Genomic DNA, 72,089 nt, shown 5'->3' on the forward strand with positions numbered 1-72,089 from the left:
GTTAACAATATGTATCAACCAATCACCCACCCTGTCACCGTAGTACTGTAACCCGGTGTGAAAGGGTTACTGTGTTGTGAGGTTGATCACAGCTGACTGTTGGTACGAATCCACGGCAAGCAGATACTGCAGTGAGTGACTGAACAGCTTCCTGCAGAGACAGCCCGGGATTTGTAACAAAGGGATTAGACACAGTATGCAATTGTAGCAAATGAGTGTCTATGTATCAAGTGTTCTATTCCAGCGCAGGCAAAGTTAACAAGGTAATTAACCATGACACTAGCTCTTGCATGCACTGTCCCCTACATCAGCATTGATCATTTTATATCGATGCTGATGTGCTCGAGGATATGCCTAAATCTAACACAGCAATGAAAAACAAAAGTCCCTTAATTACGAAAGAGAGCCTGCAATGCTCTATAGCTGCACACAGGATTGTAGTGATAGTAAATACTATATGAACGCTGGGACTCCGCAAATTGAGATCAGTATCAATGTATGTTGCTGTAACAATGATTGCGTCCCGCGTGTATGGGGGAGTATGGCCAACGCGCGCGTTTCACGTAAGAACGCTTCTTCAGGGCCCGCAACTCACGTTTAATGCTGTTTCATGTTAAACCCCTATATTTTATATTTGTTGATGACATTAAAAAATTACTTTAACACAGTTACATTACTCCTTCTGTGATAGAGTGCTCCTTCACTAGGTTTCCTTTGTCTCTTAGTTTATGATTCTCGATTGAACACAACAAGGAGGGCAAAATAAATTGTAATTTATTTCCTTAATAGACAAACACACGACAACCTCAGAATACACTTAATTCAACACTTACTGGGATGGGGAACAAAATAAATTGTCCTTTGCAAGAAAGCTGCAGAAATAAAGTCTCTGGCATAAAGTTCTTTAGGCTAAGTCGCAAGTTGCCAACCTAATAACTCGGCCAAATGAAGAAAGTTCGTAGTAGTTGGTTAGAATTTGTTAGAGAGACACCAGGGCTAACGAATTCCGGAGCTTGGGGTAAATCTTTGGTTGCGATGTTATTAACCCCTTGCGTCCTGGAGCCGCTACCGCTGTAGGCGAACAGAATCTTGTGCAAAGATTTGTTACAGTTTAGTTATAGGTGGAGCGGTTCAGGAGACATGTGGGTGTGATAGGTGATTAGAGAATGTTGATATGCAGCAAGGTGTGATGACTCAGGAGATTCCTTCCTCTCCTTGTCCCTCTCTCCCATCTCCTGTCACCCTTTCTACGCCTTCCCACTCCTCTCCTTCACCTTCTACCTCTCTCCCCTTGCCGCAGCACGTTCCCCGCAGGTCCCGCATACCCACGCGCTCCCTTAACCCCTGCCTTGATCCTCCCCGCTCCCTCTCCCCCGCGGTAGCTCCTTTACCTTCCCCTGTGGTGCCATCCGTCCCATTGCCTCCTCCTCACGTGGTGCCCGCAGCGCGGCGTTCCGCGCGCCTGGTGATGCGTCCGGTGCGTGCACCTCCTCAGCACATGGAGGACGCGCGTGCATGCTCCTCCCTGCCTTTGCTGGCCATCGCGCGGGCACAGGCCTCGTGTGCGTTCCCCTCCTCTTGGCTCCATCCCCCTCCTGCGATCTTCCCCTGCTCAGTGCAGGCCGTGCCTGTGTGGCAACCTGTGCGCGCGCATCCCCAGCTTACAGGGGGCGCACGCACAGACTCTTCTTATCAGGTTTCCCCTGTCTTCGCCTCCCAAGCTGTACAGGCCATTCCCCTGACTGCCCCTTCTGTCTCCTCCTCTTCTCCCCCTGACCTATCTCCTTCTTCTCCCACTGCTCTCTCTACTCCTCCCCTCTCTGTCATTGGTGCACCTTCCTTTATAAGCCCTGCCTGTCCACCTCTTCCTCGCTTTGCATAGTTCCTGTTTCCCTGTGTGTACCTGACCTATGCTGTGCTCCCTCTGTGCTCCTGTGATTACCTCCTCCTGTGTTACTTTGGATTTCCCTGGCTTTGACTCCTGCTTACCCTGGACTACTCTGCTCTCTGGTATCCCTTTGAACCTTGCTACACATACGACTCCGCTGACCTCTGGCTTCCTAGGACCTTGCTTGCTCTCTGATGACTCAACCCTCTGGATCCCTGAAAATTGGCAAACGGATACGACTATTCTCACGGATATTCCCCAAGCATTGCAAGTATACTCTAACAACTCTTCCAACAGGCCCAGCAACGCTATACTAAACTCTGGGCTTGCTCCCACTGCTGTGGGTGTGTGGTATCATACCGTTCCCACCTCAGTACTGGGGTCTAGCTTGGTCTGCGGGCATACAGGCGTGACACTAGGGAGCGGTGCAGGAAAAAGGTGGGAGTGATAAGGAGATCAGTGGATGTTGACACGCAGCTAGGGGGCGGTGCACACTTGTCATGTGTCAGTGATGCACAGTACCATCACGTGACGTGAATGTGAGGTGGGGCCAGATCCAGTGTGGTCATGAATACCTCTCCATGCATGCTCATGTGGTGATGTCCACGGAGGTTCCTAAAGCTGTAGGTAAGGAGGGAGTGTGCTGCAGGGGACGCGTTCCCCGATTCCTTACACTAGGCTTGGGGGGCTGCCTCTCGGTGGAGCAGAGCCATTGTCACCCCAGACACTGCCTCACCTACTCCACAACGTGTATGGGACTGGCAAAGCCCCATGGCGTGATTCCCATTGGCCAGCTCAAATCTACCGCTTGCCGACATCTCACTCACCTGTGGGGTCTAAGATGCCTAGACAAACCTCCCTCCTCTGATTGGTGCAGCCGGATGAGCCCTCATCTTCTCATTGACTGCACCGCCACAATCCACGCTGTGGCTGGTCGGCGGCCTCTGCTCCATGTTAAGAATAGCCGTCGAGGGCTATGTAAGGAGTGGGGCCAATCAGGGAACCAGAACATCTCTGGAGTCGATTGGAGACACGACTGGTGGGTTTTTCAAAAGTGCTCCGTGGGAAACAGAACTGCGCTTGATGGGGAAGCGCCGGGGAAGCCAGCGCAAATTTGGAGTTGATGGGAGACATGGCTGGTAGGGGATTCAAAAGTGCTTTGTGTAAAAGAGCACTGAGAAGTGGGAAGATGATGTTTGGGGAAAGCCTACAGAAGCAGGCCCCCGCACCAGGTTGAGGCTAGTTTCTTACTCCAGGCCCCCAGTTGGTTAGTGTTTCACCGTGTTCATGTATTTTGTGTGTTTTCTAGCTTGCCAGAATTAACTTTTGTTTATTCAATTATTGTATCATGTCTGGTGATAATGATCCCGGTGCTTTAGGTGTTAAAAGTTCCTGTCCCCTGTTACAAGAATAACCCTCAACATTAACTGTCCAGTCATGAGTTTCATCCCATCATGTTTCAGTAATGCCTATAATATCATACTGCTTCCTGGAAGCTATTAATTATGAATTCAAGCTCACCCATTTTATCTGTCAGGTTTCTTGCATTAGCAACATGTATGTAAAATAAAAAAAAATACATATATAGTGAGGCTAGTTCTCCTGGCTACTAAGTCTGCCCTCTCTGGCAGTAAGTCCTGGTAAAAGCAAGCTTGCCAGGAGTTATCATGGGTTTTTCCCACTCACAGTAGCTTCTTGATTGACATGGGAGACGGTGGGACAAGGCCTGTGTGTGTCCAATCATAGGATTCAGACATGATACCTACTTCCCTTGTACTTAAGGAGCTGCACTGCAAAATTTAGTCAGTGCCTCTACCTCAATGAGAGAGGCTGGTCTACCCTAGCAACTGTGCAGGGCTCTGCCAAATTTATACTCCCTCCCCTAGGGGAGTGGAGAGGGAGACTATACACTTTACTCACCAGGCAGTAACGGAAGAGCATGGACTGCTTCAGGTGCCCTTGGCCTGGAGTGGAGGTCCAGAGTACATCCTGAGGTTGAAGCCCCAAGAAGTGAGCTGTGTATGCTGTAACATCTGCCAGTGCACTGAATAAACTGATTCTGTTTGCAGTCTCAAGCAGTAGGATATATTTCAATCTATCAGGGGGAGTGAAAGTGAGTTCTCCTGCAGGAATTGTCTCCACATCCATGGAGCTTGCAAGAGATGGAGGCGCTGACACAGAGAGAGAGAATCAGATCCAACCCCAGAAGCCTGTTCTTTGTTCCTCCACAACATCGCAGGAGACTGAGATCTACTGTAGGCCAGCAGGTATGCACCACACCATGTAGTAGTGAAATCTCCAGAGGGTGGGGAAAACACTGCTACACATACATAGTGCAAACGTGTAAAAAATGGCAAATAATGTTCTAACGAGTGATTGCCCACTCGTGGTGTTGGTGATTTTCAAACATTTGTGTAGTATAAGAATCTGGTTCTGAAGGAAGTAACAGGAACCCTCACAGATCATAAAACAAAGAAGAAAAAATGCAGTGCAACACAATTTAATATACACAAACAAGAGCAAGACGCTGAATCCTGACAGGAGTGGAAGCTGCACTAGGCAAGCTATTTCAGAGATGCCGGGCACATAGTCTATCTAGGATTCCCACTGTAGTGGGCAGGGATTGTGAGTATATGTCACGCGAGACCAGGAACTTACACATTTATACCGGGATCATATCACTGAGCAAAGCCAATGTAGAGGAAGAAAGGGGGTGGCCCGGTATTAAAGGGGTTGCACCCCATTTGGCCATCCCCTGACCCCACCAGGGAGACAAGGGGTTAACGGGGCTGCAGTCCAGAAATGTGGTTTAACCCTTGTTATAGCATGAAAATGTATATTCCCCTGTCCCCATGCTTTATTGTTATATCTTGTTATTTCAGTGTCTGCATCACACACACACTGGGATCCATCCGGGAGGGCAAGGGTTAATAGTTATTTAGTGATTATAGCCCTTTGTGTAATTTTCCCGCCTTTTCAGGCACCATTTTGCAGATTCCCATAGGCCGCCATTAGAGCTCAATGCATTTCAATGGTGGATCTTGCTGTTTTGGACCTGTTTCCCTCGAAGACCAGCAGGTGGCGTTCGAGAGGAGGAGCGGCGGTTTCCCATTGTAAGTCAATGGGCTCATTGTCTTCAATGATGATTCCTCGACGGCGCTTTCCAGGAACGAGTTGGCTGCCGTCCAAACCGCAAAGCGGATACTTTTTCTGAAAAAGAGCTTTGATCACTGATTAGTCAAGTTCAACGTTAAGTGGCATGGGAATCTACAGTTCTAGGGCACCCAGAAATACAATTCTTTTTGCCCCTAGTTCCTAGACCTCCCCCCACTCGACCACCACCGGGTCCCCGAATCCTGGACCCCCGAGAAGGGTCGCGCCGAGAGAGCAGGTCGCGCCATAGGTTCCAATGGCGGCGGCAGAAACAGCTCAGGAATTTGACTAAGTCCGAAAAGCTACAAACCATGAATCCATAGCTCCGGTTCCGGAGGGTCCTGAGGGCCAGGGTTTGGTGTACCTGTAGGAACTGCTCCAGCATGGCTGCAGAACCAGCCTTGACTCTCTTGGACCAACCTGACGGAGTATGGACCCCCTTGAAAGTTCGGGAATTCTCCCATTGACTTCAACGGCGGCCAATTTCCATTGACCGGCTATGGCAGAGAAACCCCATAGACTTCAACGGCGGCGATGCCCCATTGAAAGTCTATGGCAGTGGATTCCCATAGCCGCCAACGGCGGCGGTTTGCCATTGAAAGGCTATGGCGGCAGAGCCCGTTGTTTTCAAAGGGGATTTAGTGAAAAACCGTGATTTCATTTACAGCGGAGTTTTTTGTATTAAAATAGGAAACGGTTTAAGTGGTACAGTGGTGACCAACTTTATTCTAACTCGGCTAGCTCCGCGAATTTCAGAATATCCCGGTGATGTGCGGTTTTGTGTCATTTTCGCCCGGAGTGTATTGCGTTATTTTCGCGCCGTGATTTAAGCATTTTATTCCCGCTGTCTGCAAATCTGCAATGCCGTGTAAAAATGCATGGGGGCGTTTGCGAGCTGTTGTCTTTGAAGTCTAATACCTTCGCGGTTCAACCTACACAGTCTGTGCGTGCGCGCGCAGTAATAGTAAAATTGCATATTTAATTTATTTTAAAGTACAGCACTGTACATGCTCGAACCCTGTTGGGGTGAAGTGAGGGGGTTCCTAACATCTGGGGGCAAAATGAATTTTATTTCTAGGTGCCCTAGAACAGAAGTTCCCACGCCAATTGACCTAGTTCCCACGCCAATTGCGCGCTCATTGCTCTTTTTTTACAATGTTGCCGATCTTGCGGCTTTGCGGTCAGGCAGTAAAAAAACAGTGCAGCAAGCCTCTACATTTGTTACACTGTCAAAGGAGCAAATGGAAACAATGTGAGGCAATTCAACATGTTCTTTTATTGGTGGAGTCAGTGCAAAAACATTTATTTCCAAATACTGTACAATGTTGAAACATTTAAAGTGCACAGCAATTCTAACCATCAACACACAATAATACATACTGCAGCCTTTATTAAATTCTTCTGCCACATTGAAATCGGAGAAACATTTACAAAACATTTGTACAACATGGAGATACCGGAAAAATGGATGTTTATACTGTATGAATATTAATTTATAATACAGTATACAGTATATGCAGTATATATATATATATACACTGTATATAAAATCTACTGTTTGTTTTTGGTGCATGGGGCACAGGGAGTTAAAGTGACTTGCTTTTTATGTACTATATTTGGGGATTGTCTTTGGGGGTTTATTCATCAAAGTATTATGATGAACTGCCTTTTGAAATTACAGTGCTATTAACTATTTCAGCCACACACCTCCAGAGTTTTTAATCCCTCCCTAGCCAAGCGTCAATCGGCTGAGTCACCCTATCCTACCAACCCCCTCTCTCCACTGGGTCGTTAATCTTCTGCATATTGCTATTGTGTTCTTAATCCACCCATAGCCGAGCTACAGTACAAAGTCTCAGTACGCCTGCGTCTAATCACACCATCCCCCTCCCCCAACCCTTAGAGACCTGTTGTGTTAACGGTAACGCTTTGGAAAATCCCCTTTCGAATTTGAAATGTAAATCTGATGTGCACAGCACTGTGAGAATTGAGAGTAAACTGATACTGTATTTCATCAGGGTGTGAAAACATTTGTCAGTCATTATGGTTTACAGTCACATGTTTTAAATACAATACAGTACATTCTTTAATATCTTTAAAATAAAAATATATAAATATATAAGTATAATTTAAAATAATCCGTTCTGTGGGTCTGAGCGGGTTGAATTGAAGAAACATTTACAAAACATTCTTATTCACAGGTGCACTGTAGGGGTGGCTGTCAATGATTGATTCGCAGGAAAGTGAATAAATATTTATTTTATTTTATCAGGAACCAAAAAATACAAATATAAAAATAATCAGGAATAATACATAATGCAGTCTTTATTAAGTTCTTTTGGCAGCTTGAAATTGGATAACCATTTGGAAAACATTTGTAAAACATGGGGAAACATGAGTAATGCACATTTATAAGAATATTATTTAATAATATATACAGTACTGTAATGTACTGTATAATATATATATACTATATACTGTATACTAATATTAATTTTCCCGTCTTTATCTTTTCCTCATTCTGTCTGCAGTACAGTAGTTCATTGAGAGAGGAGAGGTTTTGTGTACATCATTACTGCTGTTTATATACTGTACATTTGACTGTACAAGCAGATTTGACTGGACACAACGCCCCCATCTCCCCCTAGGCCACCCTTTTTCCGGGAACGACAAGAAAACAAAAAAATAGTGCATTTACTGTACTGTACTGTACTATATGTGCGTACTGTACTGTATTATGGCAGAACTACTGTAGGTGGCTGGTGCAGCTTTCTCTGGAAAGAAAAAAATGGAGCAGTTAGTAGGCAGTTACTGTAGTACTGTCAAACTAGTCTACTGTACACTGGAACTACTGTATACTCTGACTACTGTTAAATTATATGTACTGTAACCTGATGGCTGGTGCTGCTCTCTCTGTAAAGAAAAAACTAACTACTGTATACTCTTACTATCTGGAAAGAAAAAATATGTGCCATACTTACCTGTATCATACAGTACTTACAATACTTACAAAAGCCAGCCTTGACAAAGCAGTACTAGCGAAACGTACATCGGCGATTGATGACGTCATCACGTCAGAGGGGCAGGACATGTGCTTACGGTCGGAGCGCTTCCTATCCCCAGCAGGCTCCGAAATGGGGCTTCGCTACTACAGCATTCTGTAAATAGTTATCTAAACCACGAGCGCACCCCTGGCTGATACATTTGAGCACCCGGTTTCCAGCTGATGGTGCCCGGCCATGTCATTAGAGGTATGCTCGTGTACACAGGACAAATGAATCCCGTGATTCCTCCATGGTTCATGTTAACAGGCACTACTTGTGTACTGTAGTAGCACTTACCAATCTTGCTCTCTACACTGTATGGATGCACACATGACTATATGATTCATGTTTACAGGCACGACTAGTGTACTGTAGTAGCAGTAACTGACTTTATACCCTATGGAAACACACATGACTATACGATTCATGTTAACAGACACGACTTGTGCACTGTTCAGCAGCTACTGACTCTGCACTCCATACTGTCTCCATACAGGCGGGGCAATTTACGGTCCCTATGCATGTGAACTGGCACTGTGTGTGCAATCATAGAGTCATTATTGATACATCTACGACCTACTGATCACTGGGCCGTACAGATACTCACCTTGATACTTACCTGTGTGGATATCTGCACATGTCCCTGCTGTATATCACCATCACACCATTCTTTACATACTGTGGTGGTAGTAACTAGGACCTAGGAGTCTGGACCCTATATTACCATCTACATACGGTACCCCATATTGGGAATCTAACATGTTAACAGACACTACTTGTGTACTGTTTAGATAACCACTAATACGCACTGCTTATTTGCTAGTAGGCTTATAGTTATTCACTGTGACTATCTACCTCAGCACGTATCTGGCCATATCCTTATCATAGGACATCAGTGTTATCCCCTACCACATACTACGGTGGGGACTATACTGATATAGGCAGTTGTCTACATCAGCAGTGGTCAATATAGGCGTTTAGATAGCACATGGACTGTTACCCTGGTCCATTCGTCCAATTTTAATTAACTGTATACTGGCTCATAATAGTATCTCACTTGACCCACAGCGTTTCCCCTATAATTTATTGTTCTGAGTCACGACTCAAATAAAGGATTATACAATTTTACAGTTCACTCACTCCTCCCCATCACCACATGGTATCTGGTATACCTGTTGATATATACTAGTGTGTGAGTGCTCTCCTTGGGGCTCTTGCTCTTTTGTTGTTACCCTATCTGTTTATCCCCTGATAGTAGCACCTCCACTTCACATACATCCAGCTAGCAGTAGCGAGGGTTCCCTTCCCCCCTCTCCCTCTAGTACTTACAATACTACAGCACAGTACTACTTTCCTGATGCTTGCCCATTACGCGCGATGACAATGGGCAACACAGTGGCAATATGGTCTATATATTTATTGCAGCGTTCCATGGTGAGTACATCGTTCCAAAAACTCATTATGCCTTTCAACAACTCGTCCTTTTTGGATGGTTTCGCCACTTTCCGGATATCGTCCTTCAGCTGATGCCAGACCATTTCGATCGGATTGAAGTCTGGCGATCTGTCATTGGAAAGAAAGGACAATTGGTTTAAGAGCTAAAAACAGTGGGGAACAAAAATGGGACACAGTCTACTGCACTTACTCCGCTGGCGTCTTCACCCAGTTGATGCCGCGCTCAAGGATATGCGCCATTGAGGCGGTGTGCTTGGGATCGTTCTCCTGGTAGAAGCGGTGACCATTGGGGAAGTCACGTGTGATGTATTGCACTATCTCGGGCACAATGTTGTCTTGGAAGAAAGCTTTATTCATGATTCCTATAGCAAGAAAAGAAAAGTGCTCAATAGTACAGTACAGTGCATACGGTAAGGCAACACTAGTCAAGTACAGTGCATTAGGCGGCATTATATTTCAGAAATTGTACCTTCAAAGACGACAATGAATCCCGGTCCACGCCTAGAGATGGCACCCCACATATGCAGCTTCACAGGGTGTTTTGGCCGCGGCTTCAAAGATATGCGGCCTTTTTTGTGGAACATAAATCCTGCAAATCTCTCCAGCGAAACAGTAGACTCATCAGTGAAGATGCAATCCTGGAAAGTCTCCCCGCTGTCGATCCATGCCTGGGCCTGGAGCACTCTTTTGATTTTGTTTGCGTCCCGTATCATAGGGTACGCTCTGTAATGACAAGGAATAAAAAAAATTAGCGGCACAGTGCAGTACAATTTGCGAAACAACACTTTTACCTCCTGTACTGTCCAGTACTAACCTCACACGTCCATATTTCCATCCAATTCTGCGTCTCATCTTCTTTATGCTGCTCTCGGATACAGTCAGATTGTGCTTTTCCTGCAGAGTGTTTTTAACCCTTAATGCACTCCTCTCATCATTCTCCTCACTTATTTTGTCCACCAGAATAGTTGTCTCCCTACAATGTAAAGAAATTATATTGTTTTATTAATATGCAGCAATATAAAATGTATATACTGTAAATGTAATGTTGTAATATACAGTCAATATAAATATACAAAAAATGTATACCTTTGAACTATAACTATAAATATAATGGTGTAATATAAATATAAATATACATCCTATATACTGTACTATATACCGTTGTAAGATTAATTGAAATATACAAAATTGTATACTGCTGTATTATAAATATAAATAGACAAAATATATATATGTTTGTACTATAAATATAAATATACAAAATAAATATACTGTTGTATTATAAATATAAATATACATCCTATACAGTATATACCGTTGTAAGATTAATTGAAATATACAAAAAATGTATACTGCTGTACTCTAAATATAAATAGACAATATATATATACTGTTGTACTATAAATATAAATATACAAAATAAATATACTGTTGTAATATAAATATAAATATACATCCTATATATACCGTTGTAAGATTAATTGAAATATACAAAAAATGTATACTGCTGTACTATAAATATAAATAGACAAAATATATATACTGTTGTACTATAAATATAAATATACAAAATAAATATACTGTTGTAATATAAATATAAATATACATCCTATGTATACCTTTGTAAGATTAATTGAAATATACAAAAAATGTATACTGCTGTACTATAAATATAAATAGACAAACTACTGTATGTTGTGATATAAATCAACAGAAATAACAACAGTATTACAGTAGATACAGAACTGTACTGTAGATGTACAGTACAGTTTTCTATATTTATTTTTGTTAAGTTTTATAAATTTACTTACGCGTTAGTTACCCTTGGTGCCCTTTTCCGGTCTCTGTTTTTTCCGTATGCATGATAGCTCACGGTGTTTGATGGCACAACGAGGCCAGAAGTAGCTAACCAGCATTGGATAGCAGCAATTCGGTGTCCGCTCGTGTACATCTCCTTAATTCGCATGCTGAGATCCTTTGAAATCTTTTTTAACAGGTATTGCTGCGAGTAGAAAGAAATACAAACACAAGAATGTATATTCGATGTTTAGTCGATGTGTATTATATGTGCAGTCAATCCACAAAATGGATGATGTATTTATACGGTAATGATTCACATTAGAGTACGCCCATTTTCAACACCTTTACCTGGTCGCCATGCATAAAAGGTCACACACTTTGCATTGTCCACCACTCCATGATCTTTATCTGAACTTGCCCTTGTCCAGATACTGTACTGCATTGTGCCACCTGCTTCCATGGAGCAACCCCGGTTCTATGGAAGCAAGAACCCACTCACCTCTGCCGTGCCTGTCATGCTGAAAAAGCGAAAGGCGGTTGCCGTTTCCACGCCAAGGGCAAAGCGACAGGCTAAGGCCAATAAAGAAAACCTTCTGCTGACCCCAAAGGTTAAGGGTTTAATTAGACGTAAGCCTCATTATGTGAAGAAGATATACGGTGATGTACTCTTGACACAAAACGATTGGCAGCCAACCCATCGAATCCGCAGACCACTTCCTCCCATATGCTTCGACGACTCTGCTGTAGCTGTCCCTGAAATCTTCATCCCATCTTCTCCACCCCAATCTTCTCCGGTTCCATCTGACGACGCTGCCGCCTCTGAAATCCACGGGTCACTGTCTCCTTTGCGCTTAGACGACTCTGCTTCTCGCCCGGAAATCCATAGATCACTTTCTCCATCCCTCTTCGACGACGCTGCCGCTTCTCCTCTACCGGGTATCCACAGGTAAACCTCCTCCACTCTCCATCGATGCCGCTTCTGTCCATGGAACCCCCATCTCATCCTCCGTTGCACCCATCCCCCCAGATGTCCAGACGCCATGCACAAGAAGCAGCTCGTTAGACCGGATGCTGAATGGGATAAGTGTGGATCTCCCCGGGAATTCTATTGTGCTGGCAAAGATAGATCTGCTTCTGGAGACCATGTTAAATGTGGAGCAATGGATGCTACAAATGGAACAACGGATGGATCAATGGATGGAGAAGATAGAGGCTGACATTGCGGGCATACATTATTTGCTTGGTGCTAATGCCCCTGTTTCCCCGACGCCGGAGCAGGGATAAAATTTGCCCCTAGATGTTAGGAACCCCCTCACTTGACCCCAACAGGGGTCCGAGCAGTAATGGCGGCGAGAAAGGGTCACGCCGGCGAGGAGGTTCCTACCATTGAGTGTAATGGCGGAGAAAGCTTTGAACCGGCTAAGTCAGAATGAGCAGAAACCTGGAACCCACAACTCCAGTTCTGTTCAACCTAAAGGGCTCAGATTCGGTCACCATGTAGTCCTAGTTGCGGCAGGATTGCATGGCAAATTGCGACCCTCTCGTGGCAACAGAACGGAGTCAGGGTAATGTTAAAGTTAAGGTTTCTGCCATTGACTTGCATGGCAGAAAAAAAGCCACTTTGGTAATGTGCTTTTAAACTGTCTTTTGGTATCTCCGGTTCCGGGGGTCGTGCAAGGCTGATATTTTGCCACTATGGCAAGGGTCCTTCCGCATGAGGACCAGGCCAATTTCAACCCACTCAGACCCACAGAACGGATTATTTTAAATTATATTTATATATTTTTATTTTAAAGATATTAAAGAATGTACTGTATTGTATTTAAAACATGTGACTATAAACAATACTGACAGACAAATGTTTTCACACCCTGATGAAATACAGTATCAGTTTACTCTCAATTCTCACAGTGCTGTGCACATCAGATTTACATTTCAAATTCGAGAGGGGATTTTCCAAAGCGTTACCGTTAAAACAACAGGCCTCTAAGGGTTGGGGGAGGGGGATGATGTGATTAGACGCAGGCGTACTGAGTCTTTGTAGCTCGGCTATGGGTGGATTAAGAACACAATGGCGATATGCAGAAGATTAACGACCCAGTGGAGAGAGAGGGTTGGTAGGATAGGGTGACTCAGCCGATTGACGCTTGGCTAGGGAGGGATTAAAAACTCTGGAGGTGTGAGGCTGAAATAGTTAACAGCACTGTAATTTCAAAAGGCAGTTCATCATAATAATTTGATGAATAAACCTCCAAAGACAATCCCCAAATATAGTACATAAAAAGCAAGTCACTTTAACTCCCTGTGCCCCATGCACCAAAAACAAACAGTAGATTTTATATACAGTATATATATTGTGACAAACTTCCCGACACAGTCTTCTAGGGTTATTTATACAAAAAACGGGATCATGCAAAGTATTACATTGCTTAACTCAGGCTTCTGCCTGCTTTATTTTCATCCCAATAAGGGACTGCAGCTTTAACATGTGTAGGTTAGAGGCACTCAGATATTTTCATTCAGCGGTTTACTCATATCAGTGTTATAACATTTCACACAATGTCACTTTTAAGAAATAAAAACCAAATCATATAAAGAAATCCTATCCCTTTCAGGGATCTAACTACACATCAGAATCAGCCTCTAACTGCGGCTGGGTCAACTAACCTGGTTCCCCAGCTTAAAACAATGCCCTCTCATTTAGGGTCACTAGATACAGCACAGTCTTTTAGCAACAGCAATAAACATTTGTTTTGTCTTATCTGTTCGTGGTGGGAACACGGTCCCAAGTGTCCAGGCAAATCCTCTGGTACTGTGATACTTGGAGGGGCCGTCCATACCAAAACTGGATACAGTGTAGCAGCGATACCCCCAGCCTCCAGGCTCTAAGGAGAGAGTGAAATGCAAACATCACTGTTCTAAATACCTGTGCAAGTGATTAGAAGAGCAGGTGATGGAGAACTAGAGCCATTGTAATCTGTGGTCTGGATTTTCCATCCAGCAGTCTGAGTTAATGTGAAGCTGTGGAATGGATCATTTTTAACTATTCCTGCACTTTCGGACCTAAAACGGGGCAGAAAGCTGCCTAACATCTTTGGACTATGTCACAATATATACTGCATATATACTGTATTATAAATTAATATTCATACAGTATAAACGTACATTTTCCAGGTATCTCCATGTTTTACAAATGTTTTGTAAATGTTTCTCCGATTTCAATGTGGCAGAAGAATTTAATAAAGTCTGCAGTATGTTTTATTGTGTGTTGATGGTTAGAATTGCTGTGCACTTTAAATGTTTAAACATTGTACAGTATTTGTAAATAAATGTTTTTGTACTGACTCCACCAATAAAAGAACATGTTGAATTGCCTCACATTGTTTCCATTTGCTCCTTTTGACAGTGTAACAAATATAGAGGCTTGCTGCACTGTTTTTTTACTGCCTGACTGCAAAGCCGCAAGATCGGCAACATTGTAAAAAAAGAGCAATGAGCGCGCAATTGGCGTGGGAACTTCTGTTCTAGGGCACCTAGAAATAAAATTAATTTTATTTGGCAACAGAACGGAGTCAGGGTAATGTTAAAGTTCAGGTTTCTGCCATTGACTTGCATGGCAGGAAAAAAGCCACTTTGGTAATGTGCTTTTAAACTGTCTTTTTGTATCTCCGGTTCCAGGGGTCGTGGAAGGCTGAACGGGTTATTTTACATTATATTTGCGCAATTGGCGTGGGAACTACTTAAGGCCCCGGTCAAGTTCACGGGCAATTGGCGTGGGAACTTGTGTTCTAGGGCACCTAGAAATAAAATTATTTTTGCCCATAGATGTTAGGCACTGTATACCACTGTACAGTATACTGTAGAAGACACATAATGAAACGATACTGAACATGTAGAATAAATGCATAGTTTTATTTTTTCGGGTTTATTACACAGTATACTGTACAGCTGGAAAACATCAGCATACAGTACAATATTATCCATCGAAATCCCCCCATTAGCCATTTTCTTTTCTGAGAAAAAACAAAAAGAAAAGTTTTAATGTACAGTAATGGTCAGATCCCTAAAGAAGTACCCAGCCAGCCCCACCAAAATAATACGGCAACAATAAAGTACACACCATAGAATTTCCCATTCAGCTGGCGCCGGCGCCGGTCCACTGCCAGTCTAGCTTTCTTCATCATCCACGTCGATAATTTGCAGTGGGACTAGTCAACCTGTAGTCAGCAGGTGAGGCTGAAAATCGCTTAGGTACATGCAAGCTTCATCAAAACTGCACGCAAAATCCGACTCAGGCTCAGGGTTGTCACTGACAGTGGGACCGTCATTGGAAGCCGGTGCTGGTGCTGGTGCATTGCTTGGCAGCGACTGTCGCTTCTTAGTTGGTTTTAACATGACCCTTCGCCTTTTGCCGCCTCCATGATCATAGATACGGGAAAAATCCGGTGACACACACCAATACCCTCCAACAAATTGGGGCTCAATACGGTGAAAACAGGGATCGCTACATAACCTTTTCCTTACTGCACGCTTCCACGTATGAGGAGTTGGCGAAAATTTGTAAAAGTCATAGTTTTCGATAAAATACTGATAAATTTGAGCAACTGTTGCCATCTTATCATCTGTTGCATTAATCGCGGCCCATATCAAATACGCGTAACTTCTGTCGGGTTTTTGGAAAGCGGGCTGCACTTGAACACTCATGGCGGGTGGGTCTCTGGAGAATAGTGTAACAGAAACTGAAACTGGTCTTTGTCTTTCTTTAATATGAAAAGCCTAAATTGATACATTTTTGCAACTCTTCCTTCAGTCTCAAGGCCAAGGCCAAGTTACAATAGCACACTGTGGTACAGTATATTTTTTTAAATGAAACACCTGCAAGCCAACACATTACTGATTCGGCGCATTACAGTTCATGAATTTCTGCCATCTGGCGGACACTCGAAGCATTGCAGCCTATTAAAATCCGAACCATTATCAATAAACGCATCAGCCGGGCATGACCCGTGGCTGGGAATGCAAGGTGAACACGGCATGCACCAGATGAACAGTGTCGCATTCCAGGAACCAGCCAGTGACAAACCGGTGATTTGTTAGAATTAATGCTGCCGCAGCAGTATATGTGTAACTCCGGTTCCGAAGGTCGTAGCAGGCTGAAACTCAGACCATATGGTGTCCCAGTTCCGGCATTGAGATCTGGGTAGTTTGGACCCGCTGGACCTAACGGAACCGGATATTTTAATATGTTTGTATTTTTCCTATAATACTGTATCCCAAGGCAGGGATAAAACCCAGAGGAAATTCCTTTGCATACAATGAAGCATATGGTCAGAGAGGCGACCCAATGTCTAGGACCTAAGTACTGTTCAAAGGGTTTTGCCACCTTCACTGTTTACCTGAGGGCGGAGACGACTCAAACCAGAGCAGTCTGTGAGTGTCATATTGTACACCTTCCAACAAAGGGTATCCTGCCAGAAATTCCATTTGGTAGACTGGCTGGCATTCCCGATGTAAATGTGGGGCTACAGAAATGAGACCCCAGGGTCCTAGTGCGCATGAGCTAACTAGCAGAAGGGCATGGATTAAAATGTGTTCCCACGTTAAAGATTGGATACATAAAATTGTAATCCAATAGCCTGTACTTAAGGTTAAGGATAGGGTTACAAAAGATATATAAACTGTGGTCAACCCTATATCCTTGGTCTTCTGATACCATCTTGATTGTTACCTAATTGCTGGAGAATTGCTATCTGATACTTCTAATTCCCCACCCCCAAGTAAGTGTTACTTCTTGCCTGTTACTGTACTATATTGCTGTGTTCACCTATTTAAGGAATAAATATACTTTGTTATACCTAAACCTCGTTCAGTTCAACCCAGTTATTTGGTGTATTATTATAGCCTGTCACAAAGCTCCCGTCACAGCCAATAAATAAAAATAAATGTTTATATATTCCGTAGAGATAGGCAAACACACCATGGATTGCCATAGACAGAAGAAAATACACTTATTGGGGGTTTGGGGTTGAAAACTAACTTTCCTGATTGAAACAAAGTCTTTAAATAGTACGTTGGTTGACCAGGACTTAGCCCGAAAAGTCCTGGAAAGTCCTGGAGCTCACATCGGCATGAGCCTCCAGCAGCTCCCACACTTTCCACTCCAAATGGTGCTGAAAGTCTCACTTAGAAAATATCTGGTTCCAGACTTCAGACGCTGTCCGCTGGAAATGTTACTAAAAGTGGGACTTAGAAACATTTCTGCTTAAAGTCCTGTAGCTGTTTCCTTGCTGTCTCCTTCGAAATATTCAAACTTTTGATGGAGAAGAGAAAGACCCCCACATAAGTGTCCCTACCACTTGCACTCAAAGTAACTATTTGGATATAAAGATCTCAAATGATCCTACAGATTCTAATATCCAGATTAAGAGAACAAAGTTATGATATAAATATCCTCTTATGTAGCACTAATACTTGGAAAAAAAATACAGTTTTATTAAACATTTGACGTCGACGATTCGTGATTTTATTTACAGTGCAGTAAAATTCCCCAATGAGAGGCTGCATATATCAAGTAACATGTGTATGTATCCAAATACCATGGATTAATTGTGTAGTTTCTGTCCACAATAATACACTAATATGTGGAATATTTGTATTAATAAAAAATAGATATCCATGTATAATCTAGACCTCTAATTTGATGTAGTATCTTCACATCATATAACTCCTCATAGATGTTTTATGTCCATAGAGGTCTAAGTCTTTAATCTTGTATTCCACTTATAGCTTATATAGAAAGGTGCAATAGCATAATAACCATAAGTCAGACATCAGAACTAAAATATCCTGTTATAAATGAACAGATGGTGAATTAACCATCTACATTTGCATACATGCTTTAATATTTAGAGGTGTAATAGGTCACGATAATACAATAAACTGCAGCTGTATCTCTCTATGTATAAATGGCTAGCCCATAGTATATTATTGCAACCACCTGCTTATATATAGTGCCAGTAAGGACATAAATATGCTCTTCGTCACAATATTAATAAGTGTGGAGTGTAGAAAAACGACCACAAGACTAAATATAGTCTGCATAGCATAGATACAAAATAGCATCATGTGTCCTAAAGTCTAAATAACAAACTTCAATAATCAAAACGTTACATGAGTAGCCCAATCACACACAATTGAGTAACATTGTATTGAGCATGAAACAAAGCTTCTAATGCATGCTAATATCCAGCAAATGTTAACTAGCCTGACAACCTGACCAGCTGAGACGGCTGTATGAATCACCAGAGCAGAATAGTTTCTGCAATTAACTCCTTCTGTATAATATCACCAAGTGGTAATAGATCTGAATTGCACACTTCAGTATTCCAAGCAATATAGCACACAGAATGGTTACATAGCATTCAAAAATTCCCATGTCAATATTTATCACAGATTGAGTATCAATACTTAGCACATATAGGTAGATGTTGCAGCGTGACTGTCTGGAACAGCTGTTAATCTAGCCTGAGCAGAGTGAATCCTACAAATGATCTCCTCATATTCACGCATAAAGGCAACATCGCGATCACTAGTGCTCAGTATTGGATGACGGCACAGCACAACTTAGCCAGGAGAATGAAGCTATACAACCTGATCTTGTCAGTGAGGGACAGAAAAACGACCGCAGCCTCTCATCATTGGCGCCACCGTCGTAAAACCGGAGAGGGAGAAAGTGCTACACAGGTTTTGTATAAAAAAACATACAATTATAACCAAAGAGAACAAACCAGAAAAATACAAAGGTTACTGTGACCCAGGCAGTGGCTTCCAGAGTGTTTACTAAAACAATTATTCATATGTATAATCTAACAAACATGGAAGGTGTATCAATTTATAAGTGTGTGAAAGGGTCTTGCACATCTTGAAGTAGGTAGCAGCACATTGCTATGCATATGAAGAGAAAGGTCTACACAACCTGCAGTAATGTGGCAGCAAATTGCTGGATGTGTTGTGCAGGAATTAAAAACATATCATGGGCAGGATAGCAATCTCCTGTTAAGAGGAAAGTTCACTTCACACAATTTGGTTAACGATTATGGTCACAAAACATTGCAGTTCCTATAAAGAGTGCTAATAGGAACATTACAGTACATGGTTACATAACAACCCACAGGGTGACTAATGACCTATTCATCCATTAATATATATATTATTTGATAACTGAAATACAACTTTATAACACATCACAATTCTGTTACAAAGCTTAAAAAAAATAGTTGTTTTATTGTTACATTATTAAAATATTTACAGTAATTCATGTGTAGGTTACTATGAATTTTTTTCTTCTTAGAAAACATGTTACATACATAGAATTCTAAACTAATAATTTGCAGAACAGGTGTAATACAGGGTTTTTGAATCTCCCATTCAATAACAAATATTCATATCTGACAATTAAATAATACAGAGCTCAGTACGGGGGTAATGGAACAACATGACAGCAATGCAGACTTTTGTGCTACTTATACATATATAGTGAATCCCCAGACCATCTTTATATATTGGTATGCACTTTATTTGAAACTGATACTGTACAATAATATGTTCTTTGTGTCACTGTATGAGGATGGAGGTGGCACATGTAGTCTGAGCAAAGTAAAAGTGACAGAAATAGACAGATATGAAGACAATCTGGCAAATCCCATGATACAGAGCGGAACTTTCACCCATTATTCCTAATTGTGTTTGTACTTTTCCAACAACAAAATGATACTACAGTGAAGAGAATATAATTCCTTATAAATGAAATGCAAGAAGGGGAATTGTAGTAATAATTAGAGGATAAAATGCCCTTTTCTTGCAGCCTCAGAAACACAAAGTCAGAGCAGTGTTTGTGATCCAGGAGGATGAGACAGGGGCGGGGCACATTGATTATAACCAATGAGAGAGAAGCTCACTCCGACCACTAACCAATCACAGAGCAGCAGGCTGTGTATATAACTCCCGGCAGCTCCCCGCCCCAGTATAACTTTCTGTCACTGTGTTCCGGGATTTTACCTGCTGCAGCTGAAATGGCCGAGACCGCTCCTGCCCCTCCTCCTCCAGCTGAAAGCGCCGCCAAGAAGAAGCAGCCGAAGAAAGCGGCGGGAGCCTCGAAAAGCCGCCCAGCAAAGTCCGGTCCCAGCGTGTCCGATCTTCTAGTGAGAGCTGTGTCCGCCTCTAAAGAGCGCAGCGGGGTCTCCCTGTCCGCTCTGAAGAAGGCTCTGGCTGCAGGAGGCTACGATGTGGAGAAGAATAACAGCCGCCTGAAGCTGGCTCTTAAGGGCTTGGTGAGCAAGGAAACCCTGATCCAGCTGAAAGGGAGCGGAGCCTCCGGATCGTTCAAGCTGAATAAGAAGCAGCTGGAGAGCAAGGAGAAGGCGGCCAGGAAACAGGAGGCGGGGAAACCCAAGAAGCCAGCGGCAAGGAAACAACCCGCCAAGAAGCCAGCGGCAAGGAAACAACCCGCCAAGTCCCCCAAGAAGCCCAAAAAGGCTCCTGCGGGAGTGAAGAAAAGCCCGAAAAAGGTGAAGAAACCTGCGGCCGCCAAGAAGGCAGCAAAAAGTCCGAAGAAGTCTAAAGTTGCCAAGCCCAAGAAGGCTGTGAAGAGCCCGGCGGCTAAAAAGGTTGCAAAGCCCAAAGCTGCTAAGAGTCCAGCTAAGGCCAAGGCAGCAAAGCCCAAGAGGGCAGCAGCTTCTAAGAAGTGAGACCGAGAACTTCAGCCTCTTACAAACACAAAGGCTCTTTTAAGAGCCACCACAACCCCACAAAGAGAGCTCTGCACATAATGTCTAACTTAGAATGTGTCTCCATCTTATCACATGCAATGGTTTCTTTTACACCGGAGAACAGGCAAAGAAAATAAACCTAGTATGGGCTCTGACACCAACTGGATGTGAAATGAAATAGATACAAAATCAACTCTTTAATAACCAAAATTAAAATGATGGTTTTTTTTAATACGAGTATTAAACGCTAGGATCCTAAGGTCTGAACACTGTTCAGTGTTCTGGATCAGTAAATATGACTGCGAGTAAACCTCAGTGTGTAACAAGCAGTGGTGGACTAGTGGATAAATCAACTACTGTCCCCAAGGAATCAGTCATGTGGTCACTGTAACAGACTACAGTAGAGCTACAATCAGTGTAGTTGCTGTATCAACCCAGACCCTAGCCTGGTCTGCCTCATTGGCACAGCGCACTATATAGATAGATATCCAAATCAGCAAGTGAGGATACTACTATAATGTGGTGAAAAGAGACCTCGCCTCATTAGTGTAAACAGGTATTCACACTAGGCCAGTGTTTGCCATTAGTGATTTGCAGCTATCAGTACTTACCTAAGAGCACACCCTGTAAGATTTGTTCCTTACCTCAGATCCCTATAAGGACTGTTGTTTAGTGTGTTACTTGAATCTCATAGAACACACTACTACTTTAGACCCGGAACCTATACGGTTCCAGTATTGAAGGTCAGAACACCTTCAGGTCGTTGTTTTTAATACCCAATATTTTACATACTTGTTGCAGTTAATAAAGTTATGTTTGTAACCATTCATTCATCACCAGAGTGTGAAATTGAGTGCTATATTTGGGTTCTCTTCTGTGCATATACCCAAAGCACCGTTCACCATTTACTTGTCAGTGGCAGAAGCAGGGGCTCCCCTATTGCTTTACATTAAAAGATCAGTACATTGTGGAGGTAACAATAATAATTATGTAGTTAGGGTACAGTGGGTGCTAAACAATGAGCAAACAGACAGGAACCTATCAAGTATCAAGCACAAAAGTTCCCATAAAACTTCAATGTGATCTCCGGAGGCACATGAAAGTGACGTAGGAGGGAGAATTACTACACTTTCTATGTACAACATATGAAATCAGACTAGCCAGGTTTCTTTTTAGTTACGTGTGCCTATATATAGCGTACAAAAATGATTGTATGTTTATATAAGACATCTTAAACTTATATGCACAAATACCGAATATGCCTTTATCTATATTGTCACGCCTAAAAGGGATGTGGATACGTCTCCTTTCTAATTCTCTATATGGAGATCACTATACGTATCTGTTAATATTGATCTACTAGCCAATTTGATTGATAATTTGGTGGCTCTGAAAAGAGCCTTTATTGTTCTGGGTGTAAATGAAGTGGGTGCAGTTAGCCTAAGCTCTCTCCCCTCTGATCCTGCGGGCCAGCTGGATGTCCTTGGGCATGATGGTGACTCTCTTGGCGTGGATAGCGCATAGGTTGGTGTCCTCGAAGAGCCCCACCAGATAAGCCTCGCTGGCCTCCTGCAGAGCCATGACGGCCGAGCTCTGAAAGCGTAGATCAGTCTTGAAGTCCTGGGCGATCTCCCGGACCAGGCGCTGGAAGGGCAGCTTGCGGATGAGCAGCTCGGTGGACTTCTGGTAGCGGCGGATCTCCCGGAGAGCCACAGTACCGGGCCGGTAGCGGTGAGGCTTCTTCACTCCGCCGGTGGCCGGAGCGCTCTTTCTGGCAGCCTTGGTCGCTAGCTGCTTACGGGGAGCCTTTCCTCCGGTGGATTTTCGGGCGGTCTGCTTGGTCCGGGCCATCCTTTGCTGTGACAGTGATCCTCTCCGATCCTAACCTAACTCTGACTACAAAATCACTGACCGTTCTGTTCTGACTGACAGATTAAATCTGTCAGTGGTGATATTGGATACCGAGGCTTGAGCCTCATTACTCCAAGTTCTCTTGTTGAGTGTATTGTCGCACTCTTTAGGAAGCTTCTTGATCTGTGTTACTTGCCACAGTTGAGTTGGTTTCACAGGTTCAGCGCTGTGATGGGTCGTGGGTAGCGGTCAAATGGGTTTGCAGAGATCGCAGCAAGCTTCTTGATCAGCGGGTTTGAGTTCTGGTCCAGTTCCTTGTAGAATTTCTTGTTGAGCTTCTTTAGATGTTCATCTAACATCTCGATACCCAGTTCCCTATGAAGGTCTGCTATTCTTGTAGGAAGTGGAGCGTTGGACGCAATCCGCAGCGCCTTGTTCTGTAATTTTTGGAGAGATGATCTTTGATGTTGGTGGCAACCACTCCACACCGGGGAGGCGTATGTCATTGTGGGTCTAATGATCGCCTTGATCACATTGACTTTGCTCTTGATGGGCATGGTCCTTGTCTTCAGCAGAGGGTACAGTGCTGCCAGCTTGGTTGTTGCCTTCTGTTGAATCTTCTCAATGTGGTTTCTCCAGCTTAGTTTGCTATCTAGGATTACACCTAGGTAAGAGCTGTTTGGCTCCCATTTGACAGCCTCTCCGTTGAGGGTGATTGGCGGGTGTGCCTTGATCCTCTTTTTGGTAAACAGTGTAGCTGTAGTCTTGCTGGAGTTCAGTCCTACTTGCCAGTCGCTGTACCATGTTGATAGCATGTCTAGTGCTTTCTGGATGTTCTTAGCTACTTCTTTCTCTCTGAAGGACTGGGAGATGACTGCCACATCGTCTGCGTAGAGTGCCAGTTGAGTCTTGTGGAGGTCTGTGGGGATGTCATTCATGAAGAGGTTGAAAAGGAAAGGTCCCAGGACTGATCCCTGTGGCACGCCAGCGCGGATGGGGCGTGTTGTTGAGAGCTCTTCCCGCACAGCCACGTGGAATGTGCGCTCCCGCAAGTAGCTGGCAGTCAGCTTAATCAGGTAGTTTGGGAATTTCAGGTTGATCATTTTGTGCAGTAGTCCTTCATGCCAAACTCTGTCAAACGCTTTGGCCACGTCCAAGAAGACAACTCCAGTTGATTTGTGGATGTTGAATCCATGGCTTATTATGTCAACGACTCGCAGCAGCTGATGGTTGGTTGAGTGGTCCTTCCGGAATCCAAATTGCTCCTTTAGTAGAATGTTTTTACCAGAGGCAAAGTGGCGGAGGCGCGTAAGAATAACTTTCTCCAGGAGTTTCGACAGTCCAGAGAGCAGGCTTATCGGACGGTAGTTTGCAGGATCCCTCCGTGGTTTTCCAGGCTTTGGAAATACAATGACCTTGGCTTCCTTCCAGGATTGAGGAAAGTGCTGGAGCCGCATGCATGCATTGAAGATTTCTGCAAGGCATTCCATGGCTGCCGGCGGAAGCTTCTTGATGGCCAGGTTGGTAATTCCGTCACTTCCTGGTGCTTTGCCATTTGCCAGCTTTTCTGCAAGTTGCATTATCTCAGTCCTGGTGCATCCTTCAAGGGTTTCCGCTTCGGTCTCTGGTAGGTGCTCGGTAAGATGCCTGTTAACTCCTTGCTCAACTTCCTGTGCTATTTTGCTGGCTTGGTTAGGCCTAAAAGTTGTCTCCAGTGTGTCAGCGAGAACCTCTGCCTTGTCCTTGTTGCTACATGCCAGGTGGGTCTGGCCCTGGATCGGTGGATTAGGCTCCTTCTTGCCGGTCAGGCGTCGGGTCATTCTCCAAACAGAGTTGTCGGATTCCTTCAGCTTGGCTGCTGCGGCCTCCCACCTCTCCCCCCGGTGTTGGCTGATTTGCTGTCGCAGTAGTCTGGCAAGTGAGTTGTACTTTACCAGAAGGTCAGGTGTGCGGAACTTCTGCCATTGGCGTCGGGCCCTGTTTTTCTCAGCAATCGCTTGCTTGATCCCGCTCGGTAGGTCGTAGATGGAGCAGCGTTTGGGCATCTGTTTCGGGACGCTGTGCTCTATTGCATGTTGGACTGCGGTAGTAAAGGTGTTAACAGCATCATCAATGTCTCCGTTGGTGTCCAAGGGGCGGGGGTTTGTGATGTTGCTCAACTCTTCTTTGTACAGGCTCCAGTTCGCCCTGGTGAAGTTGTACCTGGGTGTTTGCTGGTGGGTTTCCATCTCGTCGCCAACAGTAATGGTAACTGGGTTGTGGTCTGAGGTCAGTTCCGCCAGGGTTTCCAACTGGACAGAATATTTCACGTTCTTCAGTAAGACAATGTCCAGGACATCCGGTGTGTGGCTTGCAGTGCCTGGGTAGTGGGTGGGTTCTGTAGGGCCAGCCACTACAAAGTCACTCTCCTTTGAGTAAGCAAGAAGAGCTTGTCCTCTGGAGTTTGCTGTCCTTGAGTTCCAGCACCAGTGTTTGGCATTTAGGTCTCCCCCGATGATGGTTGGGACAGTGGAGTCCAGCAGAGCTTCCAAGTCTCCCAAATGTAGCTTCACCTTAGGGGGGCAGTAGGTGGCAATTAGTCGCAGTGGTCCTGTTGCAGTCTTTAGCTGTACTCCAGTGGCTTCAATACTCCGGAGGGGTGGTAGTGCAATCTCATTATGGCTGACCCGTGTGTTAACAATCACAGCCGTCCCACCACCTCTGGCTCCTGTTGCCCGGTCGGTACGGTATACCCTGTGGTTCGCCAGGCTTAGTTTTTGGTTTCCTTGAAGGTGGATCTCCGAGAGCAGAGCTGCGCATACATTCCTTGATTCCATCAGGTGAAGGAGTTCATCTGTCTTCTTGCTGATACCATTTGCATTCCACATCACGATGACAGAACTGCGTTTAGATGTTGCTGCCATGGTGGTTAGTTTCTGTGCTCCTGAGAAGGGCCGGGATGAGATTCGCTATCATTGTCACAATGGGGTGAATATCCATTCTCGCAATAGCGCTCGCTATTTTAAGGATGATCTCTAGCCAGTTTGTTGGGCTTGCGGTTCCGCCTGCGGGGTCCGGGTTGGCCGCCTCAACGGGGTTGGTGGATGCTGTCCTGAGAGTTTCCGCGTAGGTCTGTCCGTCTGGGTTTTGCATCCTCTGGGTGGATGCCGTGCCTTGGTCTGGGATCAGGTGTTCTGTGGTCCTCTGTCTCTCCGGCGCCAGGCGGGGAAGCTGGTATTGAGTAGTGGGTGTCTTCCTTGGTGCCTGCTCCATCAGGTGGGGTGTCCGCTTTTCCCGTTCCTCTTGCTTTGCTTTTGTGAGGTACGGGCAACCACGGTAGCTTGCCGGGTGTGGGCCTTTGCAGTTTGCACATGTCGCCGGCTCCTTCTTCCTATCTCGTGGGCATTCCTTGGAGTTGTGGTTCTCTCCACAACACACACAGCGTGGCTTCTGGTGGCAGAATGCAGAGGTATGCCCGAGCCGTTGGCAGTTGAAACACATGGTTGGGCCTTTTCTGCCCTTTGGCGCTTCTGTGGTTACCACACAGCTACAAAGCTTGGTAATCTTGGTAAGATCTGCAGGCTGGCTCTCCGGGGTTTCTGCCAGTGTGACAATAAACAAAGGGAACTTCTTGGTCTTGTCCACCGGGGATGTCAACTGGGCTACGCTCTTGACTGGTAGTCCATGTTCCGCGAGGTCGTGGGAAATCTCCCCCACGGAGGCGTTTGCTGGTAAGCCGCGAATTACAAATTTCTGGGGCTTTAGGCGCGTCAGTGGGAAGGTGTAGTATTCTATGCCCTGCTTTGCAAAGCAGTCCGTCAAGCTCCGGTAGTCGTCCACAGTTGTGGTAGTGATCTTTGCGTGGTTCGCCCGTGGTTTAACTACAAACGGGGAAGTGCAGTGTTCGGTGAGGATGTCGACAAGGTCCTTGTGGGTCTTCATATTCCTGACCATTACCGGTGGTATGCGAATCTTTTTGGGTGGGAGTGCAGTCTCTTCATCGTTGCACCTGGGCCCTGAGCAGTCATCGGCACCAGCAAGTGGCTCGAAGCGGTTTGATGTTTTGATGCCTTGGTCTTCCTTGTGCTTCTGCATCTTTGTCTTTGCTACCGATGGAGGGGAAGAACCATTGGAGCTATCAGAGTTTGCTCGCCCTCTCTTCTTCACTAAAGTGTAGTCCATGTCTTCTGCAGCATCATGTATTGCAGTCTCTATAGGTGGCACATTTGCCTCTGCCATAATAAGGCGCAGACCAGAGCCACGCACCCGCACGGCGGCGGGCACACGGCACAAATCAGAGCCACACGTACGGCGGCGGGCACACGGCACAAATCAGAGCCACACGCACGGCGGCGAGCACACGGCACAAGTCAGAGCCACACACACACACGGCGGCGAGCACACAGCCCAAATCAGAGCCACGCACCCGCACGGCGGCGGGCACACGGCCCAAATCAGAGCCACGCACCCGCACGGCAGCGGGCACACGGCCCAAATCAGAGCCACACACACGCACGGCGGTGAGCACACGGCCCAAAGCACGCAACGCAGGGAGCAAAAGCACACGGCGCAGGGGGGGGCACAGCACAGAGCGCAGGGGGGGGCACAGCACAGAGCGCAGGGGGGGCACAGCACAGAGCGCAGGGGGGGCACAGCACAGAGCGCAGGGGGGGCACAGCACAGAGCGCAGGGGGGAGCACAGAGCACAGGGGGGAGCACAGAGCACAGGGGGGAGCACAGAGCACAGGGGGGAGCACAGCACAGAGCGCAGGGGGGCACAGCAGAGAGCGCAGGGGGGCACAGCACAGAGCACAGGGGGGCGCAGCACAGCGCACAGGGGGGGGCACTGAGCACTGGGGGGGGCACAGAGCACGGGGGGGGCACAGAGCACAGGGGGGGGCACTGCACTAAACAGGGGGGGGGCACAGCACTAGGCAGGGGGGGGGGCAAGGCCGGGGGTCACAGCAAGTCGCAGCTCTGGGCTCAGTAATGCACACAGAACTCAGTATACAGTGCAATAAAGCTATAAAGCAAAGCGATGGGCAATGAACCATGTGGCAGCGGCGGCTCTCCCCCACGTGGCAGCAGCGGCGGCTCTCCAAACGGGCCAGTCAATACATCCCCGACTGAAACTCCGGAAAGTGGTGTCGGCGGCGGGCGCTGTGATGGGAAGTGACCCACTCGAGGAGTCATCAGCCTCTCCGGTCAGTTCAATGAATGAATGACTACCGACTGACTACAAAATCACTGACCGTTCTGTTCTGACTGACAGATTAAATCTGTCAGTGGTGATATTGGATACCGAGGCTTGAGCCTCATTACTCCAAGTTCTCTTGTTGAGTGTATTGTCGCACTCTTTAGGAAGCTTCTTGATCTGTGTTACTTGCCACAGTTGAGTTGGTTTCACAGGTTCAGCGCTGTGATGGGTCGTGGGTAGCGGTCAAATGGGTTTGCAGAGATCGCAGCAAGCTTCTTGATCAGCGGGTTTGAGTTCTGGTCCAGTTCCTTGTAGAATTTCTTGTTGAGCTTCTTTAGATGTTCATCTAACATCTCGATACCCAGTTCCCTATGAAGGTCTGCTATTCTTGTAGGAAGTGGAGCGTTGGACGCAATCCGCAGCGCCTTGTTCTGTAATTTTTGGAGAGATGATCTTTGATGTTGGTGGCAACCACTCCACACCGGGGAGGCGTATGTCATTGTGGGTCTAATGATCGCCTTGATCACATTGACTTTGCTCTTGATGGGCATGGTCCTTGTCTTCAGCAGAGGGTACAGTGCTGCCAGCTTGGTTGTTGCCTTCTGTTGAATCTTCTCAATGTGGTTTCTCCAGCTTAGTTTGCTATCTAGGATTACACCTAGGTAAGAGCTGTTTGGCTCCCATTTGACAGCCTCTCCGTTGAGGGTGATTGGCGGGTGTGCCTTGATCCTCTTTTTGGTAAACAGTGTAGCTGTAGTCTTGCTGGAGTTCAGTCCTACTTGCCAGTCGCTGTACCATGTTGATAGCATGTCTAGTGCTTTCTGGATGTTCTTAGCTACTTCTTTCTCTCTGAAGGACTGGGAGATGACTGCCACATCGTCTGCGTAGAGTGCCAGTTGAGTCTTGTGGAGGTCTGTGGGGATGTCATTCATGAAGAGGTTGAAAAGGAAAGGTCCCAGGACTGATCCCTGTGGCACGCCAGCGCGGATGGGGCGTGTTGTTGAGAGCTCTTCCCGCACAGCCACGTGGAATGTGCGCTCCCGCAAGTAGCTTGCAGTCAGCTTAATCAGGTAGTTTGGGAATTTCAGGTTGATCATTTTGTGCAGTAGTCCTTCATGCCAAACTCTGTCAAACGCTTTGGCCACGTCCAAGAAGACAACTCCAGTTGATTTGTGGATGTTGAACCCATGGCTTATTATGTCAACGACTCGCAGCAGCTGATGGTTGGTTGAGTGGTCCTTCCGGAATCCAAATTGCTCCTTTAGTAGAATGTTTTTACCAGAGGCAAAGTGGCGGAGGCGCGTAAGAATAACTTTCTCCAGGAGTTTCGACAGTCCAGAGAGCAGGCTTATCGGACGGTAGTTTGCAGGATCCCTCCGTGGTTTTCCAGGCTTTGGAAATACAATGACCTTGGCTTCCTTCCAGGATTGAGGAAAGTGCTGGAGCCGCATGCATGCATTGAAGATTTCTGTGAGGCATTCCATGGCTGCCGGCGGAAGCTTCTTGATGGCCAGGTTGGTAATTCCGTCACTTCCTGGTGCTTTGCCATTTGCCAGCTTTTCTGCAAGTTGCGTTATCTCAGTCCTGGTGCATCCTTCAAGGGTTTCCGCTTCGGTCTCTGGTAGGTGCTCGGTAAGATGCCTGTTAACTCCTTGCTCAACTTCCCGTGCTATTTTGCTGGCTTGGTTAGGCCTAAAAGTTGTCTCCAGTGTGTCAGCGAGAACCTCTGCCATGTCCTTGTTGCTACATGCCAGGTGGGTCTGGCCCTGGATAGGTGGATTAGGCTCCTTCTTCCCGGTCAGGCGTCGGGTCATTCTCCAAACAGAGTTGTCGGATTCCTTCAGCTTGGCTGCTGCGGCCTCCCACCTCTCCCCCCGGTGTTGGCTGATTTGCTGTCGCAGTAGTCTGGCAAGTGAGTTGTACTTTACCAGAAGGTCAGGTGTGCGGAACTTCTGCCACTGGCGTCGAGCCCTGTTTTTCTCAGCAATCGCTTGCTTGATCCCGCTCGGTAGGTCGTAGATGGAGCAGCGTTTGGGCATCTGTTTTGGGACGCTGTGCTCTATTGCATGTTGGACTGCGGTAGTAAAGGTGTTAACAGCATCATCAATGTCTCCGTTGGTGTCCAAGGGGCGGGGGTTTGTGATGTTGCTCAACTCTTCTTTGTACAGGCTCCAGTTCGCCCTGGTGAAGTTGTACCTGGGTGTTTGCTGGTGGGTTTCCATCTCGTCGCCAACAGTAATGGTAACTGGGTTGTGGTCTGAGGTCAGTTCCGCCAGGGTTTCCAACTGGACAGAATGTTTCACGTTCTTCAGTAAGACAATGTCCAGGACATCCGGTGTGTGGCTTGCAGTGCCTGGGTAGTGGGTGGGTTCTGTAGGGCCAGCCACTACAAAGTCACTCTCCTTTGAGTAAGCAAGAAGAGCTTGTCCTCTGGAGTTTGCTGTCCTTGAGTTCCAGCACCGATGTTTGGCATTTAGGTCTCCCCCGATGATGGTTGGGACAGTGGAGTCCAGCAGAGCTTCCAAGTCTCCCAAATGTAGCTTCACCTTAGGGGGGCAGTAGGTGGCAATTAGTCGCAGTGGTCCTGTTGCAGTCTTTACCTGTACTCCAGTGGCTTCAATACTCCGGAGGGGTGGTAGTGCAATCTCATTATGGCTGACCCGTGTGTTAACAATCACAGCCGTCCCACCACCTCTGGCTCCTGTTGCCCGGTCGGTACGGTATACCCTGTGGTTCGCCAGGCTTAGTTTTTGGTTTCCTTGAAGGTGGGTCTCCGAGAGCAGAGCTGCGCATACATTCCTCGATTCCATCAGGTGAAGGAGTTCATCTGTCTTCTTGCTGATACCATTTGCATTCCACATCACGATGACAGAACTGCGTTTAGATGTTGCTGCCATGGTGGTTAGTTTCTGTGCTCCTGAGAAGGGCCGGGATGAGATTCGCTATCATTGTCACAATGGGGTGAATATCCATTCTCGCAATAGCGCTCGCTATTTTAAGGATGATCTCTAGCCAGTTTGTTGGGCTTGCGGTTCCGCCTGCGGGGTCCGGGTTGGCCGCCTCAACGGGGTTGGTGAATGGTGTCCTGAGAGTTTCCGCGTAGGTCTGTCCGTCTGGGTTTTGCATCCTCTGGGTGGATGCCGTGCCTTGGTCTGGGATCAGGTGTTCTGTGGTCCTCTGTCTCTCCGGCGCCAGGCGGGGAAGCTGGTATTGAGTAGTGGGTGTCTTCCTTGGTGCCTGCTCCATCAGGTGAGGTGTCCGCTTTTCCCGTGCCTCTTGCTTTGCTTTTGTGAGGTACGGGCAACCACGGTAGCTTGCCGGGTGTGGGCCTTTGCAGTTTGCACATGTCGCCGGCTCCTTCTTCCTATCTCGTGGGCATTCCTTGGAGTTGTGGTTCTCTCCACAACACACACAGCGTGGCTTCTGGTGGCAGAATGCAGAGGTATGCCCGAGCCGTTGGCAGTTGAAACACATGGTTGGGCCTTTTCTGCCCTTTGGCGCTTCTGTGGTTACCACACAGCTACAGAGCTTGGTAATCTTGGTAAGATCTGCAGGCTGGCTCTCCGGGGTTTCTGCCAGTGTGACAATAAACAAAGGGAACTTCTTGGTCTTGTCCACCGGGGATGTCAATTGGGCTACGCTCTTGACTGGAAGTCCATGTTCCGCGAGGTCGTGGGAAATCTCCCCCACGGAGGCGTTTGCTGGTAAGCCGCGAATTACAAATTTCTGGGGCTTTAGGCGCGTCAGTGGGAAGGTGTAGTATTCTATGCCCTGCTTTGCAAAGCAGTCCGTTAAGCTCCGGTAGTCGTCCACAGTTGTGGTAGTGATCTTTGCGTGGTTCGCCCGTGGTTTAACTACAAACGGGGAAGTGCAGTGCTCGGTGAGGATGTCGACAAGGTCCTTGTGGGTCTTCATATTCCTAACCATTACCGGTGGTATGCGAATCTTTTTGGGTGGGAGTGCAGTCTCTTCATCGTTGCACCTGGGCCCTGAGCAGTCATCGGCATTAGCAAGTGGCTCGAAGCGGTTTGATGTTTTGATGCCTTGGTCTTCCTTGTGCTTCTGCATCTTTGTCTTTGCTACCGATGGAGGGGAAGAACCATTGGAGCTATCAGAGTTTGCTCGCCCTCTCTTCTTCACTAAAGTGTAGTCCATGTCTTCTGCAGCATCATGTATTGCAGTCTCCATAGGTGGCACATTTGCCTCTGCCATAATAAGGCGCAGACCAGAGCCACGCACCCGCACGGCGGCGGGCACACGGCACAAATCAGAGCCACACGCACGGCGGCGAGCACTCTGCACAAATCAGAGCCACGCACACGGCGGCGAGCACACGGCACAAGTCAGAGCCACGCACCCGCACGGCGGCGAGCACACAGCCCAAATCAGAGCCACGCACCCGCACGGCGGCGGGCACACGGCCCAAATCAGAGCCACACACACGCACGGCGGTGAGCACACGGCCCAAAGCACGCAACGCAGGGAGCAAGAGCACACGGCGCAGGGGGGGGCACGGCACCAAGTTCAGGGGGGGCACAGCACAGAGCGCAGGGGGGGCACAGCACAGAGCGCAGGGGGGGGCACAGCACAGAGCGCAGGGGGGGCACAGCACAGAGCGCAGGGGGGGCACAGCACAGAGCGCAGGGGGGGCACAGCACAGAGCGCAGGGGGGGGCACAGCACAGAGCGCAGGGGGGAGCAGAGAGCACAGGGGGGAGCACAGAGCACAGGGGGGCACAGCACAGAGCACAGGGGGGCACAGCACAGAGCGCGGGGGGGCACAACACAGAGCACAGGGGGGCGCAGCACAGCGCACAGGGGGGGGCACTGAGCACTGGGGGGGCACAGAGCACGGGGGGGCACAGAGCACAGGGGGTGGGGCACTGCACTAAACAGGGGGGGGCACAGCACTAGGCAGGGGGGGGGGGCAAGGCCGGGGGTCACAGCAAGTCGCAGCTCTGGGCTCAGTACTGCACACAGAACTCAGCATACAGTGCAATAAAGCTATAAAGCAAAGCGATGGGCAATGACCCACGTGGCAGCAGCAGCTCTCCCACACGTGGCAGCAGCGGCGGCTCTCCAAACGGGCCAGTCAATACATCCCCGACTGAAACTCTGGAAAGTGGTGTCGGCGGCGGGCGCTGTGATGGGAAGTGACCCACTCGAGGAGTCATCAGCCTCTCCGGTCATTTCAAAAGACTCAGTCAGACTCCTATCTCTAATGTATCAATCTATGTCCAACTCCTCCCCCAGCAGCTCTATTTATAGGCATCGTATGCAAAGGAGCAGCCCAAGTCTTCTGTTCTTCTACTGGCTGATTTTGTTATGTGACATTTTATGACATCATCAGATGTATTGCAACTACGATGATTGGTGGATACAGGATTCTGGAACTGATTGGCTTATTTCAAAACTGACCAATCACAGGGGAGTGCTGCTGCTGTATAAGTGTATAAATAAGGGTACAGGGGGCGGGGTTTGTTATTTCTCTCGCTGTCACCGCTGCACTGTGACAGATACACGATGTCTGGAAGAGGCAAACACGGCGGGAAAACTCGCGCTAAGGGCAAGACTCGCTCATCTCGGGCCGGGCTGCAGTTTCCAGTCGGCCGCGTGCACAGACTACTCCGGAAGGGGAATTATGCTCAGCGTGTGGGTGCCGGAGCCCCGGTCTATTTGGCCGCAGTGCTGGAATACCTGACCGCTGAGATCCTGGAGTTGGCCGGTAACGCCGCCCGGGACAATAAGAAGTCCCGCATCATCCCCCGGCACCTGCAGCTCGCTGTGCGGAACGATGAGGAGCTGAACAGGCTGCTCGGAGGGGTTACCATCGCCCAGGGGGGTGTCCTGCCCAACATCCAGGCCGTGCTGCTGCCCAAGAAAACCGAGAGCCATAAACCGGCCAAGAGCAGCAAGTGAGCTTCACCCCGAGACCAGGAGCAGAGACCCCCAGATACCCAACACAAAGGCTCTTTTCAGAGCCACCCACAATATCAAAAAAGCGTTACATTATTTCATATTTGCTGCAGGGAGATAGAAATATATCTCAATATTATAAGTTGGTTTTAATTGTTAATGCTGTTTTGCTAATGTTAGCTCACTTTATATTTTAAATGTTTAATAGTTAAAGTGCATGTGTGTGAAGGTGTCAGTGCTGTTGAGAGAAGCACCAATGATTTGATATAACACTGCAGTTGATACACAAAGGAATAGAAGTAATCATTTGGAAACTGATATTGGCTTTCCCTGTAATAAGAGGTTTGGGTTCAGTTAGACGTGTAGTCACTGCTATAGATTTGTAACTTGAGGGGGAAATCTGTATTTCATACCATGAAGACACTTCAATATAGAAGTTGCGGTTATTCATTAGAATAAAAGACCTCTTGAAACTATATGCCACACGGTGGCGCTGTTGTGTTACAAACGGTATCTTCATTACTTGCATTGTAAATTCTAAAACCTGTTTTAAAATCGGATACAAATTAGCAAGGCATTAAACTGCATTCTAGTGATATAGATTAATGATATTTAGAGATTACATAAAAATATAAAGACTGGCAAGCCAGAGCAACATTTGTCAGAACAATTAAAAAATGAATTGCATTCAACCAACTGTTGAAAGATTTCCCTCAAACCTGCAAAATCAAAAAGGCTTAAACTAATTGATTTGGATGTGTTAGAAAAAAGTATAATGATTGTATAGAAAGACAGCAACACAAAGAGTTTAGGTAATGTCACTAAAGAAGTACCCATAATGGTGCCCTCGCATGTGTACCAATAATATAATATGGCAGATGTAACAGGACTAGTTCAGGGACAGGCCTATTGTAAACCAAACAAATAACATTAATGCCCCTAATTTATTGACTAGGATCCAGTTGAATAATTAAAATACCTTATGATGGTTAATAATATAAAAAAAAATTGGGGCTAGATAGGCACATAACTAGAACACTAAACAGATGACAAAAGTATAGAAGGTTATCATATAAGATGTACGTGGGCGATCAAATATGAGTCCTTATATTTCTTATTCAGTCTCAGTAATGCAGCTAATTACTGATGAGTATAGGCAGCCAATATAATTAACACAATCATTGAAGTTTGGGGGTTATGTAATAATATTCCAATCACTACCCTGAGCTTCGTGCATGTGCAGTAGCTTAGACAGAGCGGTGGTCATTGCAGTTTAGCTCCGCATGGGAACTACAAACACCAGAATCCCCAAGGGCTGCTATTCAGATGGGGAAATACAGCCAATAAGGCTGCAGTATCCCAGAGGACTGTGAAAGATACATTTGGTGCACTGCAGGGACCACGCCAATCGGAAGAGGGAGCAGAAGCAGAGAGGTAGTGTCCAGAGAGCTGTGTTTCCCTGGACTAGGCTTTGTTTGCCCCTTAGGCCCAAGCAGGGCCGCAAACAGAAATTGTGAGGCCCAGGTAAAATATTTTAAGCAGGCCCCCCCCCCCGTGTCGTCAGTACTGTGAGTCCCCCTGAATTTTACACCTCACAAGCCCCCTCTCTTCCCCCCCCCCCTTCCCATGTATTTCTCTCCCTTCCATCTAGCCCCCTCTCACTCTCCCACCTTGCATGTTTTTCTCTCCCCTGTGTCTCACTCTTACTCCTTCTTTTACTCACTCGCACCTTCTCTCCTCTCCCTCCAACAATTACCGCACGGTCAGTCATTCCCCCCCTCATCCCGAACCCCCAAATATATTCAACCTCCCCCACCCCCCAAATGCATACAAAAAACAACCCTCCCCAATCCATATAAAAAATATCCCCAAGCCCCCCAATACATATAGCAAGCTCACCAATACATATAAACACCCCCCCCCCTATACATTTAAAAATACAGACTTACCATGGGTCAGGCCAGACCCGGTGTCTGCGGGTGTCCGCTTGCTGGGGGGGCCCGGCTGGCAGTGCAGATTTCCCATGACCTCGGGCCAGGCCCTGCTGCTGGTTGCGGCCGGGCCCTGGCTCTAAGCTGCCTATATGCCTCTTCCATTCCCTGCCCCACGCCACCGTTCTTCCACTGCCGTTGCGCAACAGGGCTCTCTGACATCAGCACGCTGGAAGTGAGCTTGGCCCAGCTTCCGGCGTGCCGCGCGCTTATGTCAGAGAACCCCATCGCACGCCTGCAGTGAAATCTTCATGGCGTGGGACAGAGATAAGAAGAGGCTTAAAGGCAGCTGAGAGTCGGGGCCCAACTGCGACCAGCAGCAGGTCCTGCCCAGAGGTCGGGGAAATGTGCAGCGCTGGCCAGTTAGCCGGGTATCCCCCGCCAGTGGGCCCAGGTCACCAGCGCCGGCAGACCACCCCACCCCCAACCCCGTTGGCGGCCTTGGGCCCAAGGTAGGCCCTGAGACCCTAAATATATTGTGGCTGCTTCGGACCGATAGGGACACTGCCCCAATTAGAGTCTATAATGTCAGCGACACAGTGACGCCGTGTAATACTTGCGGCCAGTGGTCTTGGACCAGAACGCCACCGCAAGATAAGAGACTCTCTTCAGAGTGGGACCCTCCAGCCAGAGTCCACACCACTTACAGGTGGACGCCATCACTGACTGTGACGGCGTGGGACCGGAGAGACCATTTATACAGTTGGCGATACCGGGTGCCGGAGCAGCCGCAGGTACCACAGACAACAAGTGCTAATCCTGATCGGAACCTTGTTCCGGGCGCCCTTATCATGGGAGACCAGGAACTTTTAACACCATTTATATATTACCAGGATCATACATTAGGCAAAACATTATAGTAAAAACAAAGTGTATTATATTTAGGTAAACCCACATACAACAAGAAGAATTACACAAGAAATGGTTACAAATACACTTACTGGGGGTCCGGGGGAAACATCTAGGCTTTCCTAGGTGTAGGGCGCCCACTAGGATGAGCTTACCCTGACCGGGATATACACCCGGTAATCCTTGTCCTCTTTTCGTCTTGCAATCCCAGCCGTGAACTTGGTTCTCGAGTCTGACTTAGTCTCAGGAGGGCAAACTTTTCAGGCTTCAAAACGAATCCGGTTGCTCTGCTATTTCGAACAGAGCAATTTTGAAAAGCCCACCTTAGCTATATCGACACAAGTCACTAGATGGTCTCTGTCACAGGAGAACAGGTATTTACCCCTTTATAACGGGATCCTTCACTGAGCAAAACAAGATAGTAAAACAAATTGTCATTTATTCCATAGAAACAGACGTACACACAATGGATTACAAAATACAGAAGAAAACAAACTTACGTGGGAATGGGCTACAAAACTAGACTTTCCTATGTAAAAAATAACAGAAAACAAAGTATTTAGGTTGACCGGGACTTGGCGCAAAATGTCCTGGAACTCAAATTGGCATGAAGTTCCGGAACTCAAATTGGCATGAAGTTCTTTCCTCCGGAGAAGCCGAAATCCCTTGACTGAGAGTTAGCACCAAACGTCCTGGAACTGTTTTCGGCTTGCAATCCCAGCCATGACTGCTACATTCTCCTCTAAGAACTTGGCCCCGAAAAGGGGGACTTAGAAAATATTTTTAGTTGAAATGTCTGAATCCGTCTCACTGCTATATCTCCAAGAGTATATTTTGGTTGTTTCAAATTTACTGCCTGCTGGGGTCACAAAAAACACAAAACACACACAGCGCACCGGGGATTAGTTACCAAACATAACAGATGATAGACACAAAAATGTGAAAAGAGCCTCTGTTAAGTATTAAAAAGGTACTTTTAATAAATGAAGAACAATCTAATAGACCACACATCATAATAATAATAATAATAATAATAATAATAATAATAATAATAATAATAATAATAATAATATACTGCCCTAAAATAGGAGCAAGCACTCACACAAATACCATATGAATGGAAACCCTGAGGTTACACACAGACCCTTGATGCAATACTGAGCTGCACATTACATGAACAGACACAGACGCTGGGCCAAGGACTGAAATGGGGGATGCAGCACTCACCAGAGTTGCGCAAACTGGAACAACATGCAGGAGCAAAATGTTCCTGACAGCCCCAGCCGTGGAGATGATACAAACAGCCCGCACTTCCTGGTATGCAGCTACTGCCTCAGCCAATCAGCGCAGCGCGTAAGAGTGACCTCTCGTGACCTCTGACAAAGCACTTGGGTGCGAAACGCTTGCTGTAGGAAAAAGATCGTGAACTCACCAGAGAAAATAATTAAAAGGTCTAATCTAAGTCGGAGATCGTCCTAATTAAGTTAGGATATATTTAGCGTCTGAAAGCAGGACAATGAAAAAGATGTATTGTAATAACATTAGTGTTTGCACAGATCCAGCACAGAGCTCTCTGACACGGAACATGTATTTATACCAAACATACAAATGATCTTTAATCGGTAAAATGAGGGGTTTTCTTTCCCGGTTCTTTATTGGTTCATCTTCTTATAAAGTTTACATTGTGTTATTATAAACCCGAACACAAAGACACAAAGACAGCGGAGCAGCGCGGCTCTTTATCTTTATTTAAATTCGCGCAGTTCATAAATCACCACACGGTGGCAGTGCTGCGCTATAAATGGGGCTTCCCTAAATGTATACTCGCTGTCACTGCTGTGTGTTATCTGATCAGTTCCTAACGTGGATCTTTGGGTTCCCTCTAATGCTCCAGTCACATTACTTTCCTCTCACTCATAATGCCAAGACTATATATTTATATACACAATCTGTTATCCCTTTTTCCTATTTATTTAACTACCTCACTGCTTATGAAATATTAAATAATATAAATCACAAAAGCTGATACATTTAAACATAATCGGAACTGTATATTTATATCTCGAGTTTTTTTCTTTGTTCTCAGAAAAATATTAGCCTTTAAGCAGACTTTTTAATTATGTGTTACATGTTGCTATGTTTTTACATCAATGTCCAATGTTTATCTATTTCACAATTTAGGCAGACCTGGATAGGGTATATTTCCATAGATTCAGCGTGTGTGTATAATCAACACTGGCCACAGGTGACTTGTTAATAAGAAATGAGCATGCTGCTATTGCTAAACCCTGCAACACTCATTAACTGATAGCAGATACAATATCTGTGCAATATATATTAGCATACATAGGATTATAGAGATTCTCATTATACCTAGACATATATTTTAATGAACTTCATTCATGCTCATTTCTTATTAAAAAGTCACCTGTGACCTGTGTTGATTAATGCTGGATTAATTGCTATATATTGCAAACTAGTGCATCACTCATCATTAGCCTTTGAAAAAGTCTTACGCAGAGACGAAACGCGTTAGGACGACACAGCGACACTACGTCATCACTGGTGGACCGGAAGCTGGCCGGTCCGGACCCCCGCTGTCTCTGGCTGTCGGTGCGGGGAGCACTTGGTTTCCTGCCTGTCTCTGGGACAATCACCTAACAGGGAGGCTCTCCATCGATGCAGCCCAGGAAAGAGTGAGGCAGATATGGTATCTATACCGCTGACTACCCGGATGATCTACTTGGACCTCTGCCAGTGACGGGGTGATATATATCACTATCATGCATGGCCCATAGCGTGATATTGTTTCACATTTAATATTTAAAATAATGGGGAATAGGCTCACTCACAAAGGTCATAGAATTAAGAGCATGTAGTGATATATATCACACCGTCACTGGCAGAGGTCCAAGTAGATAATCCGGGTAGTATATATACACACTAGCTTATATACCCGGCGTTGCCCGGGATTTAATTTTCCCTATCACCCCTATCTCCGCTCCCGCCCCCACCCCATTGACACCTCCTTCCGTCCCCCGTTCACACCTCCGTTCCCCCCCCCCTTCACATCGGTGATGTGACTGACTGGGTGGGTGACTGAATGACTGACTGGGTTGGTGTGGGTGACTGACTGACAGGGTGCGGGTGAGTGTGGGTGACTGAGTGAGTGACTTTGTGGGTGAATGAGTGAGTTACTGGGTGGGTGGGTGACTGAATGACTAGGTGGGCGTGGGTGACTGAATGAATGACTGAGTGGGTGAGTGGGTGACTGGGTGGGTGGGTGAGTGACTGTGTGGCTTGGTGAGTGACTGGGTTGTTTAGTGACTGGGTGGGTGGTTGAGTAACTGACTGACTGACTCGGTGAGTGGGTGGGTGATTAACTAGGTAAGTGACTTTTAGTTAGTGGCATCTCACATCTCTCCCCCCCTGCATGTCTCCCCCCCTGCATGTTTTCCTCCCCCCTGCATGTCTCCCCCCGCATATCCCCCTCCCCCCCGCATACCTCAGTCGGCAGCGGAGCCATGCAGGTAGCGGAACCTTTCAGGAGGCGGTGGAGGAAGGTATAGAAGGTGGCAGGGTGGGTGGGAGGCACGGGGGGGAGGGCGAGACACATCGCGGAACGGGAGGTGGCAGAGGAAGCTTTCGGCAGTGTGGGTGGGAGTCACGGGTGGGGGGAGAGGCGGACTGGGAGGAGCCGGAGGAAGCTTTCGGCAGTGTGGGTGGGGGGGGGGGAGGCGAGACAAACCGGCCAATGAGAGCCGTGAGAGGGAGCGACACACAGGGGGGGTGAGACACACAAGCCAATGAGAGCCGTGAGAGGGCGGGCGGACCGACGGAAAAATCAAATTGTTTATAGGGACGCAAAAACAACACTTTCAGTATATTTTATATATATATATATATATATACATACATACATACATACATACATACATACATACATACATACATACGGGTTAGCTTGGGCACCTGTTTGGACATCATTCCAATTGTAAAGAACACATTACATTTAATAAAGTATATTTCACTATACTTCTGAGTCTTTGAGTAGAGGAGACAGACAGGGAAATACGTTGTAGTTTTATTTCTATCTGCCTTATTCCCCACACACTATCTTTTGGACTCAGTCTAGACTCTAATAGTCCTCCCTCAACCTTATATACAGTTGGGGTACCCACAACCCCTTTACTGGTTGTGGGTCACCTGGGCACTAGCTGAGGTACCCCATTAACATAGGAATTCCCTCAGCTACAGGAATCCATGTTTTATCCCTGTGTCCCATTCTCCTTTCTGGGCTGTGCTGAAGCAGAGTACCCTAGTGGTGAGTCACACTTGTTGTTACAAAGGGAGATATTGTCGGGACAATGTGCCTACATGCATCTGAGAATTAGGCATGATTCTCGAGTACATTTATGGGGGGACCGACAACTCCTAGGCACATTCTGTCAACGGTTCATCCACAAAACCCCCCTTGAAACTCATACCCTAGCAAACCCTGCTTGCTGGCATGCCCGGAAAGGGAAAACACAAACACTGCTCTTATTGCATACTTACAACAGAATGGTACAATGTCTCTGGGGCCAAGAGCTAACTCTCTTGGACCCTTATACACGGATCAGGGGTAACCAAAATGGGCTTAACCTTTATTTGAGAGCCTGGTTACCCCCTACCGTCACACCGGCGTCTATGCAGATGCCCTGGCTGATTGTATGGAGTCTTTTAACAAATATATAAAACATTACAAAGTGCACTTTAATAAAGTATGGACTCTGGGGAACCTTATATTTATAAGGAAAATTGGATATTTGGGCTAGAAACTCAGGAGTCTGGGGGACACTGGGTTGCCCCGGTGTAATTCACCCCGCATAACAGCAAATCATGCCAGGTCGCCGGGGAGAATTAAAGGACTACCGGTAACTTTGGCCCCGAACTCCTGCAAACAAAATGATTGCATCTCTACCCAAATACCCACCTAAAACTTGCACATAAAAAGTTTTGCCGTTCTAGGGCAAAGGAAACATGTAAACAGGAAAGCAGGGGTCATTTTATTTTCCACATGTATAATCCCTGGTCCATTGCTTATGGTGCTATGTAGCTACCAGGGACCCTACAGATTCAGGGGTAACCAGATGTACTTAAACCTTTAATGTATAGCCTGGTTACCCCATCCCGTCACAGGATACGTCATTTCCATACTAACGGATGAGAAAGGTAGTTAGTGATTAATGCGCTCAGCGCTGGATCCAAATTATTCATATGATGCAAATAGATTCACAGAATGGGGCTAGTGAGATTAATGAAGATGTAAAGTACTCTGTGGGGCCAAATGATCCCTGAAGATAAGGCTATTGAAAAATACCCTATGTGTTCCTCATGGGGATGGTCTCTTGACTCACAAAATAACCCAATGGTCAGAATAAAATCAAATCAAAGATGCTCACATATATTGCCCCAATCTGAATATCCTGAGTGGAGTTCACTTTATCTCCTGTACACGAAACACGTAGGAGGGTACTAACCTCCGCTTGTTTTATGGATTAATAAAGGATCATTCTTCAGCTATTTCTTGGTGACCCACTCATTTGGCTTTGCGCCAGTTCTCCTTTTTCAACATTCACTTAAGGATGAGGCCTTGGCCTAGGCTTCCCTCTGTGGAAGAGAGAATCCCCAATGATCAACTAATCTATTGCCTTTCTCAAAGCCTCTTTGACGCCCCTGGTCGCTGTCACGGTAACTTATGACAAGATAGAACAAACACCAAATATCTGGGTTGAACTGAACGAGGCTTAGATATAATAAAATATATTTATTCCTTAAAAAGGTGAACACAGCAATATAGTACAATTAACAGGCAAGAAGGTAACACTTACTTAGGGTTGCGGAATGGAGAAGTATCAGCTAGCAATTCTCCAGCAATCCGGTGACATTCAAGGTGAAATCAGAAGAACTAGAACTGTAGGGTTGACACAGTTTATATACCTTTGTAACCCTATTCTTAACATTGAATACAGAGTATTGGTGAACAATTATCTGTATCCAATCCCTAACTTGGAAACACAGTATAACCCATGCCTCACAGCTAGTTAGCCCATGCGTACTGGGACTCTGAGGGTCTTATTTCTGTAGCCCCATAATTAAATCAGGGGCGACAACCAGTCTACCAGATGAAGTATCTGGCAGGATCTTCATTGTTTGTAGGTGTAGATATAACACTTACAAACCACTCCAGTTTAATGCTTCTCCGCCCTCAGGTAAACAGTTAGAGTGGCAGAGTCTTTTGATCAGTATTGGTTCCTAGACTTTGGGTCAAACCCCTGACCATTTGCATTCCTTTGTGTGATGGAATCTGCGCGGGTTTTTATCCCCGCCTTGGAATAAAATATTAAAATTAAAACACAGACATATTAAAATATCCGGTTCCGTTAGGTCCAGTGGGTCCAAACTTTCCAGATCTTAATGCCGGAACTGGGACATCATATGATCCAAGTTTCAGCCTGCTGCGACCTTCAGGACCAGAGATACACAAAAACCACTTAAACCGTTTCATACTTCAACACAAAATTCTCCGCTGTAAAATAAATCACAGTGTGTGTGTGTGGTGTAGACACTGACATTATAATGAAACATGGGAACAGGGGAACATACAGTTTCCTGACATGACAAGGTGTGAGCCACATTCCTGGACTGCAGTCCAGTTAACCCCTTTAATACCGGGCCAACCCGCCTCTCCCTCAACACCTCCCCTTCTTAATGGGTGACCTGTGGCCCACTGGCCCAAACGGGGAGTGGGGCACTGCTGGCATCCTTAACGAACTCAGTCTCAGAGGGATAGTCCTGACGTGAATGTCCATCAGCATTGCTGTTTTCACTACCCTTTTTGTGCTGAATAGTAAAACTCAAACTCTTGCAAGGCCAAGCTCCACCTTAGCAACTTGGCATTCTCCCCTGATGCCCTCTGCAGCCAACTCAGGGGGTTGTGGTCTGTGAGGACCGTGAAAGACCTTCCATACATATAGGGCTGGAGCTTTTTTTAGTGCCCACACAATGGCCAAGCACTCTTTCTCAATGGTGGCATAGGCCACTTCTCTGGGGAGTAGTTTTCTGCTGAGGTACACCACAGGGTGCTCTCTGCCATCGTCCCCCACTTGGCTCAACACAGCCCCAATGCCATAGTCAGAGGCATCTGTCTGTATAATGAAATGTTTGGTATAGTCCGGGGCAGCCAGTATGGGGGCCCCAGAAAGCGCAGTTTTCAGTGCCTGGAAAGCAGTTTCACAGGCAGGAGTCCAGGTGATAAGCACAGGCTGTTGCTTCTTAGTCAAATTAGTCAGGGGGTTGGCCACAGCGCTGTACTGTGGGACAAACTTCCTATAGTACCCTGCGGTGCCCAAAAATGCAATGACCTTTTCTTGGTTTTTGGAACAGGCTTCTGATTTATGGCTTCTACATTTGCTGGCTCTGGTTTGAGGTGCCCTCCACCCACCATGTGCCCTAAGTACAGGACCTCTGCCATCCCTACCATACACTTAGTGGGTTTCAAGGTAAGCCCAGCCTCTCTGATCCTATACAGCACCGCAGCTACATGTCCTAAGTGAGATTCCCAGGAATTACTGAAGATAGCGATGTCATCTAAGTAAGCCCTGGCATAGCTCTGCATCCCTTCCAGTAACCTATTGACCAGGCGTTGGAAGGTAGCCGGGGCATACTTCATCCCAAATGGCATCACCAAAAACTCATAGAGGCCACTTGGAGTGATGAATGCTGACTTCTCTCTAGCCTCCAGGGTCAGGGGGATTTGCCAATAGCCTTTGCTCAAATCTATAGTGGTCAGATACTTTGCCCCCGCGAGTTCATCCAGTAACTCATCCATGCGGGGCATGGGGTAGGCATCTGACACCATCCCAGCGTTGAGCAAGCGGTAGTCCACACAAAACCGGGTGATCTTGTCCTTCTAAGGGACTAGAACAACCGGGCTTGCCCAAGGACTGTGGGATGAAGTAATTACCCCTAGGGTCAGCATCTCCTCTATCTCCCTTTCCATACTGGTCTTGACCTCTGTTGACACTCTATAAGCATGCTTATGCAGTGGCTGCATATCCCCTGTGTGCACTGGGTGTTTTGTGAGATGTGTGGTCACTGGCATGTCAGTGAAGAGGGCCCTAAACGTAGCTAGCATGTCCCTGGCTTCTAGCTGCTGCCTAGCACTCAACTGTGCCCCTATCTCTACCTGCTCCACAGGGATTCCCTGCCTAGCCTCTCCTAGGTGATCAGGCAGAGCATTGCTCACCAGATCCTCCAGCAGTGGGCTACAAATGGCCATTACTGCTCCCATACTCGGTGCTCTGTATTCTTTCAGCATATTGACATGATATGTCTTATGCCTCTCAGGCTCTACCTGTACAACGTAGTTGTACTCATTCACCTTTCGGATAACCGGGTACGGTCCCGACCAGGAAGCCATCAACTTGTTCTCCCGAGTGGGTTTGAGAACAAACACCTGCTGTCCTGGAATGAATTCCCTGCTACGGGCATTCCGGTCACACCATTGCTTTTGCTTGGTCTGAGCGGCCCTGAGGTGGTCCTGGGCCACCCCCATGAGCATCTCTAACCGGTCTCTGAGATCTACTACATACTGTATCACTGAAGCATCAGTAGCAGTAGCCTCCCCTACCCATCCCTCATGGAATAGGTCCAGAGGTCCACGTACCCTGCGGCCATATAGTAGCTCGAAGGGGGAGAAGCCTGTAGATTCCTGCGGTACCTCTCGGTAGGCAAACAGCAAGTGCTGTAAATTAATCTCCCAGTCTTTCCCCTCCGCCTCTATAAAGGTCCGAAGCATCTGCTTCAGGGTACTATTAAACCTCTCACATAATCCGTTTGTCTTTGGGATGGTAAGGGGTAGTGCGCCGGTGCTGTACACCGCATGCATCCCAGAGACAATGTAACAGTTCACTCATGAACTGCGACCCCTGATTGGTTAGGATCTCACTAGGGAAACCTACCCTAGAAAAAATGTTCAGCAAAGCTGCTGCCACTGTCTTGGCATCTATGGTGCCAAGCGCTACCGCCTCAGGGTACCGGGTGGAAAAATCCACCACCGTGAGGATGTAGCGCTTCCCTGACCTGCTAGGAATCATAAGGGGTCCTACAAGATCCATCGCTACTTTCTGGAAGGGTTCCCCTATTATCGGTAGGAGTTTCAGGGGTGCCTTCACACGGTCGCCCGCCTTACCCACTCGCTGGCAGGCATCACAAGAGCGGCAGAAAGTGCCCACATCTCGAGATGCCCCCAGCCAGTAGTAACGCTGTAATAACCGGGCTCGCGTTCTGTTGACCCCCTGATGTCCCGCTAATGGAATAGAGTGAGCTACCCGTAACAGTTGCTGTCGATAAGCTGTCGCTTACCTGTCAATCCCTCCTCTATCCCTGGGTTCCCTTCTTCTCTATACAGGAGTCCCTTATACCATAGGCAGTGCTCAGTGCCTTCCCCTGCCTGAGATTCGGACGCCCGAAGTCTCACGCCGGCCAGGGTAGGGTCTGTCTTCACTGCCTCCCTAAACTCGGCACCTAATTCTGGCCACCCCCAGTCATGTCATTGTCCGGAGATTGGGCAAGGGTGATGGGAAACAGTAAGTCAGTCTGTGGTTGCAACTGATCCTGGTTTACCTAACTGGGCTCCTCTGCGCTAACATTTATCCCAAAGGCTGGGGGACTGGCACCGCCGCTATTGCCGCTATCTGGCTCCGGGTAACCGCCGCCACTGCAGCGGGTTTGGGCACTCTGTCGTAGGTTCAGGTCATTGTCGTAGGTTCAGGTCATCGGACCCAGATCGTTGCCAAGAAGAACTTCAGCATCCAAACCGGGTAAAACCTCACCTCCCGCACACCCTGGCCCTCCCCCCAATCCAAAAAGATTCTGGCCACTTGCAGGAAACGTGGCTCTCCGTCGGCCACAGTGATCTGTATCCCAGGGCCTGGGAGTAATTCCCCATGCCGTACCATATCAGGTCAGACCAGCGTTACTGCAGCTCCTGAATTCATCAAGCCGACTGCTTGCCGCTCCCCGACTGTGACCGGGGTGAGATGTCTGCTCCAGCCATCCGTCTGCTGCTGGTCTGCGCTGAGATTTCGTCCGCTCCTGGCTGTAGGCACCGATGAAACCAGGACAGGTGTGGTTTGGGACGTCTCGCTGGGAGTTGGTTCCATGACCGGTCTGGAGTCTTTTGTGGAAGCCAGCCGCATGCGGGCTACCGGCTTCACAGCTGGGGTGCGTTGCCCCTGATGGGGTCCGCTGGAATGCAGGGGTTCTGGGCAATCTGGTATGATGTGACCAGGGCGGTTGCAGTTGTAGCACCGGCGCTCGTGCCGGAGCTCCCCCGCCTTCCGTGGACTGCTGCCCGCAGGCGGCCTCTGAGTCCATTGGGGGGTATTGGCAGACTTTTTGACCGGTGCCGCCGCCGCCGCCACCGCCTTCTTGGCTACTGCTTTGGCGGGCATCAGGGCTCGGCTGGCCACATAGTCGTCTGCAAGCCTCGCCGCCTTCTTGTAAGTCTTGGGCTTCTTGTCGTACACCCAAGACCTCACCGCCGGCGGGCACTGCTGCATGAGCTGCTCCTGAAAGATGTGGTCCAGCAGGCATTGGTAAGTCCATGCCTCATAGCCCTCCACCCAGCGTATCCCATACAAAGCCATGCGGGTCACGTAGGTAACATAGGACTCCAGGGTCTGCCTCTCTTCTTGCCGTAAAACCGTACTGAAACAGTAACAGTTCTTTCAGGTGGTAATAGTCATCAGCATACTCATCTGGAAGAGCCATCATCGTCTGCTTAGCCAAGCCGGACAGTAAGGGGTCCAAACGTGCAACCCGATGCTGGGGAAGCACTTTGTACCGCCGACACTGTGTTTCAAAGTTCTTTAGAAAACTGTCAATCTGATCAGAACCTTCCACGAACTTGATGAGACTGTGCTAATCCATTTTGAGTTCATCTTTGTTGGGTTGGACAGGGGGGCAATAAGCGGGTCTGTTCACTGCCATAGTGATAAACTGCAGCCGCTCCTCCGGTGTCCCTCTGTCACCCCACGCAGTAATCAGTGCCAACATTTCAGGGGTGAACGGACTGGTAGCCACAGCAAGGTGAAATCAGTGTCACGGGAGGGCAGGCCCAATACACATTTATATTTAAGGGATCAGTCACAAGGCAAAACAGGCAGTAAAATAAATTGCGGTTTATTCGGACAAGACCTCGGAAACACACAGAAATACAAGAAACAGAGAATATACACACTTACAAGGGTCTGGGGAAGATATCTACCCTTTCCTAGTTGCAAGGTGCCTGTTCAGCAAAGGCTTACCTTGATAGGACCTTGGGCTCCTGGACCGAAATCCAGCCTGCTGGCTAGGCCTCCCCATGCTTCCAGGTGTGAATAGCTCGTTCACAGAAGCACGATGTGAGAGGCCTGCCAGAGGCTGCTTGTCTTCCGATCTCCAACAGGAAAAAGAGAGAGAGAGCTGCTTTGACTGCACGCTTTTATATAGGCTGAAATCCTATCTAAATCATTGAGGAGTGTAATAGCCAATTAAAGCAGGGATTGAAATTACGCATTCACTGATAGGAGGGATAAATTCAAAACTTGCCAATAGAAACCTTGCTTATCAGTTCTGACATCCAGAGCCGTTTTTTCCCTGGCTCCGCTGTGTCTACCAACAGACATCCTAATCTGAACATCCTGCTCACCAAATGGTTTCCCCCTCTCTGAACTATGGAATCTATGCAAACTAGCTAGCATCTTCCATATGCCTGGGCTTTCTGTATAGAACCTTATACAGTAGTAAACATTAAAACACAATATAAAGTACACTTCCTTACAGAATATACTTTGGGGGAGCTTATACTTATAAAGGAAATAAAGTGAGGAGATTTGGGCTTTGAATCTCTATCTGAGCTGGGGCATGGAAATGCTGATCCACATGTAATTCACGTGCTAATTCAGACTGCCTTTTGTCACCAACCTGGGTTTAAATCACAGGACAAACCAAATGCATTGCAGTTTTAAAACACAGAAAACCAATATTTAGACACAAGAGCTTGCATCCCCCCATCTGCACCTATCATGTGGGGTTCTAAAACCTTCTCTTTAAGACACAAGCTAAGAATACCTTGCTGGCAGGCAAGACAGGTTAAAATATACCCCCCCTTTCCCCTCATGTTCCAGACATCCCTGCCCTGCAGCTATTTCTTATAAGAGGCCACCCATACAAGGCAATCCACTTACAAGCTGACACAGGCAGTCGCAGGCCCACGAGGCAAAGGGAATACACAGATAACGCATTAACTAGTCCACTGGGTTTACACAGTTAACCTCACATACACAGTTCCTAGTTTATAACCCTATGGGGCGACAGTATAAAAGGAGAACAAAAATTACAGGCAACACAGTAAGGTACAATATTAGACCCAAGAGCTGTCACTCTCAGCCCATACCATATGATTTCTGGGTCAGCCAGCCGGACTCCACCTTTATTAAAGAAGGCTGGCTACGCCTACCGCCACAATCAGAAGAACTAGAACTGTAGGGTTGACACAGTTTATATACCTTTGTAACCCTATTCTTAACATTGAATACAGACTACAGGTGAACAATTATCTGTTTCCAATCCCTAATGTGGAAACACAGTTTAACCCATGCCCCCCAGCTAGTTAGCCCATGCGTACTGGGACTCTGAGGGTCTTATTTCTGTTGCCGCATAATTAAATCAGGGGCGACGACCAGTCTACCAGATGAAGTATCTGGCAGGATTTTCATTGTTTGTAGGTGTAGATATAACATTTAAAAACCACTCCAGTTTGATGCTTCTCCGCCCTCAGGTGAACAGTTAGAGTGTCAGAGTCTTTTGATCAGTACTTGGTTCCTAGACTTTGGGTTGCCCCCCTGACCATTTGCATTCCTTTGTGTTAAGGAATCTGCGCGGGTTTTATCCCCGCCTTGGAATACAATATTAAAGTTAAAACACAGACATATTAAAATATCAGGTTCCGTTAGATCCAGTGGGTACAAACTTTCCAGATCTTAATGGTGGAACTGGGACATCATATGATCCAATTTTCAGCCTGCTGCGACCTTCAGGACCAGAGATACACAAAAACCACTTAAACCGTTTCATACTTTAACACAAAATTCTCCGCTGTAAAATAAATCACAGTGTGTGTGTGTGGTGTAGACACTGACATTATAATGAAACATGGGAACAGGGGAACATACAGTTTCCTGACATGACAAGGTGTGAGCCACATTCCTGGACTGCAGTCCAGTTAACCCCTTGCCTCCCTGGTGAGGTCAGGGGGTGGCCATATGGGGTGCAACCCCTTTAATACTGGCCAAACCGCCTCTCCCTCTACACCTCCCCTTCTTAATGGGCGACCTGTGGCCCACTGGCCCTAACGGGGAGTGGGGCACTGCAGGCATCCTTAACAAACTCAGTCTCAGAGGGATAGTCCTGACGTGAAACTCCATTAGCATTGCTGTTTTCACTACCCTTTTTGAGTTGAATAGTAAAACTCAAACTCTTGCAAGGCCAAGCTCCACCTTAACAACTTGGCATTCTCCCCTGATGCCCTCTGCAGCCAACTCAGGGGGTTGTGGTCTGTGAGGACCGTGAAAGCCCTTCCATACACATAGGGCTGGAGCTTTTTGAGTGCCCACACAATGGCCAAGCACTCTTTCTCAATGGTGGCATAGGCCACTTCTCTGGGGAGTATTTTTCTGCTGAGGTACACCCCAGGGTGCTCTCTGCCATCATCCCCCACTTGGCTCAACACAGCCCCAATGCCATAGTCCGAGGCATCCGTCTGTATAAGGAAATGTTTGGTATAGTCCGGGGCAGCCAGTATGGGGGCCCCAGAAAGCGCAGTTTTCAGTGCCTGGAAAGCAGTTTCACAGGCAGGAGTCCAGGTGATAAGCACAGGCTGTTGCTTCTTAGTCAAATTAGTCAGGGAGTTGGCCATGGCGCTGTACTGTGGGAAAAACTTCCTATAGTACCCTGCGGTGCCCAAAAATGCCATGACCTGTTTCTTGGTTTTTGGAACAGGCCACTGAACTATGGCTTCTACATTTGCTGGCTCTGGTTTGAGGTGCCCTCCACCCACCCTGTGCCCTAAGTACAGGACTTCTGCCATCCCTACCATACACTTAGTGGGTTTAAAGGTAAGCCCAGCCTCTCTGATCCTATACAGCACAGCATCTACATGTCCTAAGTGGGAGTCCCAGTAATTACTGAAGATAGCGATGTCATCTAAGTAAGCCCTGGCATAGCTTTGCATCCCTTCCAGTAACCTATTGACCAGGCGTTGGAAGGTAGCCGGGGCATTCTTCATCCCAAATGCCATCACCAAAAACTCATAGAGGCCACTTGGAGTGATGAATGCTGATTCTCTCTAGCCTCCAGGGTCAGGGGGATTTGCCAATATCCTTTGCTCAAATCCATAGTGGTCAGATACTTTGCCCCCGCGAGTTCATCCAGTAACTCATCCATGCGGGGCATGGGGTAGGCATCTGACACCGTCCGAGCGTTGAGCAAGCGGTAGTCCACATAAAACCGGGTGGTCTTTCTTAGGGACTATAACTACCGGGCTTGCCCAAGGACTGTGGGATGAAGTAATTACTCCTAGGATCAGCATCTCCTCTATCTCCCTTTCCATACTGGTCTTGACCTCTGCTGACACTCTATAAGCGTGCTTATGCAGTGGCTGCAGATCCCCTGTGTGCACTGGGTGTTTTGTGAGATGTGTGGTCACTGACATGTCAGTGAAGAGGGCCCTAAACTTAGCTAGCATGTCCCTGGCTTCTACCTGCTGCCTAGCACTCAAATGTGCCCCTATCTCTACCTGCTCCACAGTGTTTCCCTGCCTAGCCTCCCCTAGGAGATCAGGCAGAGCATTGCTCGCCAGATCCTCCAGCAGTGGGCTACAAATGGCCATTACTGCTCCCATACTCGGTGCTCTGTATTCTTTCAGCATATTGACGTGATATGTCTTATATGCCTCTCAGGCTCTACCTGTACAACGTAGTTGTACTCATTCACCTTTCGGATAACCGGGTACGGTCCAGACCAGGAAGCCATCAACTTGTTCTCCCGAGTGGGTTTGAGAACAAACACCTGCTGTCCTGGGATGTATTCCCTGCTACGGGCATTCCGGTCATACCATTGCTTTTGCTTGGTCTGAGCGGCCCTGAGGTGGTCCTGGGCCACCCCCATGAGCATCTCTAACCGGTCTCGGAGATCTATTACATACTGTATCACTGAAGCATCAGTAGCAGTAGCCTCCCCTTCCCATCCCTCATGGAATAGGTCCAGAGGTCCACGTACCCTGCGGCTATATAGTAGCTCGAAGGGGGAGAAGCCTGTAGATTCCTGCGGTACCTCTCGGTAGGCAAACAGCAAGTGCTGTAAATGAATCTCCAAGTCTTTCCCCTCCATCTCTATAAAGGTCCAAAGCATCTGCTTCAGGGTTCTGTTAAACCTCTCACATAATCCGTTTGTCTTTGGGATGGTAAGGGGTACTGTACACTGTACACTGCATGCATCCCAGAGACAATGTAACAGTTCACTCATGAACTGCGACCCCTGATCGGTTAGGATCTCACTAGGGAAACCTACCCTAGAAAAAATGTTCAGCAAAGCTGCTGCCACTGTCTTGGCATCTATGGTGCCAAGCGCTACCACCTCAGGGTACCGGGTGGCAAAATCCACCACCGTGAGGATGTAGCACTTCCCTGACCTGCTAGGAATCATAAGGGGTCCTACAAGATCCATCGCTACTTTCTGGAAGGGTTCCCCTATTATCGGTAGGAGTTTCAGGGGTGCCTTCACACGGTCGCCCGCCTTACCCACTCCCTGGCAGGCATCACAAGAGCGGCAGAAAGTGCCCACATCTCGAGATGCCCCCAGCCAGTAGTAACGCTGTAATAACCGGGCTCGCGTTCTGTTGACCCCCTGATGTCCCGCTAACGGAATAGAGTGAGCTACCCGTAAAAGTTGCTGTCGGTACCCCTGGGGCACTACTAGCTTTTGCTTACCGGTCAATCCCTCCTCTATCCCTGGGCTCCCTTCTTCTCTATACAGGAGTCCCTTATACCATAGGCAGTGCTCAGTGCCTTCCCCTGCCTGAGATTCGGACGCGCGAAGTCTCACGCCGGCCAGGGTAGGGTCTGTCTTCACTGCCTCCCTAAACTGGGCTCCTAATTCTGGCCACCCCGAGTCATGTCATTGTCTGGAGAATGGGGAAGGGTGACGGGAAACAGTAAGTCAGTCTGTGGTTGCAACTGATCCTGGTTTACCTAACTGGGCTCCTCTGCGCCCTCCGCTAATGTTTATCCCAAAAGCTGGGGGACTGGCGTCGCCGCCATTGCCGCTATCTGGCTCCGAGTAACCGCCGCCACTGCAGCGGGTTTGGGCACTCTGTCGTAGGTTCAATTCATCGGACCCAGATCGTTGCCAAGAAGAACTTCAGCATCCAAACCGGGTAAAACGCCACCTCCCACACACCCTGGCCCTCCCCCCAATCCAAAAAGATTCTGGCCACTTGCAGGAAACGTGGCTCTCCGTCGGCCACAGTGATCTGTATCCCTTGGCCTGGGAGTAATTCCCCTGGCCGGACCATATCAGGTCGGACCAGCGTTACTGCAGTTCCTGAATTCATTAAGCCGACTGCTTGCCGGTGCCCTACTGTGACTGGGGTGAGATGTCTGCTCCAGCTGTCCGTCTGCTGCAGGTCCGCGCTGAGATGTCCTCCGCTCCTGGCTGTAGGCACTGATGAATCCGTGACAGGTGTGGCATGGGACTTCTCGCTGGGAGTTGGTTCCATGACCGGTCCGGAGTATTTGGTGGAAGCCACCCGCACGCAGGCTACCGGCATCGCAGCAGGGGTGCGTTGTCCCTGATGGGGTCCGCCGGAACGCAGGGGTTCTGGGCAATCTGGTCTGATCTGACCAGGGCAGTTGCAGTTGTAGCACCGGCGCTCGTGACGGAGCTCTCCCGACCTCGGTGGACTGCTGCACGCAGGCGGCCTCTGAGTCCATTGGGGGGTATTGGCAGACTTTTTGGCAGGTGCCGCCGCCACCGCCGCCTTGTCTACTTCTTTTGGCGGGCATCAGGGCTCGGCTGGCCACATACTCGTCTGCAAGCCTCGCCACCTTCTTGTAAGTCTTGGGCTTCCTGTCATACACCCAAGCCCTCACCACCGGCGGGCACTGCTGCATGAGCTGCTCCTGAAAGATGAGGTCCAGCAGGCGTTGGTAAGTCCGTGCCTCATAGCCCTGCACCCAGCGTATCCCGTACATAGCCATGTGGGTCACGTAGGTAACATAGGACTCCTGGGGCTGCCTCTCTTCCTGCCGGAATTTACCCCGGTAGGCTTCAGGGGTAAAACCGTACTGAAACAGTAACAGTTTTTTCAGGTGGTAATAGTCTTCAGCATACTCATCTGGAAGCGCCATCATCATCTGCTTAGCCAAGCCGGACAGTAAGGGGTCAAAACGTGCAACCCGATGCTGGGGAAGCACTTTGTACCGCCGACACTGTGTTTCAAAGTTCTATAGAAAACTGTCGATCTGATCGGAACCTTCCACGAACTTGGTGAGACTGTGCTGATCCAGTTTGAGCTCATCTTTGTTTGGTTGGACAGGGGGGCAATAAACGGGTCTGTTCACTGCCATAGTGATAAACTGCAGCCGCTCCTCCGGTGTCCCTCTGTCACCCCACGCAGTAATCAGTGCCAACATTTCAGGGGTGAACGGACTGGTAGCCGCAGCAACTAGTACCCCTCCTGTTGCACTGCTCCCGGGAGTTGCACTCGTTCCCTCCCCAGGATTCCGCCACCCAAGCACGGGGTTCCTTCCCTGATCTCCGTGTGGCTGTATAAGGGCAAGCTGAGCCGTATCCTGAGGCTCTGCAAGCCGGGCTTCATAGTGACCGATTGCGTCAACCATGTCTGCAACCTCCTGGTTCTCATAGAGCAGTCCATATTCATGGCAATTATCCTTCAGCTGAGCTCGGGTCCTCATGTTGGATGAGCCTTCAGCCTCGCTCATGGTTCACGGTCGCAGCAGTGAGGTGATGTTGCAACTTGTGTTAACTGTTGCACTACTGTGTGTTCAATATCTTTAGTCCCAGGAACTCGCAATTCCCTTTGAGTTCCCACTATATTACAGGGTCCCGCAGTACACTGTAATAGAGGTTCAGTTCAATCCCGCCGCTGCCACCAGTTAATTATACGCTTGTCACGGTAACTTATGACAAGATATAACAAACACCAAATATCTGGGTTGAACTGAACGAGGCTTAGATATAATAAAATATATTTATTCCTTAAAAAGGTGAACACAGCAATATAGTACAATTAACATGCAAGAAGGTAACACTAACTTAGGGTTGGGGAATGGAGAAGTATCAGCTAGTAATTCTCCAGCAATCCGGTGACATTCAAGGTGAAATCAGAAGAACTAGAACTGTAGGGTTGACACAGTTTATATACCTTTGTAACCCTATTCTTAACATTGAATACAGAGTATTGGTGAACAATTATCTGTATCCAATCCCTAACGTGGAAACACAGTTTAACCCATGCCCCCCAGCTAGTTAGCCCATGCGTACTGGGACTCTGAGAATCTTATTTCTGTAGCCCCATAATTAAATCAAGGGCGACGATCAGTCTTCCAGATGAAGTATCTGGCAGGATCTTCATTGTTTGTAGGTGTAGATATAACACTTACAAACCACTCCAGTTTGATGCTTCTCAGCCCTCAGGTAAACAGTTAGAGTGGCAGAGTCTTTTGATCAGTACTTGGTTCCTAGACTTTGGGTTGCCCCCTTGACCATTTGCATTCCTTTGTGTTAAGGAATCTGCGCGGGTTTTATCCCCGTCTTGGAATACAATATTCAAGTTAAAACACAGACATATTAAAATACCCGGTTACGTTTGGTCCAGCGGGTCCAAACTTTCCAGATCTTAATGCCGGAACTGGGACATCATATGATCCAAGTTTCAGCCTGCTGCGACCTTCAGGACAGGAGATACACAAATACCACTTAAACTGTTTCATACTTAACACAAAATACTCCGCTGTAAAATAAATCACAGTGTGACATTATAATGAAACATGGGAACAGGGGAACATACAGTTTCCTGACATGACAAGGTGTAAGCCACATTCCTGGAACGCAGTCCAGTTAACCCCTTGCCTCCCTGGTGAGGTCAGGGGGTGGCCATATGGGGTGCAACCCCTTAAATACCGGGCCAACCCCCCTCTCCCGCTACAGTCGCATGTCCTCTGCTTCTGCTTCACTTCTTTGAATCCGACAAGGAACCTGTACTGCAGGCCAGTATGCCATTGATTTCTGAACCCTTGCTGCAGAGACAGCTGAAATAATGAAACTCTGGTGACAGCATTTTGGCAGGGGATTTCTGAGATTTTAAAGGACAAACGTACTTGCCGGGGCATTCCCAAAGATCTGGAGGAACTGATTGCCCTCTGTATCAGAATGGACCTCCGGATATGAAAATGGCAGACCGAGTGAGACCACTCTCCAAAAACCCCATCAATTTGGCTAGCTCCCCATTTCAACACTACTCTTACTGTACCTCGCCAAGGTGAGGAACCAATGCAATTAGGGGATGCCAAATTATCTGATCAGGAGAGAAGTAGGAGACAAACCAGGGGGCTGTGCCTGTAGTGTGGTCTCAAAGGTCATTGTGTCAGAAACTGTCCTATATCAGGACAACCCCAATGCCCAGTGAAGCTAGAGGAATATCCCTTGGACATTTCTTCTATTCTTCCTTCACCACAACTTTCACGGCTCCTCCTGCCGGTTTCACTCTTCTGGGGACCAGCCTCCATCTTCACTCAGGCTTTTGTGGATTCGGGAGCCGCAGGAAATTTCATTGACCACGCATATGCGGATCTCCTCTCGATTCCTCTACGTACTAAGGAGATTCCACTAGCGGTAGTGGCCATTGACAGAAGACCCCTGATACCTGGGACAATCCCCCACAAAACAAATCTGTTGCTGGTTTCGGTTGGGGAACTTCACAAAGAAACACAGTCTTTTAATGTCATTTGTCTCCTTCAACTCCAATGGTCCTAGGCCTTCCCTGGTTCTGGCACCACAACCGCAAAATCGATTGGACAAGCATTCAAGTGACAGCCTGGGGACAACATTGCCATGGATCTTGTCTTCCGGTGTAATGCACCTTCTCCGATGTTGGGCTACCCACAGAGACTTTCTCATCATGCCTTCCGGTTTTCTACCAGGACTTTTCTGATGTATTCAACAAAAAAACAGGCAGAGGAGTTACCACCACACTGACATTATGATTGTGCCATTGATCTGCTCTAAGGGGCCATCCCTCCTCGATGTCACACTTACCCCTTGTCAGAACCGGAAACCAGAGCAATGTGGGAATACATTTCAGAGAACCTCCAACGAGGGTTATTCACAATCAAGTGCCCCCGCTGGTGCGGGTTTCTTTTTTGTTTCCATAAAGGTCACTTCTTTCAGGTCAAGTATTGATTATAGAGGCCTAAATAAATTAATTCTAAAAAAATCTGTATACCCTACAACTCACCCTTGAACTTATAGACCACTTATGCAAGGCTATGATCTTCACCAAACTGGATCTTCGGAGAGCATGCAATTTAATTAGGATCAGATTAGGTGATGAATAGAAGACAACCTTTTTATCTGTGACGGGCACAAAACATACTTGGTCATACCTTTCCGGTTATGCAACACACCGGCAGAATTTCAAAACTTCATCAATGTGATTTTCTGGGATCTGCTTGATCACTTTCTCGTGAAATATCTGAACGGTAACCTTATTTTTTCCAGTTTTTTGTCCGAACATCGGTACAGGTTAGACAGGTTCTCCAAAGACTTCGGTATCACTCCCTTTTTGCCAAGCCAGAGAAGTGTCAGTTTGAACAGAAGAAGAGATTATTCCTCGGATATTTCATCTCCTCCCTTGGATTTGAGATGGATCATGTGAAAGTATCAGCAGTGCTGGATTGGCCCATACCAATAGGCCTCAAACCATCTGAACAATCTTTTGGATAAGTCAACTAGTACCGACGTTTCTTCAGGAACTTCTCCAAGGTAGTTGCACCCATTACGGCTCTTACTAAGAAAGGGGCAAATGTCAATATATGGCCCTCTGAGGCTCTTCTTGCTTTCGAGAAACTCAAGTCCGCCTTTTCTTCCGCACCTATATTGATCCATTCAGATCCTATTAAAGCCTTTGTACTTGAAGTAGACACATCTGATTTGACAGCTGGAGCCATTCTTTCTCAAAGGAAATATTTTCATGGGAAACTCCACCACTGTGCCTTCTTTTCCAAAATAACATTCTTCACAGAAAATAATTATGATGTTGGAAATCGGGAACTACTGGCTATGAAAATGGCTGTAGAAGAATCAAGACATTTACTTGAGGGCAATAATAGGAGAAAAGGAGCCCCAAGGAGAGCACTCATCCACTATGTATATATAGCCTGGTGTACCTAAAATCCATGTGTTGTTGGGGGGGATGGGTGAACAATAAAATATGTATAAATTTATTTGAGTCGTGACTCAGAACAATAAAATATATTGGCTCTTAAGAGTACTATACTTGACCCACAGCGTTCCCCCATTATTTTATTGTTTTGAGTCATGACTCAAATAAATTTATACATATTTTATTGTTCACCCATCCCCCCCAACAACACATGGATTTTAGGTACACCAGGCTATATATACATAGTGGATGAGTGCTCTCCTTGGGGCTCCTTTTCTCCTGTTTTTGCCATATCCTAGTATTCTCCTGATAGCAGCACCTCCACCCAGGCATTTCCAGCTAGCAGTAGCGAGGGTTCCCCTTCCTCTCCCCCCTCTCCCTTTAGTCCAGCATTTACTTGAGGGGGCAGCTTCTCTCATCACAATCCTGACGGACCACAAGAACCGCAAATACATTGAAGGAGCAAAGAGTCTCGGACAAGTCAGGCGTGGTGGGCTCTATTCTTGACTTGGTTTAACTTTGTGAACTCTTATCATACAGGATCTAAGAAAGTCAAAGCAGACACGCTATCCATGCAATTTTCTCCAGACGACATCAAAGAGATAGAGCAGGGGCCCATCATTCCATCTTCTCTGAACATCTCTGTAGTTTGATCTTCACTGAAGATTTCACTGGTTCAGACAGAGGATCTCAGGTCAACATCCACTCGTTCGTGCAAACTATTTGTCCCTCTCCAATTTCAAAGTGAGGTGTTGCAATGGGGTCATAACTCCAAGATGGCTGGTCACCTGGGAGTTAGGAAGACATGATTCCTTTGAACGGATCATTTGGTGGTCAGAGATCCGCAAAGATGGGAATGAGTAATAAGCAACCTGCATTGAATGTTCCGAGACTAAGGTGCAGAGGACTTTACTCTGTGGGTTGCTCCAGCCCTCATCCGTTGACCCACCTATCTATGGATTTTATTGTGGAACTGCCTTCCTCCAGGGGTATGACTACCATACTGGTAGTTGTTAATCGTTTTACAAGACAAACCCATTTTGTTCCTCTCATGAAGCTACCCACAGCCTCTGAACTATCTGAGATCTTTATTAAGGAGATATTCTGCCTCCATGGAGTCCAAACGGATATAGTTTTGGACCGCAGATATCAATTAATCTCAAGATTTTGGAACACTTTCTGCCAAGGAATGGGTATCTCCCTGTACTTCTCTTCCTCCTATCATCCCTAGTCCAATGGACTCACAGAAATGGCCAACCAGTCCTTAGAACAATTCCTCCATTGTTTTGTTTCCGAGCTACAGGACGACTGGGTTGACCTGCGCCCGTGGGCCGAGCTTTCTTGCAATTCCATGAGACATGATTCAACACTAGAATCACCATTCTTCTGTGCCTATTGGTGCCATCCTCCTGCCTTTCAGAATTCCAGTTCTCTCACCTGAGTTCCAGCAGTGGACAACAAAACCCACAGAAATCCCATTACTCTGGAAGAGGATTCAGGACAATATGGTCAAAGATGCCTGCCAGCAAAAGATCTAATAGGGATCAGAAGTATTACACTACTACTGTGTAGAGTTGGGAGCTGGTCTTATATATAAAGAACAAAAGCTGTCCAAAATACCTCTAAAGCATATAAAGGAGATAAGTCAGCTCATCCCATATGTACATTATATAGTGAAAATGAATTTAAACAGGTGCTCAGAGGGAAAACGGAACTATATTAACAGTGTTGATCCCAGAAGGATCAAAAAGGTTCCCTCTATTATTAGCACTCTATGGCCCTCATGCAGTAAGCGTTGATAAGGGAATTATCGCCATTTTATAGCCAAAATTGGGTTTGAGATTCAGTAAGCGCCGATAAGTGCTTGATTTCGCCAGGTTTCGGAGCCGATTATTTTGTTATGGCCAGTCGGCTGCCGATAAGCCTGTTTTCGCCACTGATCGCCACTTTTTTTAATCGGCTGGATTCAACAAAAAAAATCAGCTTATCGGGGCTGATCGGCACTACGAAATTGAGATGTTATGGCCAATTTCTCCCGCCAACTAAAGTTGGCAGTTTGGAGGGGAGAACGATCGCTAAGGCTGCCGGAACGGCACTTAGAAAAAAAAACTCTTCTGTACATCAATGGAGTCAATGGAGCGGGGACGTATAACAGTATAGTACTGTTTACGTTTCATTGCTCACAATACAAACGTAATTTGCATTACAGTGTGGGGGGCATTCCCTGCATTGTGTCACAGCTGACGTGTATTATTTGCATAACATTCTACTTTTACATGTTGTCAGCATTTGCGGGTCACATTACTCATCATGTGATGATGTGTCAAGGGAAAATACTATACTCAACTCTTAAAGGAGAACCTCACATCATATCACACATTTTACTGAACTGAGCGACAATTATTTACATGATGTTACACATGTCACACATGTCACACATACACCGTATATTCATCTTCCTTTACATTACACAATGCTTGTAATGTGTCACGCATCTTTAAACGTTCATGTACATCTGTATTCTCATGTTTACATATAGTTTTGGGTCCTCCCTATTTTCATGACGTCACTTATTGGACGCTCAATCACATTGCATGTTTACATTGTAACCGTAGCATTACAAGCACTTCAACCTAACTTATACACACATGTACAGTAATTCATCATTGGGACACCTTGTAAACTCATTCTATAGCAACTATCCTCATTACAGAAATGCATGCATATGCACACGACTATTCATTGTTGTCAACATGTGACAATAACATGCCTAATTACACATGTTACACCAAACTTTTCCCACGTCAATCTCAGCCTTTTTGTCTAATTACATGACTGACTGTTGCGTTCACAAGTGTTACATGCATTGCACATTACACTATTTATTTTCAACCAATCTTTGTACAAAGCTTCACGTCACATCATTGGCAAATATCATCATTCCCTGCAGAATACACACAACAAATACTTATAACAACAACTGCACACAGCTTGCCACAGAAGTACTTTATTATGTTAATGTAACACCTTGCATTTTACTATGTCACCTGACATCATCACATACCTATTTAAAGGACGCCCATTACCTGCTCATTCACAGCTACTCATTTCAAAATGTTGAGATTGTTTAGGAGACGGAGGAACATTCTTTTCTATGACATGCTTGATGATCAAGAGAATCATATAGGGCAAGGGAGGGACACACCGAGGGACAGTGACAGGGACAGTCACGCGGATACGACAGGGACAGGGAGAGGGACAGGCCGAGGGACAGGTAGAGGGACAGGAGATCAGAGGAGAAGACAGAGGAGACAAGTTGTGCCTCGTCCGCGTGTGTACAGGGAGAGAACCCTGTTAGATGGGATGAGTGAGGAGGAGATTGTAAGTCGCTATCGTTTGAGTTCAGCAGCAATCTTATCTCTTTATGAGGAGATAAGGGGAGATTTAGATTTTTTCACAGCCAGAGGTCGTGCAGTCCCTGGGCTTGTTAAAATGCTGTGCTCATTACATTATCTTGCTTCCGCGTCATACCAGACAACTGTGGGCATAGTGGGCGGGGTCTCGCAATCTACATTCTCGCGGGCCTTGACCCAGTTTCTCTATGCACTCAATAGACGCGCTAGGAATTATATTCATTTTCCTACAGAGGCGACAGAGTGGCTGGAAGTCAGGACTGGCTTTTATAATATAGCAGGGATACCATGTGTGCTGGGTGCAATCGATTGCACACATGTTGCTTTGATTGCACCTAGTCAGAGTGAGCATGTGTACCGCAATCGTAAGCACTACCATTCACTCAATGTACAGGTGGTATGTGATGCGACGATGAGGATAATGCATGTGGTACCCAAATTCCCTGGTTCCAGTCACGATTCCTCTATCCTGAGGAACTCTTCAGTCTTCCATGCGTTCGAAGAGGGACATTTTGAACATGGTTGGCTGCTGGGTGAGTACACATTTACATGTTCTAACACAAAACACATTTTTATTTAGGAATGTTGGCATTGTACAATTTGATCACTAATGTCAGCTTATGTGTGCTCCATTCATTATAGGTGACTCAGGATACGGAATTAGGCCGTGGCTCTTGACTCCGGTGCTAAACCCTCAAACTGAAGCAGAGGAGAGGTACAATGCAGCCCATATATCTACAAGATCTGTTATAGAGAGGACATTTGGCCTACTCAAGACCAGATTTAGTTGTCTGGACAGAACTGGTGGGGCTCTTCTATACAAGCCTCAAAAAGTGTCTGATATTATCCTTGCCTGTTGCATTTTGCACAATGTTGCACTCAGGCACAATGTACAATCAGACCTAGCTGAGCCTTTGGTAGACGAGCATCCCACCCATGTAGCTGCTGAAAATGAACAAACAGCCAGTGGTGGCCAGACACGCCAGAATCTCATCAATTCATTTTTTTCTTGTAAGTTAAAACATATATGTTCCAAGTTCTACTTTTATAGTTACATTATGTTATCTTAACAATAATGTTTTTTTATATACCCTTCTGGTAGGACACAGATGAATATGGGTTGCACACCTTTCTTTTCTCTGCTGTGTGCACAAAGGGATGTGGCACCGGTATGTTATTGTTGCACAGGTTATATAATCCCTCTTCAATTGTACTTTAGTTGTGTGTATGTGAATACAACTGGGGTAACAAAGCACTAATATTTTAGCATTGTGTTGTTCCTTATGCTAACACAATACACATATTATGCCCATACTCATTCATGCTTCTAGTATGCTTACATACAATGTTATTGGTGCAGTGTAACATGTACATCCATATGATGTGTACACCAGGCTGATTTACATTTTGAATGTGATTAAATATGCATGGTGTTGCACATTTAACACCAAATACACACTTTGCTGTGTTGTTTACGGTACTGAAGATGGCATGTCAATGTTTGCAAGTTATATATTGTTCCTTTGCATTATAGGTATATCTCCAGTATGACTGATCATGGTATGTATATTTGCTGACATCTCTCATAAGATGTGACTACATCAATCTTCCTATAATTATTTGAAGTCAAAACCCAACATATTGGTTTAAACACAAATGTAACATATATGTACTTTCTGTATCATGTATATGCATTTAGCTACTCTTGAGCTTTCATGTGCATTGTATTAGAAAATGATTACTCCCATTTCATCACATTTTATGTATGTTTCCTTATAAATTCCAATAATGTAATATAGAGGTGTTTGGAGACAAGGGGATAACTGTACTTATTTGTTTACTTACGGGAGCTCATTCATCACGGATGAAATTGACTGATCATAACACTCCATGCATGAATGCCTGTAATCACAACAATGCGTACTACATCTTATATTTAGCAATGTAGGTGTTTTTTAATGCTAGGAATTAATAGTCAACATTAATTTAAATTTGTGACATGTGTATGTATAAGTCACACGTGTGTGGATGTGTCCTAAATGTACCAAGTGTAAAACTGTTAACAGAAAAGACAATTTTGTCGCAAATGTTACTGTCATTTAGCATTTCTAATTTACCAATATGACAATGTTGGTAATATTTTTGGAATATAAATCACGTCACTTCATCATTATCATGATGATAATTATCAAGTATTCTCACAATTGTAACGTCAATCACGTGCACATTAGCATAGACACACTTTTTAAGACAACTGTTTGTGTCTGTATCAATTTGTGTAGGATCCATGTATAACACCGACAAATGATAACACCAGCTTTATTATGGTAGCTTATATCATCATATTGACTATACTATGTATTTTTAGAACGTTTAATAAACACAGTAAACTATAGTTAGTTAGGTTAATGAAATATACACAGAAACGTACTTCATTACATGATGTTGATGTAATATTCAGAACATCATGCATTGTAGGGGACCCCAACATCTGGCCAATAACATTATTTGCTACAGTCCCAAACCATTTTATCAACATACCCATGTAACAAGAGATTTTTAACAATAAATGGCTAGTTGGTTGTAAGTGTCCTTTACATTGGGAGAAGGAGTGGCTCAGTGAGTAAAGACACACACTGGCACTGAGAGTTTGAAGCAGGGGAGTCTGGTTCAATTCCCGGTGTCGGCTCCTTGTGACCTTGGGCAAGTCACTTTATCTCCCTGTGGCTCAGGCGGCAAAAAATAAATTGTAAGTTCCACGGGCCAGGGACCTCAGCCTGAAAAATGTGTCTGTAAAGCGCTGTGTAGAACTAGCAGCGCTATACATGAACATGCTCATATTATAATTATAATTATTATTATTATTATTCTTATTATTATTGTTACATAGTTTCGACAGTCATACGTTCCATTACACAATAGAATACACAAATGTGTTAGCAGAGTGGGAATGGTTGTTATATTTAAAACACACCATGCCATAAAATGATAGTAGTCATTAAAGAACACTCAATAAAAATTCATGAGGCACTATTTTGCAACATCATTATGTTAATTAAGTGCTTATGCAATATAGGCATAATGGTATCACATTTTTAATTGTTTGTTAATAAGCGCTGCAAGCAATATAAAATTAGTTCCATATGTAGTATAGTAGTCGGTGGCTCCTCCTCACAATCATCTCATATAAAGGTAGACTCTTCTGAAATCATACATTGATCCGATTGTATCTTCCCTGACATCTCTGAAATACAGCAAACACATGATGGTCAAATATGGCACCTTACTATATATGTATCCGTGACAACGCGTTACACAGCTCTATATGATTGTGTACATACACACGTCACTCACTTATATGTTAGAAGTACAAGTGTACATCAGTATGTAATGTTTCTTTAAATTTGTAGCAGGCATAACTATGTATATGAAGTGAACGTTGCCTGTATACTGAAAAATGTGCGCGCACATCTTAGTGTGCGCACGCACTTCACGCTTGGCTCCACTAACTGTTAGCGCATGCGCAAAACAAAGCGTACGTTGTGCGTTCAATACATCTTGAAAATACCAGTAAACATAAAATCTTTATTTCAAATACAATGAAGACGAAACTACATTCGTTCTAAACGAGTACATCTGTATTCTTTTTAAACAGACGTGTTTGGACAGAAAGGACGGCCGATAACACAATGCGCAAATGCAATACGTGTGACGTCATGTTAAACCAGCGTGAAACGCACGCTAACACTCCTCCCACTCAATTAACATTCGGCTAACGCCCAGTTGACGCCTACAAACACTGAGCCGCACACATGACACACTGCAGTTACCGTTACTATAACAAAACATGACAGCCAATAGGCTTTGAGGCGCGCACGTCGCTTGGGGGCGGGACTTACATCCGTAATCCTTTTTAAGGACGCCTTGGCCCATGACAAGGGTCCCACGTCATACGTGGTGGACCCGGTTTTAAATGTTGTAGATGTTGCATGATAACAAAACAGGTATGTGTTAGAGTTAGGGTAAAATGTTGCTAATATGTTTTAAGGGATAGGAAAGTACGTATATTTATTCCGTCAGCAATGTGTACTACTCTTTCACATTCTACTATATTGTATTAGGAAACAATTTCTTTGTGATCGCTACATGTTATGCAGTGTGCAATGTTACGCTGTATCCACGCATTGAAAGTGAAAATGGTGGTTAAAAAAAAAAAAAAGTTTAAACGCAGAGTCAACGCATAACGATTGTTATATTTACCATTCTTCTAGAATTAACTCTTCGTCTGCCTGCAACTGGTCGCTCCAGAAATGCAAGCCATTTTCATCCACGCTTGACCCAAACGCTGAATCCAGTATGTCACACATCTCCTCCATGAAGCGCTCATAGGAATCGCCACTGCTTTCTTCAAACAATTGGTCCGGAGGTAGGTTCATTTCTTCGGGTACCCATTCCAATGCATTTTCTGCTGAAAGGCTTGCTACATAATCATAGTAGTTTTGTTCTTGTACAATGTGGGTTTCAGGAATGGAGGGTGCAGATATTGCAGCAGGTATCGATTCACACGGAACAGTAGTAGCGGATCCATTGCTATTGGCATTAGGAATAAATATGCCTTTAAGCACAATATGTGTGCCCTCTTTGACGGTGAAATGTTTTTCCTTCGCAATCTTCCAGAAACCATACTTGTCTTCTAGCTTATCCTGCACAAGTTCAAAACAGTCATTAGTTGATAAAGTGAATCTTACTGAGGAATTAAAATTGCGCGCATGCCCACGGTCTTGGTAATAAGGATATTTTGCTCGAATCAAATCATAGATTTGGCGTGTGCTTGCTTTGTGTCCGCAAGTTGATAAAATTGCTTCTGATACCATGTATTTATACCCTAACTGCGGATTTTGATTTTTAACGAATTCTTCAGCCATTGCAGATTAGCACAAAAGATGTGTGCAGGTATCTGTCCTTTGCTCATAAAAATGAAACTGCTCAATGGCTAACAAATTTCTGTGTTTCCTTTTCAAGGTCAACAAAAGTATAAACTTTTACTCCTCATTTCAAACGCCAATTGGATTTGTAGTTTTAATTGGTTGAACATTTGTGGTTTGTGATAGCCGCTTGTGGGACAAACATGTATCCTTTTTTTTATCTCGTTTCTGAAAACATTCCTACACTTGTAATTAAGTAACATTGAGTTTTCTTGCAAAATAACAAAGAGCACTGTGTGAAAATAGTGCTTAGACAGCCATATCAGTAAATACACACACCTCCAAAATGAAATGTTTCTTTCCCGCATACATTTCTGTGTGTATTTGAAAGTCTGGTTAACTCCCTGTCTGCATGAGTTTAAATACGTGTGTATCTATATATATATATATACATATATCTCTCTGATAAATATATATATATATAAAGTGTATATTGTACTATATGTATATTGTGTGTATATATATATATATATATATATATATATATATATATTGTGTGTATATATATATATATATATATATATATATATATATATATATATATATATATATATATATATATAGTGTGTGTGTGTATATATATATATATATGTGTGTGTGTGTGTGTGTGTGTGTGTGTGTGTGTGTGTGTGTGTGTGTGTATATATGTATATGTATATATATATATATATATATATATATATATATATATATATATATATATATATATAATGTATCTTTTTTTTTTTTTTTTTTATTGCAGGAGTACACACAACATATTGATGGCAGTAAGTAGGCCTTGTATGAAACCTATTTAAATGGTGATAAACATGAGTGAATTAAGTAATAAACATTTGTTTGCGCCCAATACTGTTAGAGGCTCACACTTAGTATAGTTTTCAAACATTAGGCCTGTATTATTAAAATACTGTGTTTTCACAAGGAAGCATGAAGTGTATGTTTTTTTTAAATACATCTATACCAGTTTAGATAGTACTATATATACATACACACACACACACACACACACACACACACACACACACACACACACACACACACACACACACACACACACACACACACACACACACACACACACACACACACACACACACACACACACACACAGTGTGTGTGTGTGTGTGTGTGTGTGTGCATATATGCATACATACTACATATATATTAGTATAAATTCAGAGATGTTCTTGAAACAAGAACACATAAATGATTAAAGGACAACATTACAATGCCCAAGCAAAGCAAAGGTAAGTAATATTTTACACATAATCCTGCTGTACACGTACAAGAAAGATGTTTGCAGTTAAATAGGTTTTTTTTTAATTGCATGTGAATAATATGCACATGCAATGATTACATCAAGTAACACACCCAAATGCAATGTTTTGCTGCAAAGTCAATGGCAGCTTCTCTAAACTTAGCTACTGGCTCCTGGTGGACCATTACTGAACAGACGATTAATACATCAATATATATAACACTATTCTTTAATTAGGACTGTTAACATTTCCAAAACTTCACGTGTACAAGAACATACTTGAAAGTTTGGAAACAACACAGTCTTCTGCATACATACAATATTAATGAGATAATCTGAAATCAACAAAACAAGGCCAAAGACATATTTAGTGAATTATAACATTTATTTTTTTTGTTCCTTTTGAGATCGAGTAACAGGCCTGCTTGTTGTCTCTTGTATTTTCCTTTTTCGTTTGGCAACAACTTTAGCCACAACAGAGCCACTTTGACTGGCCTCTGGCACTTCACGGGCAGGGCTTGTGGCCAGTGACTCACCTACAGGGCTTTTGGGCAGTGACTGTTCACCTACAGGGCTTTTGGGCAGTGACTCACCTACAGGGCTTTTGGGCAGTGACTGATCACCTACAGGGCTTTTGGGCAGTGACTGTTCACCGACAGGGCTTTTGGGCAGTGACTCACTTACAGGGCTTGTGGGTAGTGACTGTTCACGGACAGGGCTTGTGGCCAGTGACTCACCGACAGGGCTTGTGCCCACTGACACATGTGAGCAAGTTGGTAGACACTGCACAAGTGATGGTTGGTCTGTTTCATGTGTGTCTTTTTTTGTTTTTGACCAAAAACTGGTCAGTAGTAACTGCTTGTGTTTTGTTTTTGTCGCCTCCTTTGTAGGTGTCAGCTGCTGATTTTGTACCGATGGCAGCGGTAGGATGTCGTCAGGAACCTGCACAGCAATGTCTGCTACTTGACCGGTAACATTCGGACCTGGTGAATGAAGATCAGAAGCATGTGGTGAAAACTGACCAGCATGAACAGATCCTGCCTGTGAGGTGTTCAAGTTGAATTGTGGTACATTAGTCATTCTCAAGTAATTAGCTTGTGTTTGCTGAACAACTAATGCTTCGAATGAGGTGTTGATTTTTTGCAACTGTTTAGGCACTTCAATGAAGACTCTGTGGAGATGTGCCAATTGTGAAACTGTTTCTTCCTGCAGTGCAATCATCCTTTCCAGCACTGTCATCAGGTCAGAATGGCGACGATTTTCTGCTTCCACAATTTTTCCCTCAGAAGCTACAATTGCATCGTATGTGGTAGTTGCTGGACGATTTGGCGGTAAAACAGTTTCAATTGGAACCTCTTCATGGTCACTTGCTTGTATTTGTGTGTCTATGGCGGCATCATCATCATCATCATCATCATCATCATAATCTACAAATAAATGTACACATTATTAAATGGCATGTTAATCTCTGCTGTGTTACTATGTAATTCTACTGTGTCATAAGTAACAACTAACATGTTTCCATACGTTTTATAACCTCACATTAAAAACTACCTTGACTTAAGAATAATGTTTGGACTCAGTATGAAATATGAGTGAATGAAAACTTGCTGTAAACTCACAACTCCTACATGATAGTTAACATCACTAACACAATACATGTTGCCTTACACTTCATTTTCACTGACACTAAGTAATCCTATTTAAAGAAGATGTGCAAAACAAATAATGAACATGACAACATAACATATAGAAGAGCACATATTATATGGCCACCAACTGATACACTCACCTTCTAGGTGTGTTGAGCTGGCTGACCCAGGTGAAGACACTTGTTCCGTCTCAGGTGACACATGTCCTTCAGGGGCAACTATATATAACAATAACATAAGTTTTACATTTACATGTGTAAATATTGAACAAACAGTTATTGTATGTTCTGTATTTATGAGTACCTAACAGCATCATTTCCTTAACCCAAAATGTGTGTGTGAAAGTGAACATAAATAGTTGTAATAACAATGTACATGCCTGTGTACTTAGAACTTTTGAGTTCCCTAACATAAAACATACTATGTTTCTGCAGTAATGCGTGAGGATAAATAGATTAAATTTGTACATAAAAATCATATGTTGTGTAGTGATATCAGTATCATAATGTACATAACTATCATGAGATGACCATTCACAATGGTTATCACGAAGGTGGTCATATTGCAAAAGGTGTTGTTTTTGGTAGAGGATATGTGTGGTACATTAATAGAAGATGTGGCACACCTGAATGTGGCTGTCACTCAACAAGACAACACATGCAGTGTGTGATAATGTGTTGTTGATAGTAGTTCAACTATAGATATGAGTGAACTAATGTGTGACGTACGCTTTGATAAGTAATGAGTTGTTGGGGCATTTAGTAGCTAAAGTGTAGCTTTCAAATGAGTGTGATTAACTTCAGTTGTGCTAGTCAGGTTGTAATAACGGTATTCCCTTCCCCAAAAAGCCTAATCAGCCACACCTTTCAATTACTTGAAACAGGTGAAAATGGTGTGAACTAAGTTGACCCTAAAATGAGCCTGTAATTTGTGTGTGTGCTGAACCCCACCCCCTCTGTTGAAGTGTATGCTGTGATGAGATATTAATTGCAGCTGCTTTAACACAATGGTAGATGAGCTAAATAGTCGTGTGCAGTTTTTAAGTTATGAAAACAATGACATAACATATGATACGTGTGCCTCATTATGCTGTCTGTATATGAGTTAAACCAAAAATGGACCTTTTCATAAACAACTATAGATGTGTTAGTGCAAGTGATGTTTGTAGGCAGTTGCATGCAATATATTTGATGCATGCTTAAAATAGGCAGTAATGTCATGTTTGTCGGAGTAAAATAAATAAAATACACAATAATATTATACATATTTATGTTCTGTACCTGTAGCTAGTAATAATTTCTCATTAGCATGTGTTACACATGTGTACTACCCTGTTGTTCCCCATCTTCGCCCACCATCAATTGCTTCCACTGCAGCAATGCATTTTGGGAATTCACATGTAAATGAGCACGCAATGGCACGTGCTATATTAGTTACTGCTTTTAGTAGGACTACAACATATATGTCTATTTTGAGATATATATATATATATACAGAATCAGACATATACATATATAGATGCAGGTAACACCACTGCATAACAGCAAATAATGCCTGCTCGCCGGGGAGAATTAAAGGACTACCGGAAACTTTGGCCCCCGAACTCCTGCAAACAAAATGATTGCATCTCTCCCCAAATACCCACCTAAAACTTGCACATAAGAAGTTCCACAGTTCTAGGGCAAAGGAAACATGTAAACAGGAAAGCAGGGGTCATTTTTTTTCCTGGTCCATTGCTTATGGTACTATGTAGCTACCAGGGACCCTACAGATTCAGGAGTAACCAAATGTACTTAAACCTTTAATGTATAGCCTGGTTACCCCATCCCGTCACAGCCTACGTCATTTCCCTACTAACGGATGAGAAAGGTAGTTAGTGATTAATGCGCTCCAGTGCTGGATCCAAATTATTAATATGATTCAAATAGATTCACAGAATGGGGCTAGTGAGATTAATGAAAATGTAAAGTACTCTGTGGGGCCAAATGATCCCTGAATATTAGGCTATTGAAAAATCCCCTATGTGTTCCTCATGGGGATGGTCCCTTGACTCACAAAATAACCCAATGGTCAGAATAAAGTCAAATCAAAGATACTGACATATATTGCCCCAATCTGAATATCCTGAGTGGAGTTCACTTTATCTCCCGTACACGAAACACGTAGGAGGGTGCTAACCTCCGCTTGTTTTATGGATTAATAAAGGATCATTCTTCAGCTATTTCTTGGTGACCCACTCATTTGGCTGTGCATCAGTTCTCCTTTTTCAACATTTACTAACGGATGAGGCCTTGGCCTAGGCTTCCCCGCTGTGCAAGAGAGAATCCCCAATGATCAACTAC

General features: G+C 45.7%; 3 protein-coding genes across 3 annotated transcripts; 2 read left to right on the plus strand and 1 right to left on the minus strand.

The window, feature by feature from the left end:
* Positions 1-20,411: 20,411 nt before the first annotated feature.
* On the plus strand, positions 20,412-21,147 carry LOC142469288 (histone H1-like). Its single transcript, XM_075576220.1, has one exon. The coding sequence runs from the start codon at positions 20,412-20,414 to the stop codon at positions 21,084-21,086; it is 675 nt and encodes a 224-aa protein (XP_075432335.1). The 3' UTR covers positions 21,087-21,147.
* A 1,373-nt stretch (positions 21,148-22,520) lies between these two features.
* Positions 22,521-23,104, minus strand: LOC142469290 (histone H3). The gene has a single exon (XM_075576221.1). The coding sequence runs from the start codon at positions 22,956-22,958 to the stop codon at positions 22,548-22,550; it is 411 nt and encodes a 136-aa protein (XP_075432336.1). The 5' UTR covers positions 22,959-23,104; the 3' UTR covers positions 22,521-22,547.
* A 10,552-nt stretch (positions 23,105-33,656) lies between these two features.
* LOC142469222 (histone H2A type 1-like) lies at positions 33,657-34,052 on the plus strand. The gene has a single exon (XM_075576180.1). The coding sequence runs from the start codon at positions 33,657-33,659 to the stop codon at positions 34,050-34,052; it is 396 nt and encodes a 131-aa protein (XP_075432295.1).
* The last annotated feature ends 38,037 nt before the right edge of the window (positions 34,053-72,089 follow it).

Source organism: Ascaphus truei, chromosome 18 (genome assembly GCF_040206685.1).
Source record: "Ascaphus truei isolate aAscTru1 chromosome 18, aAscTru1.hap1, whole genome shotgun sequence".
In the NCBI taxonomy this organism is placed as follows: Eukaryota; Metazoa; Chordata; class Amphibia; order Anura; family Ascaphidae; genus Ascaphus; species Ascaphus truei.

Bases quoted from the DNA above. Each gene is read 5' to 3' on its own strand.
- LOC142469288 (XM_075576220.1), top strand. From the start codon at position 20,412: ATGGCCGAGACCGCTCCTGCCCCTCCTCCTCCAGCTGAAAGCGCCGCC.
- LOC142469290 (XM_075576221.1), bottom strand. From the start codon at position 22,958: ATGGCCCGGACCAAGCAGACCGCCCGAAAATCCACCGGAGGAAAGGCT.
- LOC142469222 (XM_075576180.1), top strand. From the start codon at position 33,657: ATGTCTGGAAGAGGCAAACACGGCGGGAAAACTCGCGCTAAGGGCAAG.